The sequence below is a fragment of the Acanthopagrus latus genome, chromosome 8 (assembly GCF_904848185.1).
Source record: "Acanthopagrus latus isolate v.2019 chromosome 8, fAcaLat1.1, whole genome shotgun sequence".
NCBI classification, from domain to species: domain Eukaryota; kingdom Metazoa; phylum Chordata; class Actinopteri; order Spariformes; family Sparidae; genus Acanthopagrus; species Acanthopagrus latus.
The window spans coordinates 20,231,265-20,298,729 of NC_051046.1; the positions used below are offsets into that span (position 1 = coordinate 20,231,265).

Sequence of the window (67,465 nt, forward strand, 5' to 3'; positions counted from 1 at the left end):
TGGAGTTAGCATACAAGCTAACAAGCTAGATTTAGCAGGCTACGTAGCTCAACTGCAACATTGTATGGCCATATGTGCTATTGCGAGTATTACTGTAACCACTGCCACCTTAGCCTTGTGGTTAAAACAGAATGAAACATAAAGCAGGAGTACTTACTTGTCCAGCAGAAAAGCAACTGACTCTGCATCGCTCTTGAGTCCTTACAAATCCTGCAGCTCCCTCCACCTCTGAAATGACGCCCTGATATTTATCCTAGTTTTCTCTCTGGCTTGGTCCAATTCTTCCTCTTTACACTGCTTTTCTTCGTCAGTCTTCTTATTTCTTCTCTTTGACGGCATGTCACGGCAATGGTGGGGCATTTTATGGCTCTGTAGAGTTTGGGCTTGAAAGTATCTGACCAGGTAAGAGCAGGCACTGCACCTGTGCGGGGGAGGGGCACTGCCCAATGCACACTGGGTGAGGGAGGGGGGCTGCCAGCAGTGTATGCACGAGAATGATTGACACTTCTCAGACACTCCCCTTGGCTCTGATTGGTTGTATTGAGCCGGGAGCGGTGGATTCTTGCAAATCAAATTACAGCCACTTGGTGGAGCCACAGACAGTGGATTTTTACACAGCTGACCTGTAACTTATTCTACTGTTGGATCATAATGACAATTTTAGCAAATATAACAAAATAATAGTTACAGACTACAGCTTTCAAGTGAAAAAATGACAGAAAATACTGCGTTTAAAGCTGCTACATGAAAGATTGTAATAATTACAGTGACTCAAACAACTGTAATGTGAAAAATGGATGACAAGGGACAGCTTCCCCTCAAAATAAAGCATTTTGGTATCTTTTTGCTAATTGTTTTGGTTAAACAGTCCTCTTCCTAACTTTTTGGTTCACTCTCACTGCTCTCATCTGAATTTTTACTGGTAGCTGTGTCAGAACTCTGATAATGTACCAAAGTTGGAAACCAAACAGCACACATTATGGAGCATTGAGCTGCTAAAGAGACAGATATTTTGCTTGGGAGTGTGAAGACTGAAACAGAGCTGAAAGCTGAGCAAATATTTGACTTCAGTTCATCAGAAGGACTTCAGCATGGTTCAAATTAAACTGAATGTATGCTCTGTCTCTGCTCATGTGTAAGCCATTTTTACTAGCATGTTATTCATATCAACTTCAGAAGGTGATAATGTGTCAATGCTTTGTGTAGAGCTTTTTTACACTGCTCCCCACTGTAGAAATAATTTTGAGGGTTTATTCAACAGTCAAAAAGCAAAGGGAAGAGGCTGCTCTTTATAGGAGGTAGAGAAGTTGAGCAGACATGCATTTGCAAAAAAAAAAAAAAAAAGACGTTTGCTTTTTTTGTCTCATCTCTTGTGAACACATAAATATAGTTTGAGAACACTTCTGATGAAGTGTAGATCTAATCTTGGTCTTGCATTCTTATGTTCACTTACTCACATCCTACCTACACGTGGTGCACTGAGCGCTAACAGGCTACTGACTGCTCCCAAAAACACCACCTGCTGCTTGATGGTTAGTGAGGTCTGCTGTATTTGTGGGTGTTCTTTCCTCGCTTAACCTTTTTCAAACACAACAATAAAAATCTTGACAAGCAATACAGAGGTGCGATTTATTTTTTGATCAGAATTATTGTAAAGAGGTCATATTATACTAATTCTGAGGTTCATGCTTTTATTTGGGGGTCCTAATACAATAGGTTTTCATATGTTAATTCTCAAAAAATACATTATTGTTCTCAGATGGTGCACGGCTGCAGCATCCCTTGTCACACTGTGTCTTGAAATCTCTGTTCTGGCTACAGAGTTAGATGTTTTTTCACTGTGATCTCTTACGTGCACAAAAATGCTGCATAACACAATAAAGGAAAGGCAAAAACCCCAAACACATAATGTGACCTTTTAAAAACTGTATTTCCTTGCAAAGAGCAGCAACAATGTTGAGGATAAAACCAAACGGGGCTAGGTGCCTGAAGATCATATCAAGTCACATTGTTCAGTCCCTGCCCCAGCTGCAATAATCAGAACCAGTGATTATGCCTAACTTGAGATTATGCTTCAGTTGCTTGAAGGAACAAACAGTACAGAGACAAAGAGTCAGAGCACCTTGATAACATACCCGTAACACTAGACACATTATGCGAGAGAGCAGTTCAGGCATGCAAAGTAAAAAGTGGTGGGGATCGTTTTTAAATCACTATGATAAGACCAGATCAGAGAAGATAAGGAAGATGCAAAAGGATGAAGAAAGGAGAGCAAAGCTGCAATTCTCAGCTTTCAATAAGGCTGTGATCACCAAATGAATAGAACAGTACACTTTGACGCTGTTTCTTTTTCATTGTAGAGTCAATTTCGGGGAGGAACTGCAAGTGCTTATTATCTCATGAGAAACACGTTATTACCACGATTAAATCAAAATGGCAGGTTAAGATGAGGCTTCATACTTTAGTAAAGAAGTGCATTTACTGCTGGTTCATCAGTCTCCATCATCCCAGATTAAAAGCATACGTACTGTACGATGGAATCTTAAAAGCTTTCCCTAACGGTGGAAGCGGAGAGACATCAGCAGGCATCTTTTCGACACAACTGTTACAAATGCCAGTTCTCTGAAACTCTGATAACTTGCCACCCACATTCCTGCAGAGAGGGTGGAGGAGGCGATTCATTTTTAAGGAATGTCATTATAGAGGAGGCCATGATCCAGCCAGCAGGAGCAATCATGTTCAGTGATACAGTCAGATGGCTCACAGTGTCTTACTCTTCATCTCATGATTGTACTTTTTCAATACAATGGTTCTACAGTCAAGTCACCAAAATAAATGTTGGCAATGTGCGTTTCTGCAAACCATGGAAATGTTGAAACTTTACACTTTTACATTTTTATGTTATGACAAATGCTTTGAGTATGCTTTGGTCAGGTTTAGGCACATAAACCACTTGGGTAGGGTTAGGACTAGATCATGTTTCAGCTTACCACAGACACAGCTGGAAACAGTCCCAACGTCTGCTTAAAATGATACATTTTTGGCTGCAAGTTTTTCTGATGTCCTGTCAAAATGATGGTGGTCTTTTTGCCACCGACAAAGATTGAAAAATATCCTGCTTCAAAATAACTTTTGAAACAATTATGTTCACTGCATCCAGTCAAGTTCAGAGATCTGTAGTGGTCATTCCGGGGAACACTGAGGGTGTTAAGTGGGGTTTGTGGTGGCCCAACACTTTACTAAGCCTTGACAAAGAAAAAACTTCCAATCCAGCAGATTCCACTCTTGCTTCCTCTATATTTAAGATACGTGCATTCACAGAACATTATTTATTTCAGGATGTAGGCTGCAGGTTGTAATTTTGAAGCACAGCATTGTTTAACTGCCTTCAAGAGCAGCTACATAACGATTACTGACATATTGCGTTTGCTCTTTTTCGCCAGAGGCTTCAGAACGGAGGCGTTTCAGGTGACTGAGGAACTGCCTGGTTTATTTTAACTGCAGAACTTCATGTAAAAGGTTTTAGCAGTGATGTCATCTGAAGCTGTCTGGATTCTGCGTTCTTTTTCACTTCTTTCATGTTCTTCTTTGTAGTCCTTGTTTTTTCCCTTCTTCTTCATCCCCTTGGCCTCTTTCCTCTGTACTTTCCATCCCTCACCTCTCTCTTTAGGTCTCTGAAAGTCCTGTTGCCTCTTTGTTGTGGTTTTTGCAACCACAAGTCTACTTTTCCTCCTTCTCCTCCATGTCAGAAATGCTCCTCTTTATTCCCAATCTTCTCCTCACTCATCCTATTCTCCTATTTGAGATCCTTTACCATCCCCACCAATCATCTCTTTTCACTTTGCACGCCTCTTTTAAATGTCTTGAGTTTTGCACGCCTCTTCTAAATGTTTGTCTTTGTCATATCCCATTTGTAAATTCCTGCCTCTCTCTCTCTCTCTCTCTCTCTTTCTTTCTCTCTCTGTCAGTGCCAAAAAAGGCTTGACAGGTTAACTGTTTCAGGTGCTAGGTTCCTACTGGTGTGTGGATCGAATGGCATCAAGCAGAATTTTACTTTCTTCTTCATGCCGAAATCATTCAAGTCGAGGCCAACAGAACATAGTGATCCCAGTTTTGGCATCACAGTCTGTCTGTCTCTCACTGTGCCTGTTTATCAGCATGCAAATATTGATACTATATAAAGGCAAGGCTAACAGATAGAAGGACAGGTTTGGCCACAATGCTGCTTAAAACAAAAAGAGGAGGGAGTTCCAGGTTGTCTACAAATTTGAATAAAGAACGTTGTCAGTCTAATGTGTGTGTGTATGTGTATGTGTATGAAATGAGTTCACTGCCCATTGAGACCACTGGGAACAAACACAATCTACAACTGCATGGTAACTACACTGTTCAAATACTGCATAGTTTTTGAGTGACATTATATTATATGGAAACTTTGGAAAGTTTTTGATCTATCCAGAAGGAGTCACTCTTCACTTTGGACATGCTTCTTAAATTAAAGCTTGGGTGCTGGACTAAATGGACTTTTGAAGTCTGTAAGAAGGCTTTGAAGGTTTACCAAAGTCGGCCCATCAGTGTGAAAGCACCTGTTGTGCAAATGTCTACTAGATCTCCATCTTTAAAGCTCAGACTCCAGCATCACCCTGCCTGTTCAGTTCAAGTATTTTCCTGCACTCACCGAGGGCTTTTATCCTGTGTCCATTCTGAGAAGAAAAGAAAATATGTGCAAAATGCAGATGACAACAATCAGAACAAATAAAGAACATTAACAAGCTCGGTTTTAAGAACTCAGTCCACTTCAAAAACATCCTAAAAATGTCAGTCTACACTGAGAGATGGCTCCACTGTGTTTGAGATTTTGACATCGGTCAGTATTTGTGGGTAATCATCAATTAGCCTGACCCTTGATTGAGGAATCCAAGCTATGCTGTTTGCCAGGAAGCTAATGTTGCCATAGCAGGCCCAGACATCTTGACTGTGTTTACTTCTGGAGGGGCAGATTAGCAGTTAGAGAGCACTCTGAAGGATCTTATGTTCAGTCCTTGCAGCAGCTGATATCAAGTCACGTCACGTTTTTTGGATGCCACCCAACGTCTAGCACAACAATGGCTCCCGGCACAGCCGAAATTCTCTAGGAGGACAAGGAAACAAAAGGTAATGCAACAACGAAGAAAAATAATCAATCCAAATACAAACCCTCCAAACTCTGTTGTTAATCTTTATTAGTTTGGAGGTTTCATATCTTTAAAAACAACAAAACAATCTCACAGCATTCTAAAGTGAGTGACATCAACTAAATGTAAAGTCTACAAGGTCAACCATGTGGGGGCAGGTAATGCCGACGCACATTGAAAGTGACTTTCGTTTGAATTATTGGGAACCACCTTGCTGACCAGAATCTATAATTGATTTCAGGAACAACATGGCACAACCAGGCGAAATTCAACTTTCTGAGAATAGCAAAGCTGTCTCCATTTTCCATCCGTCCAGCACTGTGGTCTCTGGCGTGCTGGGCATTTTAACGAGTATTTGCAGCCTGGCGCCCGCGTGACAGTGGTCTATTTATTTGTTTCTAGGATTCATGGCACCCCTGAAAGAACTTTGGGACCGAATTTATGACTGATTCTCATCTAGGATATTTACACAGAGCTCAGCGTTGATATCAGCACATCCTCCCTGGTAGTAACAGTGTTTTATTGACCCTGAATCTACTTGATATTGACTCTGGATCTCCTGGTTACTGTTTGCATTTCATGATAGGTTCACCAGTTAATGACTGTTGTACAGATGGCAGTATTTGTTTCAGTTGGACATGTTGGCAGTGCCACAGGCTGTGTTTGGAGTCATCTGAAATACAAATAAGGACCTCTTTGCAGAATTTCCACCACAAGTGCCCTGCTGTAATGAAGTGCATATGTAACCATGACCAACGAGCCCCAATAGTTCTCAAGACTGAACTCTCAAGAAACTCACGCTCAGTCATCCGTCAGGTCGTGTGCATATCCTGTGAACTTAGAAAAGCACTGGATTGTTGTGTATCACTGCTTTTTCAACAGGACCATCTGAGAACTGCAGCCATTTTGAACCGCACAACAGTGAAAAAAAACAAAAAAACACACTTCTTTCACAATATGTTGGCACTGCATCCAAATGTTTTATATGAAGTCTGCACCCTACATGTGAAAACCAGTGACCTACCTACGCTGTCGTGGCTGCAGCCAAACTTCTCATTACAAGTTTCCCTTTCCTGCCATTGTCAACCGCACTCTTCCTCTCTTCAGTGCTGTAGGCTGGAAAAAGCTGCGGCTGAATTCTCACAGACGTAATCAGCGCTCCATTCAAGGTTACAGCATCAAATGACAGTGTGGTGATGGGGATACTTCGTTGTATCTCGATTAGAGGTCACACAACAACATTAAGATTTAAAAGCTCTAACTGTTGAGCATTAAGTGTCTTTTTCTACAACAGTAACAACGTGTCCATTTCAGTTTGATGTATGCACCCATTTTGTAGGTACTGAATATCATTGTGGAATTTCTGATTTACTGTTAGACAACTACAACAGCATTCTGAGAACAAAGGATGTATCTGGTACTGAATAAACCTTTTATTTTATGTGCATGACTCATTCCAGCCATTTACACATGTAAAGTTCCTTTTTTCCACATAATTCTCTTCAAATGAGCAGTTTGCTCAAAATGAAAAACTGTTCACTTAAAAAGCAATACTTTTTTTATCATAATTATTTCTTAAGTTTGTAATTATCCACAATTTCACCTTTCACCAAGAGTTGCATGGTTTTTGTGGAACTAGGCAAAGACCAAGGAGTAATTAGAAAGATTGAAAATGAGACAAGACAAGTACGGAACAAATACTACAGAGCTTCAAGTATGCACACAACGTATTTATATTCACTATGATGAAACAATTAGTTTTTGTGAGATTGTCTTTTTCTTTGTTTCTCTGACTTGAGTAACAACAGCCACAATAAACATTTTAAACAGAGTTACATATGCTTGACACATCAGAGATGGACAGTTAAGTTCTTCTGTTGGCGGTTCAAGAATATCATGTGTATGTCGTTGACTGTCATAACAAAAATATTACACAAAACTGATTCAGTTTTTTTATTCTCTCCTCTTATCCTCCTATAGCTTTGTTGCAAGCATCTCACATTAAGGTTAATGCTATTTATTGCAACAGTAGAGAACATGGGTTTGGCTCTGTGGGTTTGCTCATTTGACTCTTCTGATCAAATGTGGCTGACACATTTGGTTACATTTCACTGCAGCAATGTGGAGAAATGTCATCTCAAAATCACCTCCAAAATGAATAAACTCTATTTACAGTATTTTGACCTTTAAGCTAAGATATTTGTGAAAAATGGAAATTCCACCAAAATCCAATAAAAACAGCTTGGTCTCATTCAACTAGTAACCAAAGACATTGTGGCACTGATTTTGAGTCAATGGATCAAATGAAGTTATTGAATAAGACGTGTCCCTATGCAAAGTGAATGGAATGAGTCAGAGGTGAAATTTGACAAAAGTGTCAAATGTTCAATTTCCAAAAAGGTTCCTCCTGAAGGTGTTCAGTAGCATGTTTTGGTCCATTTGGAGTCAGCTGGTACCTATTTGTAGCGACTGTTTTTTGGATCTGATGCACTTGGATCTAGGGTTAGGGTTAGGTCAGGTAAGAGGCATTTAATCAAAGGCATTAATCAAAACATGTGAAATTCATTAATTTTGGTTTGTTAGGCTCATTCCAGTCATACAAAATAAATAAAAAACTTTTTTTTTTCTTCCTTAGCTAGCCAGCAACTGTAAATAGGCTATATAGCGCAGGTGAATGAGAACACTGAGACCAATCCATACCCGAAATGTGACACAAAACCAACACAATGAGTTAAAAGTGGCTAAGAATTGGGTTAGTTTCTGTGTTTGGTTTGTAAAATGAACATGAACACATTAGGAGAGAAACACCTGTCTACATTTTACACCTAAAGAGGTTACATTTACTGAGAGGCCGGCAGTGGTGTAACATCAAGCAATGATGGTACCCTCAGATCTTTGGAACTAAAGGCAACTTTCCACATCCACGACGGACCGAGGCTGGAAATGACATAAGGTCACATAACTCAGTGAGGTGAAAAGAATGAAAAGGGGTAAATCTTCTTTCCTTAACAGGTGCACTCAGGGAATGAAGGAGATAACAGTCAGGCTCAGGCTCTACACACCCACGGAGTTATGAGAAGAGGTCTAATCTGACATTTATGGGCAGTCGTAAGGAGGATTTTGACTGTGTGTTCTCGTATGGATGCTTGTGTTACATCAGTTTCATCAAACGCCCTGTCAGTGTTTACGTGTACTTTCACACATAAATGCTTAAATGCGTTTGTGTCGGTTTAAAAGCCTCTTGGATTTTTCTCTCTTCTTCTTTTTTTTTTTTTTTTTACATCTGGTTTTAATGAGGGGATTCCACTGCTGTGCCTGGCGGAGCAGAACAGAGGAGTGGAAAATCATTCACGCACACAGAAGAGACTCTTAACTCATGAAATGGAACAGCCACTCTGATACTGAAGAGGTGCATGTGTTTGTCTGTGAGGGGGAGTTTAAGCTGACATACCAATGTCTCTCCCTAAACTAACTTGGATTAACCTACTGACCCGCATATGAAATCCTGACTTTTTTGGACATCATTAAAAAGATGCAGATAACATGTGTGAGCCCTGAAAAATGTGGTCAAGCCAATTAAAAACATCGGAAAATATAATATTTGAATTTGCTTTGATTTGGGAGGAGTAAACGGGATTTTGATCAGTCATATCTGGAAGATGTCAAGATTAGAGTGATCTGAGCAATGCCTCATAAACACTCAATCAAGTCCTTAAAACCACAGAGTAAAACACTACAATTTTGTTTAAATCCAACCTAAATCACTTTTTATGCCAACATCCCCACATATGGATCAAATGCTTCAAGTGGCTTTTATGGCTGGAGAGAGATCCCCCAGACTCCCTCATAAAATTACTCAGTTTTGTGAGTTACTGAGTTTCGGATTAACCTTCGTAGCTTGTGTTTGTGCCAGCGATGAAGCCAAGGTGTCCATTTGCATATCAGCCGTGGAGTGAGACCAGCTGGTCACTCGCCAAGATGAATAATGTCCGCAGTGAACTGAGTGACTTCACACTTTCCTCTTGTGATTGGAACGACAAAGAAACTTTATTTCCAGGGATTAACGGCCTCGCGGTTTATGAGCAGTGAGGATACAGACGGCTCATAGAAGAGATAAGCGCATTCGATGCTGATCCGCCTGTTTGTCACCGTAAACAGAGACTCTGCAGAGGTTGTTCATAAACATGTCTGACTGACTGAGTCACATTCAGCTCGATGTTCAGAGAAAGGATTTATTTCACGCGGATGCTTCCATTCATCTTCTCACACTTGTCACACGAATGAGCTATCTCCCTCTCTTTCTCTGCTGTGAGTCTGCATTATATCTCTCTTTTTATAAACCAATCGTTTTAATAATGCCTTGTTTCAGGGGCCCTCTCAGCACCTTCACTTCCTGCGTCCATGTCTGCAGACCTCTGAGAAAATCCCGTTCCTTCCAAACCCACATCCCCACAGCAGTTGCACTGTTTCCGTACACACACATCATCGTGTACAGTATGCATCATCTTCCCACTGAATCCAATCAGTCAGTCAGAGTCAGCAGCCCTTTCAGAGGAAACTTCCCATTCCAGACTCACACTCCCATATGTCTATTTGACCTCATTTTCTCTCCACTCTTTATGCTCCCATTAACCTTTTTACATACGCTCACCCCGTCCTGCCACCACTCATCACGCTCCCATTACTCCTTCCATGTAGTAAAAGAAATAAATAAAAGTCTCTTGTACCCTAGCTAGATAAGAATCCCTCCCCAGAGTTTTGGCAAGCACCAGGAACAAAGTTTAAGAGCCTGCAAATGTCCGAGGCAGGAATGTGAGGCTGCCTTGTATGGTCATAAGAACTAACTGGTTCTTTTTTTATACTCACTCGTGTCTTTTTTTTCCCCCTGTGATGATCTAGGCTGGTTCTGATACACTTTCAGAGGGTAGTACAGAGGGAGGGTGAGGACAGGGGGTGAAGATAAAGGGGGATTCCCCGACCACAGCCCTTACTGATTTGGGTGATGGAAACAAATCGAGAAGATACACTTGTTCTTACCCTTCTCCATTTTCATCACGTGATTTAGTGATTAGCTTTAGCTTAAGGACCATATTTTTTGCTCTTGTCCGGCATACCGTGTGACACATATCAGATCAAGTCAGTACTCGGTCTCAGTCAAGCCAAAACCAAGACTGATTCTCCAAAAGAGCTTTCAATCTGGCAGCCCAGTTGAAATCTGGAAATGGTTTGCTACAACAGAGACAAATCCCACAAATCTACAACACAAATCCTCAAACTGAACTCATCATATCGTATCAAAATCGTCACACCAGCATTTCTAACAAATGAATATTTTACCCAAACTATTGGAATTGAAGTAGAATCCTTGCATTCAAGTGATCAGAGAGGCAAAATAAATCCATGCAAAAAAAACAAACAAAAAAAAAAATGTGTTACTGCTCTTTCATGAATTTGTTTTCTTATTGTCAGGCTAGTAACGTAGATAGCAAGTTCATTTACTGCAAGTCATATAGCTTTGACTTTTTTTTGCCTAGCTAGTATCATTACTTAGCATGTCACTGGTTAACTGGCAGACCACATCGCGAGCAATAAGAACTCAAGTAGCCATGTCAGTGCTTCTCACATATGTGTGTTCATCGAGGAACATCTCCGCTTTAGAGCATCCAACACAGATGCATCATGCGACGATTTGGAGTCCCGCCTATGTTTTCTGTGTCACGCGCACATACTAAAAAAAATAGACCTGAAAATGCTCAATCATATTGAAATCATACCAGTGTCTCACTATAGCTTCAATGTCTGTATCTGTGGATAAGTTCACATATGGGAAAGAATTTGCGTAAAGGGTGAGGGGCGGTACTTTGCTTGTGCGCCCATGTGTTCTGCCTGAAATAACTGGCGCAACATTAATCTCCCAGCAACAGCAGTGGTAACACCGCGCTATGATAAAGAATCAAACACACCACAGATCAAAACAGGAGTCAACACATGTGAAAGCAGACCAGAGGGATTACAGAGATGGATGACAGTCAATCTCTGGTTAGGATTAAAAGAAACAAACTGAGTGTGAATGAGCTCAGGTATACACTACATGTAGACAAATGTACATGTATAGGAACACCCCCCCCCAACACACACACACACACACACACACACACACACACACACACACACACAGTACATAAAGTACTCGTTCTGTCTTGTTCTGTGTGTAAACGTCTTTGCATGCCTCATCAACCCTCCCATCAACCCTCCCACAGATCAGTGAGCAGCTGCTTCTGGTCCGAGGCCAAGCTGTTTCACCCGGGTCATGCGCAGTATGCAGCGAGCCGGGTGGTAAGGAGGGTGTGATGTTTTACAGATCCGTCCAAGATCACTGTTCTGTAACTCTTCTAATTCTCTGCTTTCTCTTTCTCTCTCCTGTATCTCACCACACACACACACACACACACACACACACACATACGTGTTTTCAGGACATTTCAGGACATGTGACAAAAATGTGAAAAATGGGAACGTGCCTTTCCCAAGGTCCTAGAGGCTGGGGAATCAAGGTGTTTCTTCCCCATGCTTCCAGGAATATGCCCATCTGTTGAGATTTTGGCTAGGACTATCTTTTGGTCAAACCTGATTTTAATGCTACTTGTGAGGACACTGTCAGGTTTATGTGACTTATAGGTGCAAAAACATCACACACTGATATTTCATGTTTAGGTGAATTGTGAAACCCACGGATACACACAAAATTTTCATGTACACATGACTTATAAAGACAAGGAAAGAGTATGATTGCTATTTTTTATATCGTAGACACAGGTGTACAATAGTCATGCTCATCAGGCAAGTAACCTCTGACAGAAATGTCAGATATTCACATGGTAATAAAACCCAGTAAAACTGAGCTTTGTAGAGACTTAAAAGGAGACATAGCAAAAAATATGGTCAGTCTACTTTTTAAGTCTTATTATTGTATTTTCATTTATGAATTTTGTAGTATGTTGTATGCATGTTCATTTGAATAAAAACATGGAACACTTTCTGCCATTCTTTATTTTTTGATTGCTGGCAACATATGTGAATTGAAACAGAACAGACCACATAAAATACAGACATCTTGCCTCCTTCCCTCCATGGCACAAGGCAGTAGACAGGGCCTGTTTGAACTGAACCAGTTTTGTATCTTTCTATGAAAAAACCACAATTAATCCTCTAATCCTCTATTGAAGCTTACAGCTTCTATGAAACAGTATATTCAGATAACCTTTCCAAATAAAGTCAGAATTTACATAGCTCCCATTCCAGTGAAGTGTCTAATACTTCAAAAACCAGATTCAACAACTTATGGGTAAGAACAACGCAATGCTGAACGCTGTGACGGTTCGCCACTAGACCGGAGAGAACCCTGCTATTGCTTGTTGAAACTGAGAGTGAGAGTATGAACCTATCTTCTTAAACCTCATTTTCTAAAAGAAATCATGGCAGGTACTGTGAATAAAACCAAGAGAGTGGGGGATTGAAAAAAAAAAAACCTCATTAATCTTAACATTTGGCAGGACTGAGCAACTTAGCACAATCTTTTACAATCAACATGGAATGAAAATAAAATTCAGTTCAACTGATATAAAACAGTACCTTAGCCACAGTTTGCATGTCATAGTTCTATCTATTCATCTTCCTTTTTAATGCTATGATTCTGTTGTGAATGTAGTATTTGATGGCAACCCAGTCTCTGTCTTTCAGAGCAACCAGCTCTGCTTGGAGGCAGGACTCACAGTCCCTTTTACCTGGTACTTTGCAGCTTGTTATGAAATGCATCATGTGCTGCTCAACAGCCTTCACTTCATCACCTGTCCACTTGCTTCTCACTTTCCCAGCTGCCATGAACAGAAAGAAACAGAAATCAATGGAACAACGGCTCTGCTAATGTAAAAAAATGCAAGATAGGTTGTTGATAAAGTTAATAATGTGAATACAAAATGCTCTTTAACCTTGCTTTCCACTGGAGCACTTTGAGGATGCTTTGGATGTACCCACTTGAAGTGCTGTGCTCTGCTGGGAATCTAAAAGGATAAAATAGAATATGTATTATGATTAAAGCAAGCATTCACATACTGCCATGCCTGGGGAGACTTAACTTTAATTTTCATCACATGTACATCCACTTCAAACATTCTGTATTTGGGTGCATTTTATATTTTACCATTTCTTGGTTCAGTGTTGCCATTTTTGTTGTCCAGTGTGGTTGAAACAGAAGTGCCCTCCATGTTGTCCAAGGTGGTTGAGGCAGAATTGCCCTCCATGTTGTCCAAGGTGGTTGAGGCAGAAGTGCCCTCCATGCTGTCCAGGGTGGTTGAGTCAAGTGCGTGGCTTGGATCACCAGAAGTCTCAGTTCTTGAGCCTTTGAAAAGTAACAATAAAATATGTTAAATGGATCCCTATGAAAAAGGCTTTCCTGACTTCCTACCTCCTCTTTACCTTCCTTCTAAGTTGCTCTGCCCTCCAGCATACTGCTAACTGACTTCTTAGCCCTTATTGCAAAACATGAATTCCCTTTTTGTCATCTAATGTTGCTTTTCTCCAATGCTTTCTTATGTGTCTCCTATCCTTCTCTAATTTCTAGGGTTAGGGTCAGGGCCTACCATCCTCTCTAATTAATATGGTGTTGTTCTTAAAGCCCATCTAACAAGATTATCATGGTACCCATTAACTGTCTCCAGTCTCATGACTTAAAGATGTTACCACATACTGTGCAAGTCAGGATACCTTTGAGTTGATGTAGGTCAGCAATGGTTTCTTCGCTGGAATCATCATCACTCGTGGTTACTTCATCTTGTAGAGTAAAAGAGACAGGCCAAAGTTTTTAAATTAAAGACTGAACATGCATAATTGTTACATGTTAAGCTTCATAAACTATGTTTCAAACTAAATTTTACCGTCAGGATTGATCTCGATGTCATCCAGCCCTTTCCCTTGCAGATCAGACAGTTTTCCTTTCTCCATTGCTATCAACAGTTTGCTGACTTTTGCAAGCTGCAGGGTACTCTCTGGAAGCCGGTAGAATTCTCTGTGGACACGGATGTTGTGCCCAAGAAAGGTGGCAAGTTGATCCATTTCATTTTCTTTAAGGTTTAGTACTGTGGACAAAGTGGCGACTTGTTTCCGCAATCTTGTTGAGGTGAGTGCCTCTGGGTACTTTGCACCACATTGTTTTGCATACTTGCGAAAGCAGTCAGAGCCTCTGTAATGGGAAAAGACACCTGGGCGTGCAAACAAGTACACATTCTCTGTGCAGACTTGACAGTCATTCCTGTTTGTCACGAGGAGGTCCATTGCAGCGATCATGTCAGGTGTGAGAAGCACAGGTACCATTCTTGACCCTTTACCACGAATCTCAACTCTGTCAAAGTGCCTTGCAAGCTTCTTTTCCAACTCAGTAAGGCCGATCATAATGTCAGGATTAAGCTCTGTGCGATTCCGGGATGTGAAAACCTGGAGCTCCATTTTTGAAACTTCCCCTTGCCTTTTTCTGTTAAATAGTACCACCTGCGTTAAAGTCACTTTCGCAAGATTTCCAAAGGTTATGCTGTTGCGGTTTTCCTCCAGGTCCTTCATGCACTTAGCAGATTCGGTAGCAAGAAACTTGTGCAGCCGTGACACATCCTGTGTAAATGGTAAAAGCTGTGGTTTATTCCATTTGGCTTGTTTAAGTGTACCCAGTGCAGCGGCTGAAATAGACTCGTTCCACTTTTTCTCATACAGAGTGGCAAATTGCTTAGCTGACTCTGCAACATCATGGCGATTTGCAATGATGGCATTGCACTGCACAATGCCTGCAACTTTGGCCAAACTGTGTCCTAATTTCAAAGCTAAAGATGGGGTTTTATACGAGTTGCTTTCCAGCTCATAACCAGCAACAGCTCTGACGGCTTGTATGACCTGGGGAAAGTTACTGGGCATAACAAGGTCTTCTGTGCTCCTCAAATGTGTCATAGCTCTTGCTGTTATCAATAATCTTGCCATCTCTCTCATTTTTTGCCGTATGTAATCATTCCTTCTCTCATGTGGTTTCCTGGCATTGTACAGTGACTCGCCAAGGCTAAGGATGTCTCTTTCACTCCTTACTACCAAGGAAATGTCATCCTGGTTCATTTCACAGGCAATCTTCCAAACAGCTTCATGAAATTGATCGGGTTTCGGTAAGTCCAGTTGCATCCGTTTTCGCCCAGCGGAAGGCTCTCCTTCAGTGGACTTCTGAGGGCACTTTCTCACATGTCTCCAAAGGCAATCTCTTGCATATAGTCCTTGACAAAATTTGCAATGACGATAACAATCAGAATCTCTTGCTTTAGTGGGTCTTCGACAAGCAACCATTTCTCCAGCACCAGAGGTTGCCACGGTAGCATTATGGTTAAAGTTTCCCATCTTCTTAATAGAGCGTAACATATCTCTTCTTTCACGGGATCTTTTATCAAAACCTAAAGCCCTTGCAACATCAGGCTGTTGACTATGGGCGGATTCAAGGTGTCTTGCCAATTTAGATATGGCCTTTTTACAATAAAGACAATATTGCTTCTTGTTGTACTTGCTTTGTTTTGCTGAGTTTGGCAATGGAGTGACTTTTATGGAGCTGTTACTGTGTGATGTATTCCCTGATGAACTGGCACTGCAACTCATCCCTGAATTGCTATGACTGCTGCTCCTCAGTGACGAACTAAAACTTGTTGGACTCTCTGATCCAGTGATCTCCCCACTGTGTGTTGTAGCTATCTCCACTAGCATGTCCTTTAAGACTTTTTTGGGAGCAAGAGATTCTTGGATTCTCAGTTCCTTACTACGAACACTTTCGCCTGAGGAATTGCCACTTGAGTCTGGAACATAGTCAATATCTTCATAATCTGTACAATCTGCAGATTCATCAGTAGAGATCTGAAGGAAAATGGAGAAAAAAGCATATTACATTCCTAAATAGCCAGGTTATCATTCCCCCTATAGTACCATCACATCGTGCATAACATGACTTTAAAGTGACGAGTCATTAAAAACATCAAATTTAATTGAACTGGATTCCTTAATACAGTTTTTCTATTTCACTACTGTGTCATACCTGGTCACTTAAGCTTGCAGAGGTTCCATCATGGAATCCACCGTCATTGACTAAGGGCTGTTCGACCTGTGAAATCATTATTAATACTGTAAATACAATTCACTGAATAGACATTTTCAATGCACAGCATAAAGTATTGCATTACTATGACTCACCTATCGCATAAAAGTATAACAAATATTTTGAGAGAAAAAATCTGTTGCAGCTTTGTCTTTCAAACATGGTGCATGAACTGGAAACAAGTGAATGAGAGAAATTCTGCTAGGCCCATGGAGGTTCTTGTAAAATAAATACCTTAAAAAGAATTCATTTGAACATGACTAAATGTTTGGTTATGCATACTCACAGAATTATTCATTCTGGTGAACAGACTCAAAGTCATCTGTCTGTCTTTCTCAGATATATATTTCTTGGCCTCATCGTAACGTTTCTCACACCGATCATGATGCCGCTTTAGATTTTGCAGATGGCGGCTTGCTCTTAACTGTCCATATCAAGAATCAAATGTCAGGAACCTTAGTCTTAGTTAAGTTTCTACAATAAAGTCAAAGAACATAACATTTTTGAATGAAGGAGAAGAAAGCAACTGTCTTACTTTCTTTACAGTAGCTGTCTGGTGGGAGGAGACACCTCCAGTGGTCTGGCTGACCTTCAATGAAATGACAGAGATTCATTATTTGTTCTAAATAAAAACAGTGGTTCTAACTTCTTCTGTTGTTGTCAAAGGAAGCTCTGAACCCCACACTGATGTAAAATGATCTGCATTCCCACAAATCCAATCATGTAACTAATGAACAAATGATCATACTTGTTTCAGTGAACATAATTCACAGGAGGATCTAGGCTCATCATGCCAAACTCTATAGAAACCGCTAACACTGTACATCATCTGCTACCCAACAATATGAGGACATGTAACACACACTCTACAGTCGATGGGGCAGACAATATGAGGACGTCACCTGAAACACAATCAAGTCTTTCACAGCCTAGAACAATATGAGGACATGTAACACACACTCTACAGTTCTAAGGGCAGACAATATGAGGACATCAAGTGAAACACACTCAAGTCTTTCACAGCCTCAAACAATATGAGGACATGACGACTGAACACATGTAGAGTCCATGTTCCTGACTTCTAATTTCTTCTGTTGTTGTCAAAGAAAGCTCTGAACCTCACACTGATGTGAAATGATCTACATCCCCGCAAATCCAATCATGTAAACTGATCGGCAGATGTCAAATGGACAAAAACATTAGCAAAAAGGACTAAAAATAAAGACTTTAGTGAGAATAAAGATCAATTTGATGCTTTAAAGGGAAGTTAGAGCTAACAAATGGTATAACCAATTTCTTTCTGCTAAGCTATCCAAAAACAAATAATACTAACATTGATATTGTAAACATTTCACACAAACTTACTGTTTTAATACAGTGAGAGGGAATTTCATGTATGCAATGGAGACAACTGAGCCATATATGTAATTGCAAATAGAATAAATTAATGTGTAATTACTTGTTGGAAGGATGAAGTGGATCTCTCACTCAGTTCCTGGTCTGCAGAAGGATGAGCAAGGAACTGAACACTTGGTGCCTGCAAAAATACACAACAACACAGTGTCAGGCATATTCTGTACTATACATCCTAACTAATTGATGAACAAATGATCATACTTGTTTCAGTGAACATAATTCACAGGAGGATCTAGGCTCATTTTGCCAAACTCTATAAAAACCACTAACACTGTACATCATCTGCTACCCAACAATATGAGGACATGTAACACACACTCTACAGTCGATGGGGCAGACAATATGAGGACGTCACCTGAAACACAATCAAGTCTTTCACAGCCTAGAACAATATGAGGACATGTAACACACACTCTACAGTTCTAAGGGCAGACAATATGAGGACATCAAGTGAAACACACTCAAATCTTTCACAGCCTCAAACAATATGAGGACATGACGACTGAACACATGTAGAGTCCATGTTCCTGACTTCTAATTTCTTCTGTTGTTGTCAAAGAAAGCTCTGAACCTCACACTGATGTGAAATGATCTACATCCCCGCAAATCCAATCATGTAAACTGATCGGCAGATGTCAAATGGACAAAAACATTAGCAAAAAGGACTAAAAATAAAGACTTTAGTGAGAATAAAGATCAATTTGATGCTTTAAAGGGAAGTTAGAGCTAACAAATGGTATAACCAATTTCTTTCTGCTAAGCTATCCAAAAACAAATAATACTAACATTGATATTGTAAACATTTCACACAAACTTACTGTTTTAATACAGTGAGAGGGAATTTCATGTATGCAATGGAGACAACTGAGCCATATATGTAATTGCAAATAGAATAAATTAATGTGTAATTACTTGTTGGAAGGATGAAGTGGATCTCTCACTCAGTTCCTGGTCTGCAGAAGGATGAGCAAGGAACTGAACACTTGGTGCCTGCAAAAATACACAACAACACAGTGTCAGGCATATTCTGTACTATACATCCTAACTAATTGATGAACAAATGATCATACTTGTTTCAGTGAACATAATTCACAGGAGGATCTAGGCTCATTTTGCCAAACTCTATAAAAACCACTAACACTGTACATCATCTGCTACCCAACAATATGAGGACATGTAACACACACTCTACAGTCGATGGGGCAGACAATATGAGGACGTCACCTGAAACACAATCAAGTCTTTCACAGCCTAGAACAATATGAGGACATGTAACACACACTCTACAGTTCTAAGGGCAGACAAAATGAGGACATCAAGTGAAACACACTCAAGTCTTTCACAGCCTCAAACAATATGAGGACATGACGACTGAACACATGTAGAGTCCATGTTCCTGACTTCTAATTTCTTCTGTTGTTGTCAAAGAAAGCTCTGAACCTCACACTGATGTGAAATGATCTACATCCCCGCAAATCCAATCATGTAAACTGATCGGCAGATGTCAAATGGACAAAAACATTAGCAAAAAGGACTAAAAATAAAGACTTTAGTGAGAATAAAGATCAATTTGATGCTTTAAAGGGAAGTTAGAGCTAACAAATGGTATAACCAATTTCTTTCTGCTAAGCTATCCAAAAACAAATAATACTAACATTGATATTGTAAACATTTCACACAAACTTACTGTTTTAATACAGTGAGAGGGAATTTCATGTATGCAATGGAGACAACTGAGCCATATATGTAATTGCAAATAGAATAAATTAATGTGTAATTACTTGTTGGAAGGATGAAGTGGATCTCTCACTCAGTTCCTGGTCTGCAGAAGGATGAGTAAGGAACTGAACACTTGGTGCCTGCAAAAATACACAACAACACAGTGTCAGGCATATTCTGTACTATACATCCTAACTAATTGATGAACAAATGATCATACTTGTTTCAGTGAACATAATTCACAGGAGGATCTAGGCTCATTTTGCCAAACTCTATAAAAACCACTAACACTGTACATCATCTGCTACCCAACAATATGAGGACATGTAACACACACTCTACAGTCGATGGGGCAGACAATATGAGGACGTCACCTGAAACACAATCAAGTCTTTCACAGCCTAGAACAATATGAGGACATGTAACACACACTCTACAGTTCTAAGGGCAGACAAAATGAGGACATCAAGTGAAACACACTCAAGTCTTTCACAGCCTCAAACAATATGAGGACATGACGACTGAACACATGTAGAGTCCATGTTCCTGACTTCTAATTTCTTCTGTTGTTGTCAAAGAAAGCTCTGAACCTCACACTGATGTGAAATGATCTACATCCCCGCAAATCCAATCATGTAAACTGATCGGCAGATGTCAAATGGACAAAAACATTAGCAAAAAGGACTAAAAATAAAGACTTTAGTGAGAATAAAGATCAATTTGATGCTTTAAAGGGAAGTTAGAGCTAACAAATGGTATAACCAATTTCTTTCTGCTAAGCTATCCAAAAACAAATAATACTAACATTGATATTGTAAACATTTCACACAAACTTACTGTTTTAATACAGTGAGAGGGAATTTCATGTATGCAATGGAGACAACTGAGCCATATATGTAATTGCAAATAGAATAAATTAATGTGTAATTACTTGTTGGAAGGATGAAGTGGATCTCTCACTCAGTTCCTGGTCTGCAGAAGGATGAGCAAGGATCTGAACACTTGGTGCCTGCAAAAATACACAACAACACAGTGTCAGGCATATTCTGTACTATACATCCTAACTAATTGATGAACAAATGATCATACTTGTTTCAGTGAACATAATTCACAGGAGGATCTAGGCTCATTTTGCCAAACTCTATAAAAACCACTAACACTGTACATCATCTGCTACCCAACAATATGAGGACATGTAACACACACTCTACAGTCGATGGGGCAGACAATATGAGGACGTCACCTGAAACACAATCAAGTCTTTCACAGCCTAGAACAATATGAGGACATGTAACACACACTCTACAGTTCTAAGGGCAGACAATATGAGGACATCAAGTGAAACACACTCAAGTCTTTCACAGCCTCAAACAATATGAGGACATGACGACTGAACACATGTAGAGTCCATGTTCCTGACTTCTAACTTTTTATGTTGTTGTCAAAGAAAGCTCTGAACCTCACACTGATGTGAAATGATCTACATCCCCGCAAATCCAATCATGTAAACTGATCGGCAGATGTCAAATGGACAAAAACATTAGCAAAAAGGACTAAAAATAAAGACTTTAGTGAGAATAAAGATCAATTTGATGCTTTAAAGGGAAGTTAGAGCTAACAAATGGTATAACCAATTTCTTTCTGCTAAGCTATCCAAAAACAAATAATACTAACATTGATATTGTGAACATTTCACACAAACTTATTGTTTTAATACAGTGAGAGGGAATTTCATGTATGCAATGGAGACAACTGAGACATATATCTAATTCCAAATACAATAAATTAATGTGTAATTACTTGTTGGAAGGATGAAGTGGATCTCTCACTCAGTTCCTGGTCTGCAGAAGGATGAGTAAGGATCTGAACACTTGGTGCCTGCAAAAATACACAACAACACAGTGTCAGGCATATTCTGTACTATACATCCTAACTAATTAATGAACAAATGATCATACTTGTTTCAGTGAACATAATTCACAGGAGGATCTAGGCTCATCATGCCAAACTCTATAGAAACCGCTAACACTGTACATCATCTGCTACCCAACAATATGAGGACATGTAACACACACTCTACAGTCGATGGGGCAGACAATATGAGGACGTCACCTGAAACACAATCAAGTCTTTCACAGCCTAGAACAATATGAGGACATGTAACACACACTCTACAGTTCTAAGGGCAGACAATATGAGGACATCAAGTGAAACACACTCAAGTCTTTCACAGCCTCAAACAATATGAGGACATGACGACTGAACACATGTAGAGTCCATGTTCCTGACTTCTAACTTTTTATGTTGTTGTCAAAGAAAGCTCTGAACCTCACACTGATGTGAAATGATCTACATCCCCGCAAATCCAATCATGTAAACTGATCGGCAGATGTCAAATGGACAAAAACATTAGCAAAAAGGACTAAAAATAAAGACTTTAGTGAGAATAAAGATCAATTTGATGCTTTAAAGGGAAGTTAGAGCTAACAAATGGTATAACCAATTTCTTTCTGCTAAGCTATCCAAAAACAAATAATACTAACATTGATATTGTGAACATTTCACACAAACTTATTGTTTTAATACAGTGAGAGGGAATTTCATGTATGCAATGGAGACAACTGAGACATATATCTAATTCCAAATACAATAAATTAATGTGTAATTACTTGTTGGAAGGATGAAGTGGATCTCTCACTCAGTTCCTGGTCTGCAGAAGGATGAGTAAGGATCTGAACACTTGGTGCCTGCAAAAATACACAACAACACAGTGTCAGGCATATTCTGTACTATACATCCTAACTAATTAATGAACAAATGATCATACTTGTTTCAGTGAACATAATTCACAGGAGGATCTAGGCTCATCATGCCAAACTCTATAGAAACCGCTAACACTGTACATCATCTGCTACCCAACAATATGAGGACATGTAACACACACTCTACAGTCGATGGGGCAGACAATATGAGGACGTCACCTGAAACACAATCAAGTCTTTCACAGCCTAGAACAATATGAGGACATGTAACACACACTCTACAGTTCTAAGGGCAGACAATATGAGGACATCAAGTGAAACACACTCAAGTCTTTCACAGCCTCAAACAATATGAGGACATGACGACTGAACACATGTAGAGTCCATGTTCCTGACTTCTAACTTTTTATGTTGGTGTCAAAGAAAGCTCTGAACCTCACACTGATGTGAAATGATCTACATCCCCGCAAATCCAATCATGTAAACTGATCGGCAGATGTCAAATGGACAAAAACATTAGCAAAAAGGACTAAAAATAAAGACTTTAGTGAGAATAAAGATCAATTTGATGCTTTAAAGGGAAGTTAGAGCTAACAAATGGTATAACCAATTTCTTTCTGCTAAGCTATCCAAAAACAAATAATACTAACATTGATATTGTGAACATTTCACACAAACTTATTGTTTTAATACAGTGAGAGGGAATTTCATGTATGCAATGGAGACAACTGGGACATATATCTAATTCCAAATACAATAAATTAATGTGTAATTACTTGTTGGAAGGATGAAGTGGATCTCTCACTCAGTTCCTGGTCTGCAGAAGGATGAGTAAGGATCTGAACACTTGGTGCCTGCAAAAATACACAACAACACAGTGTCAGGCATATTCTGTACTATACATCCTAACTAATTAATGAACAAATGATCATACTTGTTTCAGTGAACATAATTCACAGGAGGATCTAGGCTCATTTTGCCAAACTCTATAAAAACCACTAACACTGTACATCATCTGCTACCCAACAATATGAGGACATGTAACACACACTCTACAGTCGATGGGGCAGACAATATGAGGACGTCACCTGAAACACAATCAAGTCTTTCACAGCCTAGAACAATATGAGGACATGTAACACACACTCTACAGTTCTAAGGGCAGACAATATGAGGACATCAAGTGAAACACACTCAAGTCTTTCACAGCCTCAAACAATATGAGGACATGACGACTGAACACATGTAGAGTCCATGTTCCTGACTTCTAACTTCTTCTGTTGTTGTCAAAGAAAGCTCTGAACCTCACACTGATGTGAAATGATCTAGTAGCTAGAAATTACCATCAATAATTTTAATTTAATATGTACCTTTTTTTTAATCTACTAATACTTAACAGATATTTTACTGTATAATTTACAAAGAAGATTTACTCACCAAAGCTCGCCATGGCCATTGAGATTCTCCATAGTCATAGGTTATTTCACTCTCTGCTTGGATGTCTTCAATGGCAAACAAGCAAAGATGAGGTTTACCCTGGACTGTCAACTTTTTCATTTTGCAGTTTGGGGACTTGTGGCCATCATTAACCAAACGGCCCAGCGAGTCATCTTCCTGGGATGCATCAATGCTTAAATTGAACAAAGAAACATACCTAAGTCTTCTCCACTAAAACCATAATGTTGTTAACAACAATTAATCTCGTACAGGCCTTTACTTACCACCATGAGCTATTGTTCCATTCAAAATCAAACAGGAAAACATTTTCCTTCTCTGTGTACTTTTTCTGCCGCTTGTCCCGTTCATATTGTGAAATCAACTCCCCACGGTACTCGACCACAAAGGATCCCTTTTCAATTGGTGCACAGGCAAATACACCACGTCCTAAGACACAAAAGTTTACTGATAAGTGTCAAGTTATATGATCCAAATCATTTTTACTAACCGCAGATGATCAGGTATTGACAAAACACATGCAGAACAAACAAACATAAGACTTTTTAACAGTGAGAAAAAGATCTGAATGATGTTTTGTGACGTCTGGAATTGATGGTTAGGGCTACAATCGATAAATTCACTTAAAAAATTATTATCAAAATAGATGGCAACAAATTTCATTACCAATTTGTTGTGCTGTGCGATTATGTTATCATGATGTCTGGTAACGTTCATGTATTACATCAGGAATGATATCTAACGTACCTTTATAGTCATTGATCCACTGGGCCTTTAAACAAGGCTTGTCACTTCCAGATATAATAAACTGAGCAGCCTCAGCCTCAGGACGAAATCTGGCTCTTCTTTTAGACATGCTCTTCACTTGGTGTACTCCTCAGCCTGCAAACATGTACATGGGAAAAAAAGTCAATAAGACGAGTACAAACAAAGACCAGTACTTATTTTGAGGACTTATAAATGATAAGTACTGTTACTAAGTACGAAATAAGTTAGTAAGTTATGAACTCATATTAACTCATTTGCTGATCAGGCTAATAGATCACTGTAAACCCTGTGCAAAAGTCAGTAAACATTAAAAAACTTTAACAAATAATATTAACCTACCAAAGCACCAACAAAGCAACTTAAAAAGTAAATACTGCTATAAAATCATTATACAACTGTACTCTACCTGTACTGAATAACTAGTATCATCAATTTCAACATCATCTAAATTCCAGTACAAGTATCTTGTGCAAAAAAAAAAACAGTCAAAAATAACGCTGACTGTCTCTGCAGTTGAAGATTAAAAAGTTTGTTTGGAGAATAGTCCCTTTAACTCAGGTTTGCATTGCAATGAACAGTTATATTTAGCAACACCTTCTACTATCTGTTGTTGAAGATTCAGCAAAAATAATTAATTACCATTTATGATACATCCCTTCCAGTTTGAGTCCACTGCGTGTTTGCATTTCGTTTATTTAATTAGCTAGCTAATTAGCCAATAACTTTACCTCATGCCGTGGGTATCTAGCATTGACGTCGGAAGATTAAATGTCGCCAGAGCGCTGTAGGTCCCGGATGTGCTGTTTACCGAGGGATCCGCTGCGTTGTATCCGTTTGAGAGGCCTTGCACTTAGTTTAATTCGCTAGCTGATTAGCCAACGTTACCTCATGAGGTGCGTGTCCAGCATCGACGCCGAAAGGTTAAATGTCACCTGAGAGGTGAAGGTCCCGGATGTGCCGTCCACCGGGAGCTCCGCTGCGGTCGTATCCGTTTCAGAGGCTTTGCAATTATGTTGAGTCTATCGCCCAATCAGATGCTGCATCGCTGACTGACTAGCCATCCAACGCTGATCTCAAACGTAATCATTGTGTAAAGCTGGTTGCCAGCAGCAGTTGCATGATCAAACGGAAACAAAACTGAAACCTAGTATATAACTGAACCGTGTATATAACGCTAGAGGACTTTTATTTTGAAAGAGAGAGAGATACAGGAAGAGGTTAATGCAGGAACTTCACCAGTCACGGACTTTCCTCGTCTTGTTTACAGTCGAAGCTCAGCAGCACGCACCGGAGTTCAGGTAAGAGCAATGTTTCTAAGTTGTTGAGAGCTGTCACAGCAATGTTTTGCAAACTGCTGTTACAGTTAACTTGGTTCCGTTTGCATGGGAAACTGTTCTTAAACAACACTTAATAGGCATGTCAAAATGTTCTCATTTTTCCGAGTGTCCTGATTGTGGTGTGTTATATAGGTGTGGTGTTTTAAAAATGTCCTAATTTGTCATGAACACAAGAGCAGCACTTTCTGGAGTTTACAGTTGCTCATTGAATGAAGTAACTAAATGAAGCTGGCATCGTGTACTGTGTGGATTTTAATAGTGTTTTAATGGTTGTTAAACATCTGCACCTTACACAAAGCTATAATGTAAAAAGTAAATTTGGAAATTTGAATTTAAAGATATAATTGGCTATGTCAATCAATACTCACAGGTACACAAAGGGAGGAGAGACTGGCCCTGATGATGACCATATTGAACTGGATGACAGTAGCAGCGACAGGTGTACCTAAAGGGTCCTAAGGTAGAATACTAATTAACTAAAAATGTTACTGAACCACCATATAGTAATATGTGAATCGCTCTTTTATATTGCATGCCTACTGGAATGTTGTTGTCTCTTAGGACATTTTGGGTGACAACAAGTAAAGTTTGACCACCTTTGACCAGTATGTTATTTCAAAGTTGTCACAGTTTAAAGATCCCCTCCAGAGGTGTTATGAGATTGAATAAAATACTCTACTTTGAAAAGGTAAATTATCTTGTCAAAATTCTTAATTTCATTTTTACAATATTTGCCTAAATGATATACTTTCTTTTATCCCTGTCGTACCAGGGAGCATCACAGACACAAAACACAAATACTATATTTACATTACTTTGGAGTATTTAAAAAATACATTTAACACACTCAAAGGGATTTTGTAAGGCCACACTACTCACTGTAATCAAGTTCAATCTCTGCGAGCACATGCTTCCTGCCTCAGCCAGTGCAGTGGACTGTCCTTCTTGGTGAACTTATTTTCTGGACTGCAATAAATATATAAAATGTATCTTACGTTTTAGAATGTAAACATTTGAATGCAATAGGAAAAGGCTATGGTTATAAACAACTGGTGCATGCTGTGTAAAATGTAAATAAAAACAGGATGCAATGATTTGCCGATCTCATATACCGATTCTGGCGCTCTGCTCCCAGTGTTCCCCTACTGTTATACTCTTTCTCTTGAGCAGAGCCATCAGCACTTTGCTTTTCTTTTCCAAGCAATGAACTTTCTTCATAGATAAGATACTGCAGCACATTCTGTGTTAATAGATTGCTGGAATCTGTCCCTCTGGAACGTCTTCTGTCAGTTTCAAAACAAGAGCATGATTTTATATCCGAGCTGCCCTGAGCAGAGTTCTCCACACTGCATGAAAAGTGGGATATTTGGCAGTAAACAGCAATGTAAATTACTGTTCACGTTGACAACTCAGCCAGGAGTCAACAATTTGAGGTGAATCCAGCTTATCTCTATCGTTAGAGCAGTGGATGATGCACTCCATTTGTCATTGCTGTGGTGGTGGGCTGTCACTTAGCGTACTTGTTCACTGGTGGCCATGTTCGCTCAGCTTTCAATTGCAACCTACAATCGGAAATCATCATTAATTTGATGCAAAATATGAAATCTCCTGTCAGTACTTTTGTTCCATGTGGACGACACATGGAAGAAACAGAGTTCCACTAACATCAAACTAATATTAACTCAATGAATTAATCATTGTAACATGTACACTGCTCACAAAAATTAAAGGAGCACTTTTTTTATTGGGCCTGGCATGAAATCAGTTAAACCTGTCTGATAATTTTCTGGTTGGTTAAGCAGCTGAGGGCATCGTTAATCACTTTCAGCTGTATTGGTGATCATGGAATTAACAACAGGTGCACCACAGTGGCAACAATTAGAAAACCCTCAAAACAGGACTGGTTTTACATGTGGAGGTCATTTCAAGTTTCTCCCTCTTGATCTTTTTTGGCGGATTTTTCACTCATGCTGGTTTTGGCTTGAGTAATTATCTGTACTGGCAGTATGAGGCAATTCCTTAACCCTACAGAAGTTGCACAGGTTCTCCAACTTCTCCAGGATGGCACATCCACACGTGCTGCAGCAAGAAGGTTTAATGTGTCTCCCAGCACAATCTCCAGAACATGGAGGAGATTTCAGGAGACTGGTGGTTATTCTCGGAGACTGGTGGTCCTCAAGCCATCAGCAAGACCGATACCTGCTCCTTTGTGCAAGGCGGAACAGGCTGAGCACTGCTCGTGCCCTACAGAATGACCTCCAGAGGGCCACTGGTGTGAATGTCTCTACCCAAACAATCAGGAACAGACTTCATGAAGGTGGCCTGAGGGCCCGACGTCCTGTAGTGGGCCCTGTGCTCACTGCCCAGCACCGTGGAGCTCGACTGGCATTTGCTGAAGAACACCAGAATTGGCAAGTCCGCCACTGGCGCCCTGTACTTTTCACAGACGAGAGTAGGTTCACCCTGAGCACCTGTGATAGACGTGAAAGAGTCTGGAGAAGACAAGGAGAACGTTATGCTGCCTGCAACGTTGTTCAACATGACAGGTTTGGTGGTGGGTCAGTGATAGTCTGGGGAGGCATATCCATGGAGGGACGCACAGACCTCTACTGCCTAGGAAATGGTTCTCTGACTGCCATAAGGTATCGAGATGAAATCCTTCAACCCATTGTCAGACCCTACGCTGGTGCAGTAGGTCCTGGTTTCCTCCTAATGCACGACAATGCCCGGCCTCATGTGGCAAGAGTATGCAGGCAGTACCTGGAGGATGAAGGAATTGAAACAATTGAATGGCCTTCACAATCCCCTTACTTAAACCCAATAGAAAATCTGTGGGACATTATGTTTCGGTCCATTAGGCGCCGCCAGGTTGCTCCTCAGACTGTACAACAGCTCAGGGATGCCCTCACACAGATCTGGGAGGAAACGCCACAAGACACCATCTGTCGTCTCATTAGGAGCATGCCGCGACGTTGTCAAGCATGCATACAAGCTCATGGGGGCCACACAAGATACTGAAAAGCATTTTGAGTTGCAGAAATTAAGTTTTTGAAAAAATGGACCAGCCTGCCACATCTTCATTTCACTCTGATTTTAGGGTGTCTACACAATTGAGCCCTCTGTAGGCTGAAAACTTTTATTTCCATTAAAAGACTTGGCATCCTTTTGTTCCTAAGACATTGCCCTGTCGTTATTTGTATAGATATCCAACTTCATATTGAGATCTGATGTATCTAATGTGTTTCTTTAAAGTGCTCCTTTAATTTTTGTGAGCAGTGTACATGAACAATATATTGTGGGTAAATTAGCACTTTAGATATCTTTACTGAACAGAACCACTGGTACTTACCTCACCTGCCGGTAAATGACCATGAGCAAACAAGCATGCACCAGTTGTTTATATCCATAGCCTTTTCCTATTGCATTCAAATGTTTACATTCTAAAAAGTAAGATATATTTTATGTAGTTATTGCAGTCCAAAGATTTCTATATGTTTACCATGAAGGACAGTCCACTGCACTGGTTAAGGCAGAAAGCATGTGCTCACACAGGTTGAACTTGATTAGCCCTGTCAAATACAATTACAAAATACTGCAAAGTAATGTAAATGTACATGTACACAAGTACATACAAAAGCTCAAACACACAATTGTGGGAACAAGAGGAAAAACACATTTTTGATTTTTGAATTTCAGTATTGATCATGAGGATTAACTTCCACAGACTCATTGTGAAACTTTTTATTTTTCCAGACATTTTTCAAACAAGAGCTGCCGGTCCTGCACAACAGATCCTGAAGACCTTCCCTCGCACTCAGCATGGTCAGCGTATTCAGCTTATACATTCTCACCATGAAATTGAGAACAATAACAACAATATCCTAGAATCGTATTAAGAATCTAGAAGATTGTTGTTATTGTTCTCACTTGCACTGTGATAATTTGAGTGGCGCTTATTCTGCTCAAGACTGATTACTATACAGAACATTGAGATGTTTACTGTACAGAGCTGAGCACTAACTATTGAATGAGAGTATAGAATATTGTTGTTCACTGTTGGAAGTTGGAAACTTTTCATGGGAAACTATGGGAATATATGGGAATGTATAGGAATTAACAGGAATAATGGGACATTAGCAAAATTTCTGGTTAGCCTTTAAATGGAATTTAAATGTAGTTAAAAGAAATATCTTGCTTATATCTTGGTTAAAACAATGAGATTTAATACAAATTCTGTTGAATTACTACCCTGTTCTGTGCATTCCTCAACACATGCACAGCTAATTTCTAGAATCCTGCATGCCACAGCAGGACGATTGAAGCCACATTACTGCATGCAGGTTTAACAAGCAAATAAAAGTAAATCAGATATGCTAATGTAAGCTCACTAAAATCATTTCATTGACAATTTACGAGCTTAACTATCATGGTGCTAGCTAGCTCAACTGACTGTGATGTGTTTCTTCTGCCTTCAGCTGGTCTTATTTTAGACAAGAATGTAGGTTATCGTTTGGTTTAGCATACTGATTGAGGAGTGTTCATCTATTAATCTAGCCTTTCTATTCATTTATCCAGCATATCCAGTGCTTGGGGAAAAAAAAAACATACTATAACAGTTGTATATGTTGTGCCTGGTGTTTGACCACCATATCATCGCATCAAAGACTATTACTTGTATCTTCCAGGATCCTGACTGGAAAAAAAAAGGGGAAAAAAATTACATCAGTTTATCTTAATTGGAACCATCTATCTTAATCATCTAAGGAGGGAATGGAATTGATTAAGGAAAGAATGTGATTCCAAGTCTTATAAAATTTGTCGGCGCACCCCCAAAACTGTGTTTGTTTCTAAGTGTAGAAATGACATTAGATCCTTTAGCCAAGAGTTAGGAGGGAGGATTCTTATCCTTCTAATAAAGTAAAATACGTCTGCGGGCTACCAGAGATGCGAAAGCAATAGAGTTGCTTTCCCCCTTGGTGAAGTGTGTGAATTCCTCAGACACACCAAAGATGGAGGTTAAAGGACTCCAAAGCACCAGTTTGTTTCAAGCTTTTGAAAGAGTATTGTAGAAAGGAGGAAAGAGGACCAGAATGAGCTTAATCTTGGAGAGGAAACAAACGTGTGTATGACTGGCTGAAGACAGAGAACATCTGTCACATGTATAACTTGTATTAAAAAGTTTAGCTTTGGAAAAATGTATCCTGTGTAGGACCTTGAACTGAATTAATGTCAGCCTGGCACAAGATGAGGTGGAGTTAACCATGTCAAGGGCCCTTTGCCACCATTCGTCTGACAATTTACGACCTAGCTCAGACTTCCATCTGACACCAGTATGTGCTGGGGGAGTTGTACCAGGTACAGATTTTTTGAATATTGGCTGTTCAATAGTATGCCGTGAAATCCGGCAGAGCAAGGCCACCCTCATCCTTGGTTCTTTGCTAAATTGAGTGCCCTTGAAGTCTTTGCCGCCCCAATGAAATGTGAAATGACCTTATCCAATTATTTCTAAAAAGTTTTTGGCAGTTATATAGGTAGACACTGAAAAACAAATACAAATTTTGGTAGGACAGTCATTTTGATAAAATTGATTCTACCTAGAAGCGACAATGGGAGGGCATTCCAGCGTAATAGATCTGATTTAACCTTTCTGACCAGTTCCACAATGTTATGTTTATACAGTAAAGGAAGACTATTAAAGATATTAATGCCTAAATATAGTGATACTCTGTGCTCAGTCCCATTCCTACAGACACCGGCAAAAAGCGGTAACCTCCTAAGGGCAGTGGAGAACGATTCCATCACAATGGCCAACAGCAATCATGATAGTGGACAACCTTGGTGGCAGCTGCGTGTTCAAGGAAAGAAATTGGACTGTGTTGAGTTAGACCTTACACTGGCAGTTGGGGCGTTGTATAGCAATTTAACCCGCGAGATACAATTTTGACCAAAACCAAACCTATTTAGAACTGAAAATAAATAATTCCACTCCACTCTATCCAAAGCCTTTTCTGCATCCATAGTAATTACCATTTCAGGGTCTTGTGATTCTGGCTTGGACAGTATTATGTTGAGCAGATGGAGTATATTTGAGGATAGATTAATGCCCCTTATAGAACCAGTCTGGTCTTTTTGAGATGACCAGACTTTTGTTGTAATCTCAGCAGAAAGAACAGGGCTGAGTCTTCCAGCTCTGCTTGTGTACCTTTAATGATCATTTGACTTCACACAGACATCTGTTTTACCAAAAATCTGTTGCGTTCTGAACAAGGGTAAATTACAGTGAGATGCAGTATGCCAGGCATACCAGCCTGCCTGTAACTTCAGTCCAGTTTTCATAGAGCACCAAAAAAGTCAAAGGAGATGTGTAAAGAGATGTCATGTTTTCACTTACTGCTGAGATCATGGTAGAAACACACCGCTTCATCTGCGGTGTCAAATATGCGAGACTTTCCATTAACAGTGACCTGTTACTGTGCTGGGTAGATCAACCCCAAGGGTATCCCATCCTTAAAAAAGGAGAGATCCTTGCAGGATAACCCTGGTAGGACATGCTCTGTATTTTCTTTGCCCATAGCTGCACTCGCTTTTTCTGGATGTATCTGTGAAAGTGTACAACAATGGACTGGAAACCCTGTGCTGGCATTGGCCCCAGACTGTGGTGAGCTCTGTCCAGTTCAAAGCTAATATCCAGTAAAGCGTCTCCGGTGCCTCCCTGACCAGCATAATCACGAAGAGTCGAGCATCGGTCCCCTCCGCATTATCTGTTGCTACACTGCTAGCGTCTGCCTTGTTAGAGTCTTTATCGTGCGGGCTGAAGTGTTGAGTCAGCTGAGGCTGGCTTTTGTTGCAGTTCCCGTGGGATTTACTCATTTCAGCTCCAAAAATGTTACGCCGAAAAGGAAATAATTCAAAAAGTGAGTGTAGATATGTTAAAGTTACAAATGGTCAGGAAGGAAATGCCAGGCCTTTGATCACTCTGACGCCATTAATGGAAGTAAAAAAAATCTCCAGCAAATTTTTAAAGACCATTTCAATTGTTTAGCTAACTATTTATATATCTGTGCAGAGCATTGCATCAGCATTTTTTTTTTACAAATTTTTCTATCATCTTATTCTACAGAACAATGTGGATACATTTTACCCCAGCCAATGCAGAAGGAAAGGCTGTGAACAATTGCATATGACACAGTTCGTATGAATTACCCACATTTCCCATTAATTCCCATTTATTATCATGACAAGTTTCCAATTTGAAATATTTCCAAAATTCCCCAGTTTAACTTCCCATGGAAAGTTTCCAGAAATGTTTCCACCCCTTTGCAACCCTACTGCTTACTGTGCATAACACATGATTACTATAGAGTTGAAGAGTATTGATCCTAATTATTAAAAATGTAATAATTCTAATAAATATTGCAATATATGATTATTGCCAGTGCTGTAAATTGTGTTGTTCCTTCACATTACATTGCACCCACTTAACCTGCCTTAGGCTACTGTTGGTGAGATTACTTACTGCACCTTGGACCCAGATGTTGATGAGGATTATTATTATTATTTGACTCTAATTGTATGGGTTTTGTGTATTGCAGTAATGCCTCAACTGTGTTAGTGTGTCTGAAAAAAGTGACATATGAGGACCGGCAGAGTGACGTCACTGAAAGTGTGTTAAAAGTGTGTTAAGTTCCAAAACTGGCCACTAGTTGGCAGAGTCAAAGGTGAGCAAAAAATGCTAAACACACTTACACACTTAATTTCCGAAAATTGTGATGTTTTAGGACATCAGAGATTTTTGGTTTGGGAGCATGTTAGGAGGTTCTAGAACACTGTAGAGTGCTCAGAAAAATGAGGACGTCAAAAATGTCCTCATTTTTCTCAGTGTCCTGATAGTGTAGGTGTGTTATCATAAAAATGTACTGATTTGTCATGAAAACAAGAGCACACACACACACACACACACACACACACACACACACACACACACACACACACACACGTGTCACTCTCCTAATGAGGACTACATCAATTCCCTGTTAACTTAACCCCAACTTAAGAGCCTGTACTCATCAAGAAACCTGTGAAAAGAAGTGGTTACAAACTCTATTCATGTTTCTTCATAGTGATCTCTAGTGGATGTGGTTGTTATTACAGCAGCAAAGGAGGAACTGAGGCATGTCCAGTGTGAAGCCAGAAGTCAACGGCAAGCTCTTACAGCTTAATCATGTCTAAGTTACATCACAAACATAATAACAAAATTAACGAAAGTACTGTATATGTTGGCAGGATTTCCTGCAGACTTGGAAAGACAGGGATGAAGGGAGGGGTATTATGTTGTTTAAGTGTATGTACATTGTTTAAGTGCTTGCTATGTAATCATCCTTTAGGCCTGAATAAGGTAAGGAAGTCTCCATGACACCCTTTTTGCTTTCATTACTCACAGATACTTCCACCCCTCTGTTTGATTAAGTCATCCTCTGACAGCAGAAATGGAGCGAAAACAGAAGGATGAAAGACAAACATTCTTTCATCCTTCCTCACTTTCTCAGAAATTCCATAAGTGAACAGCGAGGTTTGGTGTCAGCCTCAACCCAGCTCTCACCTTGTGACCTTTAACCTTGACCACACCAACCGTCCGAGCCACTGCTCGGTGCCAAAATCCACATTTATCCTGTTTGAGTGAGGGAACATTTCCACGGGCAGCCCCGCATTGCATACATTCACTGAGTCAAAGAAAACAAAGGCACAGTTAAGTTATTCATCAATTGCTCTGCATGTGGAGGGAAATGTAGATGCAGATAAGAAGGCAGATATCAAACTGTTACAGTACTACTTACACAACCCTTACTCAAGCTTTGTAGGAAACTCTTAGAGCCGCAATTACTTCATAAATCCCTGTGGGCCGGCTCGTTTTCCCGGCACCAGTGCAGGGTCTAAATTACCATCTGTGTGATTAATTTTTCATAATTACATGACTGCTGGCGGAACACTGTGGAGATGTGATCCTCAGACATTATCCCATCAAAACGATCAACTTGTTTTTACACTGCTTATCTTTGACACTTCCAGCACCACCAGCGTCTGGGTCTGACTTGTTCCGTGTGTTTTTTGGTGCGCCGGTCGATACTTGTTGAAAGAATGTGTTCATAGGAATGTTGTTATTGCACACTTCGGCCTTTCCTTTCATAGAAAATAAGAAAGAAAACAAAGACCTGAAGCAAGAAAAAACGAACAAGGTCCTTGAACTTTTATCTTCATAAAGCACTGTAAAAGTAGATGTCATAGCTCATCTTTTCTTGACAAGAGTAAATGTCTATGTTGAGTTTGCATAGTTGCTCTCATCTACTGCATGTGATGAAAATTCAGGATGGTAAACCAGTGGGAATGCAACTTTCACTCCATCACTGGTGATCCAGTTCTTGAACCTTGTAGATTGTTAAAAACAAGAGGGAAACTGTCCAGCATTAAGGTCACTCCAGTCGATTGACCATGCTCACTTACGCGATGTGTAACCATCTGGAAAGGCACTGATAGAAACTGTTTGGAACAATGTAGGGAATTTCAAAAAATACGTGGCATGTAAATGGACAAACCATCTGTCCGTCACAGGCTAACTTCCACCAATCAAAGTAACAGTAGGAGAACATTACCACCAATGGTTAATCAAACTTTTACCGAAATCAGTGCCATTCTTTGTTCTTCTTTCAATGAAATATACCCACCAGTTCTGATATAACTGATGTCATAGCAGCATCTATGCTAACCTCTTGAGGAGCCATCTTTGTTGCTCTCTCACGCTGGATTCTCACCTAAATCATGCATATAGCCGCCAGTAATTCATGTTGCCACGTTACCAAACTTGTGTTTTGAGCAGCTGAGCTGTAACAGCTTTCTGAGCTACACCAGCTCTCACACAAGAAATTGTCAGAAATGGGTAAGTTAGGTAAGAGCATGACCTGGATTGAAATATTCATTAGAGTCATCATAAGACATAACTAAACCATTTGTGAGTGAAAAAATGTCACATCCATGTAAAATAAAACAAGACACTGGAATGGAAAGATATTTTCTTGTCTTATTTGTATATTAAAAGCTGTGATAAAATCAACTTTGGGTGAAATAATTAATATTGAGTATGCAGCAGTAGTTTTTCTCAAGTTCCCTTTCTTAGCATGCCTCACGTGTTTATGAAGTGCCCTACAGAAGCATGTGATGAGCTCTGGCTGCCTGTACATCTGGACCAACCTGCTCTGCATCGTCTGTCAGTGCTGTGGTGCCAAACGTTGGCTTCATCTTGCATAGCTTTCATACCCGAGAGCTGAAAGAAGTGAAGCTTTCTGAGGTGAAAGCAAGGTTAGGTAGTGCATAAGAGTGCTGACATTGAAGTCTGACCTTCTTGCAAAGAGGCAAGACACGTCACAGAAGTATATTTTACTTTTGTATATCAGAAACAAAAACAGTGTTGAGAGAGTTTGGCAGCTACGCCTGATCTCTGAGAAAATACAGGGTTAATCCTTGAAGCTTTGCTGAGACTTGGCCTGCTTTGATCTGTCTGACAGTGTCTCATGAATTGTTATTTTCTGATAAAGGTGAGACGTATCAAAAGCTTTCGCTTGGCAGCGATTTCACCGTACCTCTCGTTCTTTGGGAGTTAGGTAATCATCAGGACACATTCAGGCTTGATGGGCAGAACTGAGCTTGTCTCTTCTTTTCAGTGTTGTCTGCTGCATAACTTCCTCAAGGCATGGCAGAGGAGAACAGCTTTTATTTGGTAGCTGACAAGGAAAACAGATTCTGTTGAGTTCTGGTGTAGTGTTATCCTTTCTCTGAAATCCCTGAGCATGTAATTTTAATGTACAAAAAGGATTTTTCAACTGGCTTTGAATCATGTTGAAGTGAAAAAAGTGAAGCTTTCTGGGTGAAAGTAACTAGTATAACTGGACTGCTTTGGTTGTGCTCTCATGAAGTTGTACTGTTCAACTGGATATTTTAATGGCCTGTTTGTGCACACTCCCTGTGTTTTTTTTTTCACTTTTGCCTTTACAGAAGTGGTTAAGATAATTGGGTTAAGCTGGAAATTTGTTTTTAAAAATTAAGGGTTTGAATTGTATATTAAATAAGAATAAAAGCCAAAACTGTGTTTCCCTGATTGCTTAAGCACTTTGCAAAAATGTTTCCTCTTTCCAAATAGATCTCACTCAACTTGACAAATTGCTCCACATGTTGATCTGGAGCCTAGATCACCGTTAGGCGACCCTGTCAGACTGCTGCGCTGACTGGGTCATGTGTTTCCCGTCCAGACGGACAGACAGTGCTCTGAGGGCCGGTTTCAACCCCCCGGTGTCCCTGAAAACAGGCGTCTATTGAGCCAGCCAGCCCACTTTCCACACTGTCATGGACTAATTCATCTCAAAGTGGGGCTCTCCCTCCATGATTAGACTCAATTAAAGTCAGTGAGGCATGAAAGCACAGCTCCAGGATCATGGAAATCACACATATACACCTATAGTGGTATAATGTGGGCAACACACACACACACACACACACACACACACACACACACACACACACACACACACACACGCACACACACACACACACACACACGTATCTTGCACTCAGAGTCACAAAAACTCTATGCCACAAAGTTGTGCTTTGGAGAACAGAAAGACACACACATACACTGTGTGCAGATAGAAAAAATGTTGGCGTCCACACTTTCACCACACACACACACACACACACACACATGCACACACGCACACACACACACACACACACACACCTCTGCCTCTCTGACTCTTTCCATTTAACATTGCCCAAAGTCAGACTCAAATCGGCGGTGATCACCTTTGAAAATGTTTCTTTCTGGGGTTTTTCTTCCCATCAGAGTCACTACATCAGCCCTCTGTTACTCTGGTACACTTCAAATGGCAGCATGAACTGGAAGCAATGAAAAATACTTGTGTGTGTGCATTTGAGTATACTTCATTATAATGATATTGATGTGCTCAGAGGAAAAGCTCTGAGAACACTGCTGCCACTGTTTCCTTCGGAGGCTTGGGCTATGAGCTTTTGAAATGAATAACTGGGTGTGTGTTTTGTATGCATTTCTATAAAACTGACGTTCACGCCATTTTGTTGAGTGGTGAACTTACAACAAAGTTTCTATTCTATTCTATTACATTATTTAAAATGTTTCCAACAGAGAAATCTGCAGGTTTATCTCGGGATAGGGAAATTGTTGAACAAGACTAAATAAAACTCATGACATTTCATTTATCACATGAATCATAGTCAGGGTTTTTACACCTATTTGTGTGTTTATGAGAAAAAATGTGCAACGTTTTACAGCGTGGGTTAGTGTATATATACAAAACACAGCCATGTTAATGATGTGTTGTGTGATCGTCCTTCAACCCAGTAAAGAGGCCACTTTATGAAACACTATCCAGCAACTGGACTGTTATAAATAAAAACTACATTTACAAATTAAATAAAATTTGAGTCGTTGTATGGTTGCAACCATAATAGCTCACAGTTTGAATTGACCGTAGTCATGACGATGTTATGATTTCATCATGATGTGTTGTGAGATTTCTCTCTTTTCTCATCAAACCTGTTGAGAAACTCGAGACAGACCAACCTAGACTAAGCTACTTTGACTAAACTAAACTTCAAGCTAAAACTCAAGATGAGTGACCGAGGTGCATCGCCAGACCAGCCAGGCTCAGTGTTTAATGATCTCCGTCTGGAGGGCCACTTTTGTGATGCAGTCATAAAAGTCGATGATGTGGAGTTTCCCATCCACAAGATCATCCTGTGTCAGTGCAGCCCATACTTCCGGTGAGTCAGTATACTGATGTCAGGGGGAAGATTATAAATTAATATCTATTTAAATAGGCAAACAAAATGGTTCATGATTAATCACAATAAGCAATGAGTTGGTTTGACTCGAGCAGTTGTGGTGAAACAAGTTGACCTGGAAGTTAGGGTTAAGGTTAGAACGACCTGATAGAGAATATAGATAACACATTTTAACAGTTTAATTATGGTGCAGGTTCCCTGTCTGTCCAAACAGTCAGATATGAGCTTAAACAAAGTTTTTTTTTTCTACCATTCAGTTGTGTACAACAAAAAGATTAGTTTTGAATCATCATTCATGAAAAGATGAATTTTCACTCTATATCCTGACTTTTGAGCAGATTTTGAATTAAAAAGGGTCTAAATTATATACAATAAATGTAAGTTATTATGCACACTACATTTACATTTTCAATGGAAATTGAAATTGAAAAGCTGTTCCCAGCTACAAAAAAGTATACATATATTTTGGATGTGGTTTAAAAAAAGGGAAAAAACAAAAAAGAATATGTCCAAGAGCACATGTATAATTTCCATTTATTACAAAATGGTAAAGTAAGCTGATTCAATTAAAATGATTCCAAAAATGTGGTTATCAAACAACAGTTGTACCAGGGGACATCATTTAAGTTAGAAATAACCTCCTCAAGGTTTTATGTTACTCATTCACACAGGATAAGCAAAGTCTGTATTTTATTCATGTTTACTGATATTATGGTGTCAAGCATAAATACACATATGAAGCCCATTTAGATCAATAAACAGACAGCCTTTTCTTTCTTGTAACCTTCTCATCACTTTTAAACCTGGTCGATCTCACGGCACAGCTGTTGACTGCTGTTTGATATTATAAGTGACAATCAAATTTGACTTCCAAATCAATTTGATGCCAGATGGAACCGAATTGGATTAATATTAGAGGATTTCTGGTAAACTATGATAGGAAATTGGTGGTGGATCTTTTACTTAACACATTATGGCCTTGGCAGATTTATGTGTGATTACGATCACAGACAATCTCCACAATTAAAGGTCCAAAGTTAATACTAGTTCTGTGTGAATAGGGCTGTAGACATGTAACAGATGCAGGATGTTGTACAGATAAACAGCAAACAATTTGCCCAAAATGACATCAGCGCGCTGAAACTGTAGACCTCACTTGCAATGAAATAGTTATAAATCAGTGTGAGGAAGAGAGAAAGTATAATCTTTATTTTCAATCCTGTGTTTTCATCCTGACACACAGAGCTCTCTTCATACGCTGGTCAGCCCCAGATAAAAAGGTCTACAACATCCCGGGCCTGTCTCCTGACATGATGCAGATCATCATCAAGTTTGCATACACCGGCTCTCTCTCTGTGACAGAGGACAATGTGCAGGAGCTGCTGATAGCAGCCGATCAGTTCAACATAAAAGACATAGTACGAGCCTGCTGCGACTTCCTGGGGGAGCAGCTCTGCCCAGAGAACTGCATCGGCATCTGGCAGTTCACATTCTTCTCCTGCTTTGAGTTGCAGAGAAAGGCCTACCAGTTTATTCTCGATCACTTTGAGGAGGTTGTTTCCGGTGAAGAGTTTCAGGATCTCACTGTGCAGGAACTCAGTGACATCCTTGAAAGAGACGACCTCAATGTGAGCGAGGAGACTACTGTGTTCGAGGCTGTCCTTCACTGGATCGCCCACAGACCTGAAGAAAGACAAGCACACCTGCTTGTACTCTTGTCTAAGGTAAGGTCTACCACTAGATTTAGCTTGGATATAGCTGACAGCAAAAAAAAAAAAAAAAAAATCAATGTTGTAAGAACACCCGGGTGCGTTCAAACCTATAGCTCAACTACAAACAAACTAAGAGCTGTAAGCTTAAAGTCTTTTTAGACTGTACACAAAAAAGGGGACGGAGCTTTTGGGTAGGAAAAGTGAAGCTGCTGCAGTTCAATTAAAAAATGTTCTCTTGTCCTTTCTGTGTAGGTCCGGCTGGCCTTGATGAGTCAGGATAACCTTTGGACCACTGTGATTTCCAATGAGCTGGTAAAAAGCAACGCTGAGTGCTTTCAAATGGTGAGGGGGATCATGGACAACAAAGACCATCTCGTCTTACCTGCACCGGTCATGCGCGACCCTTGCGCTCGTCCTCGCCTGCCTAACACCATCCTGTTGGCCATGGGAGGCTGGAGCAGAGCTGGTCCAATTAACAGCATCGAGGCGTATGACATCCGTGCTGACCTCTGGATCAACCTGACAAACAATCAGGAGCCCCTTCATGCCTATCACGGCTCTGCCTTCCTCGACGGGTATGTCTACTGTGTCGGTGGCTTTGGCGGGGAGGAGCATTCCAACAGTGTTCGCAGGCTGGACCTGAGCACCCACACCTGGCAGGAGGTAGCACCAATGCACTTCCGCCGCTGCTATGTGTGCATCACTGTGCTGGACGGATGCATCTATGCAATGGGAGGTTATAATGGGTATGTCCGCCTCCAGACTGCAGAGTGCTACAGGCCTGACACCAACCAGTGGAGCGTCATTGCACCCATGCATGAGAGCAGGAGTGACGCCAGCTGCACAACACTCAACAATAAAGTGGGTGAAGTGAAAGAGCAGCTTGGACTAGTAACAGAGAAACGTATGGTGCTGACTGGAACATCGCTAATTTGATCACCTACCTGTTTGGAACAAGAGTTAGAGGGAATTTAGACCCGGTATTAACATCCATCCTTAGTGATCTAATCACAGTTAGACAGCTCAAAACCCTTCAGTTCACATTTCAAGTGACAAATTGTGACCTGACTTCCTCACTCTTGTACCATCAGTCGAACAAAATTGGTACACTGAGCAATATTTTGTTGGCCTACTGAGCCATACGTTTTACAATTGAAAAATAAACTTCTAAGTGATCTCCTACAAACAATGTAATGGGGACATGTTTCTAAATCAATGAATTTGAGAAGCGCTAAATAACTTAATGTCCCTCTCTTCCGTCCCAGATCTACATTTGTGGAGGTTTCACTGGGAATGAGTGCCTTGAGACGTGTGAATATTACAGCCCAGAAACCAACCAGTGGACTGTGATCGCCCCCATGAGCAGCCAGCGCAGTGGAGTTGGCGTCACGGCATATGCAGACCGCGTCTTTGCGGCGAGTACATAGATGTCAACCTCTTGAGACCAAATGTCCGTATCAAATTTGTGCTAACCTGCCTTGTAGATAAATAAACACCGTTTATTCAACATTTCCTCTCATAGGTTGGCGGCTTCGACGGCAGCGCCCGTCTGAGCAGCGTTGAGGCTTACAATCCCCACACCAACACCTGGCAGGAGGTGTCCTCCATGTCAACCACCCGAAGCAACTTCGGCATCGCAGTGATCGAGGATCTGCTCTTTGTTGTGGGTGGCTTCAATGGCTTCACCACCTCCCATAACGTCGAGTACTACAACGCGATGACAGATGAGTGGTCTGAGGCCTGTGACATGGAGATTTACCGCAGCGGCCTCAGCTGCTGCGTGGTGCGTGGAATCCCCAATATGGCCGAGTACACTTTGCCTCGTGACGCTAGGCCACTTTCAGAAGTGGAGTTACCGGAAGAAGAATCCACCTAAGAGTCTGTTAGAAACTGTTCACTGTTATTTAACTAAATGAAAGGAAGTCTCTGTCTAAGACTGTGGAATTTTAACACTGGCTAACATTTGCTAACTTTAGCTGCCTACTGTTATTTTATATAGTTGTAGTCCAGGAATCAAAATCCAGGCAACGAACAGGGAGGCAACAACACTGCGCAAACCAAAAGCTAAAGAAAAATACAAAAACTGAATAACATACAAGCAGGACGAAACTCAGGGAACGCACACAGGACAGCAAAAACACTCGAGCAAACACACAGACACTCAGACCCTGACACTGACGGATCCTGTGCGCTGTCCTCAGTGCTACAAATGGTCAGTTATGTGATGTCTCTGAAATCCTGAAGCAAAAAGGTAAATGTCTAATTCAGGTCTGTGAGAGTCATGTATGTAGATCATCATGAGGTGCTGAGATATCTAGTATGGACATAGCTTATAGTGACACTGTGCTGTAATTTTGTGCTTGCTTGTGTTGGCAATGGGACTATTTTCATTCATACTTGTGCAGTAGACTTGATGATGACATGTCTTCCAGAACTGTATGTGTGAAACCTGCAAAGAGTTTAGAGACTTACTGGTGTACTTTGGCTCCATCCCAACGAGAAATTGCTCGGAAGAAATATGTTTCTCTCTTTCTGTAATCATATAATACTCACATTGACCTGGCAACGGGTGATTCGGAGACTTACTTGTGTTTTGTGCTGGAATGTGGCAAATTATTTCAATACATACAGTAGGTCAGTGGAAAATCCCTCAGTAATCCCTCTGACTTCTTATAAAAGGTATTCCCCAGATGTACCCATTCACCCAAAACCATCAAAAAACACATTTCATGCACACACAGAATATCATCAGCACCAAGGAATTTAACGCCCCTGCCATGCCATCGGGTTGCTGGCTCACCCCTCTCCCCATCTCCAGGTGGTACTGTATGTTCCATGTCATGGCTCAGGGATGGGCAGATTAGAAACGTACTAACATATCATCAGTGTGTGTACAGCTCCGGTGATGAGGAAATGCAGCTGCTGTAGGTTAATGAGCAAACTGCTGCGGTACTCGTAGTATGGTTATGTTGAAGGAACAGGATGTATTTCCTGTTAAATAACGGTAACAAGTAACAACACATTAGATTTTCAATATAAAGCTGTCAGATATATTTCCTGTTGTAAACAGTTAAGTGTCTACCAAAGTTGTAAGGCGCACAGGAGGTGGCCTGCTTTTCTGATTTACCCAAGAGTGGTATCGATGTCGCCCGCTACCACAGTGGTTAATGCCACAGATTTGTTCAAACATATCAGAGGTTAGTGGTGAAAAGAGCCTGCAGAGCTGCAACCACAGAGAAACATGTACACTCTTCTGGTATCTTGTCTGGTATCTTGTCTTCTAAGCTTGTCTGTCAGTCTGGACGTCCCTTTAAAAGGCAAAACAGCACAATAACTGTAAACATGCGCACAGGTCGATTCATTTCAACTTAAGTTGGGCAAAGCTATGCTGAGCAATGAAAGAGGTCACCAAACTTAACCAACTATTTTCTTTTACTCTCAGGTGCAAAGAAACGACTACAGCATAGTCCCGATAATCACAACAGATTCAAAGTAAAACTGGGTGCTAAAATGTTACCTGTAAAAACTATCTGTGTATTTCCAGAGCGTTGTTAGCATTCCCTTCAGTACAGTCAGAGACAGTCTCTCGTCTTCAACACTCATCCATGACTGTTGACACCTTGGTGACTAATTAGCACCAACTGCTGCAACTCCATCAAACAGCAGACCAAAGCTGATTATTCACTAATTACACTGGAAACACTGCTTGATTTAAGAGAGTAGTTTGGGCAAGTTCCAAACACAAATCATAGCAATTACTGAGATAACTTCGACTCACACATCGTTGCGTAAATTCCACTGAACAATCATCAAATTCCAAAACAACAACAGTAAGTTCAGCCAGACTCAGTACTAGTATGTTCTCAACTGACATGTCAGCTTGTTAACATTGCACTGGGGCAAATAAGTTTTCAAACAGGACGTCGGATTCATACTTCATACGTCATCCTTTAGCAAAATATGTACCTATACTATACTATTTTGACATAGTGTTTGTGGGAAATGTTTGAAAATCTAAATTCCATTCACTGTGTCTACCTTGACAGATAAATAAATAGTTTGGCATTTGACTGTGGATGCCATCCACAGCTTCCTATTAGCAACACTGGTGGAACTTTAATGAAAACATGTTCATTACTGGTTGCCACTCTTTGTGTGATGCTCCTTCCCCCTGTGTGTTTCCCACGATGTTTGCTTGTGTGTGTGTGTGTGTGTGTGTGTGTGTGTGTGTGTGTGTGTGTGTGTGTGTGTGTGTTAATAGCTCTACTGTAAAGCTCCAGCCATTTCTCTTTTAACAGGACACATGAACAGGAGCCTCCCTGTTTCTATGTGGCTTTTAGGGAATACACTTGGCCCCCCTCGCTGTAATAAATCGCATCTGCTCACAATGTGCAGCACCATGGAGCTGTGGAAGGAATTAATGCTCGTTGCTCTTCCTGGGTCACTGAGGCCAGGCGTGCTTCTGACTGTGGCGCTCTGGCTCTGTGAATACTCTTAGTGTGTGTGTGTGTCACTGCTCCTGTCATATGTATGCATGCGTGTATGTATCCTAAATGCATGCATAAATATGTGCATAAAATGCTTGGGTGTAGAAACACTTTGCAACTATTGTGTGTGCAGGTGTGTGTATTTGTGCATCACGCCAACCTTTCCAGATGAACCCAGCAGACGGAGACTGGTAAAAGTGCCTTCCATGATATTATCTCCACTCTGTTGTTCCAGCTGTTTATGCTTTCACCAGCTGAGGGCATTCTCTGCATTCCACCAAATGAGGTCTGTGTCAGGTACGTTTGCTCATCTAACATGGAAAGTTTACACAGTCTGACAGCTGCTTCACTCCCCACACACAATTAACCTAGAGGGGGCTCTCTACATGTGCACTGTATAATAGTGTCATAACATATCATAGATGCATGACGAAAATAAGTGACAGGATGGATATTTTCGATAGGGCTGGTTCTTTCATTTTATTCTATTAAACTTCAGTTCAGTTCAGTAACTTTATATTTAGCTCCAGTTTTTCTGTTGGACTTTTCGTTGGAATTAAGTTTGAATTTTCTATCCACTTCAGTGGCTAAATATGATGGACCGTCATGAAATTGACAGTGGCATTCATGGATGCCAGACAATATGTCCAATTGACCAACTTTTCCTCTTGCTCCATTATGGGGCTGAAATTTGTAGTTTCAGAGTCTCTGCAACTAGCTGATGCATGTTTTAAGTCTTCCTCAGGATGATTAGCTTTCTTTATTCATGTGCAACAAAGATAGCCATGGACCAAATATTGCTGCACACTCTGCTATACAGCTCCTCAGTGATGATGAAGAATAACAAACTTGACAAGGAATTTTCAAAGAAATTTCACTGAGAAAGTTTGATATTTATAAGCTGACGCCAAAGTGCATTGGTTGCTTTAAAAGTTGAGTGATAATAATCATGAAAGATTTAAAGAACATTTTAAGATTTGAAAATCTGACACTCATCTGAATGTGTTTTATGTAGCTGAAGGGGTATGAAGAGTTATAAATGTGGAAAGGGTATAATTAGTATGAATGGGATTTGAAAGTTTAACAAAACTCAATGTAGATCATATGTTGGAGTATGAATAATGGCTGGGAGAAACTCTGTTGCTTGAATTATGTCCAGAAGCTTATCTGCATGGCTTAAATAATAGCTGGGTACTAAACTGCATTACTTGAGTAATGACTGTGAACGAAGCTACAATATTGGCATTATTTTTCCTTTAAGACAGAACTGAAGTTGAGTTGAGTATGAAAAATGGTGGGAGCTAAACTGTACAACTTGATGAAAGCTGAACTTCATGGCTGGCTTCACTCTGTATAAACAAGCAGTTGAAGAAGTATGAATAATAGCAAAGAGCTAAACTGCATTGCTTTGATAATGGCTGGGAGCTTAACTACCCCCCTGGCTTCACTTTGTATGAAGAACCAGCTGAGAGATGAGTAACGTACAGTATGATATAGAACATTTGAAGGTTTTAATAGAGGTTCTCTCTGAAAGCATAAACAAAGCACCTTTAAAACCTGAAAACATAAACAAGCAGACATGCATGTTCAGGTCAGTGCTACTAGAATTCTATAATTTAAATTTACGTGGACTCATAAGCCCTTATTAAATTATTTATAGGCCACAAATGTGAATTACAGTTACATACATCCTGATATAGATATATTTCTGGACCAGAAAATGTATTGTACTTTGCTCTTAAACTTATGGTTTAACATATGGTAACAAAAAGGCAAAGCTTTTCATCTCTTATGCTGCACTTGTGCAAGAAAGAAAGCAGACATTAGCCAGCAATGGAAACCTCCAAATTAAGTCCAGAGTTTGATCGTTAGCCGCTGAGGAACATTCAGTGAATGAGCAGGTCAACTGGGGACAGTAGGCCACACTTTGAGCAGACCAAGATTAACCCAGAGAGTGAATTAATTAGAAACCAAGATTGCTCTGGGCCTGAGGCCAGCTACCCCACTAGTAAGAAAGGGAGAGGAGACCTAGACCACACGTGGGAACACCCACATCAGTGCTCCCATATCGCAGACTGCATCCCAACGCTTGTTTTTAACCTTTGTTTATCCAGGGAAAATCAACTGAGTACCTAATGCTCTAACATTCTTCTTGGTAGTCATGCAGTGTATTCACATTGCGTCTGCACACTACAACAGGGTCATTTAGACCCCCAAACTGCTGTAAGAGTCTAGCTGGTGCCATGTGCTCCCTGGATCGGGAGTCAAAAGGACAATCCTGTAAACTCCTGATAAAAACAAAAAAAGACAAACTGAGACTGATGAGCCTTACTTACACTGACTGAACCAACTGGACCTGCATGTATGAGGCCCAACAAAAGGTTCAGTTAAGCCCTAAGTCCACAGAACCCTTCAGAGGAAAACCCTGCCAGGCGTCAGCAATGTCATAGGGCCCAGATTGTTCTGCGATGACTGTTTTCAGGCACAAGGAAAGCCTGTCCAATCACATCACATCTTTTCTTAGTAATCCATGACACAACTTCCCCTGTCAGCTCAAAGGAAAAAGTACACAGTGTAGTTTACACCCTCTGGAATAATTTCTCTCCACATGTTTTGATATTTTCCCTCCTGATTAAGCTGTTGAGGAGAATCCATTTGGGGAGTCCTTGCCAAGAACCTCTACTGTATAGTAACCCCCTCCACTTCTTCCCCTTGGTGACAATACACGGAAGCAGCCAGCTGAGGCCTATTTGGGTAACAGGAGAACACTCTCCAGGGTATCGTTTTCACATCCAGAGCTCCAAAACATGCCGTCATATCCTCACTGCTACCAGGCGGGATACAATGCTCTGACATGGGACAGTGTGAGCCAGAGGATGAGGGTGTGTGCCTGCGTGAACGGGCTTATGAACAGATTTACACACATCAACTCAAGCCCCATTAGCAAAGCAGCTTTCCACTGACGGACTGAGGAAATCCCTGCTCCCAACCCGTACGTGTCCAGCCACACAAAATACATTCCATCAGCTCACTCGCCCTTCTGGCCTGCACCACGTGTCCATAGGGGTGTCCTCAGATATGTGGCGATGCTGACGTTCCCATTCGCTGGTCGGCCGCCTCCATCCTGTCTTTTTTTTTTTTCCACGGGTTTTCCCTCCTTATATCTGTCTAGCATGCGGTTCCCGTGAATTCTATTGTGCGTACGTGTAAGAGTGTGTGAGTATGTGAGAGTGTGTGTGCGAGTCCTCCTGAATGCACGTCCTTGTACATTTCAGCATGTGTGGTGTGTGTGTGTGTGTGCGTGTGTGTGTGGTGAGAGGCTTTGGAAGGAATTTCATGGGATGATAGGGTTTCCCTGTCAGGCTTTTGACAAACTCTCCTACATCCTACGGAATTCCCTCACATGTGGCCGACAACATCGCAAGTCTTTCCCGCCTCATGCGTTTCCCCTTTTGAGTTCCTGATACACAAGTGTCCTAAATTCTTTCCATAAGTGCCATATTCATGTAAGGGTTTCACTCTTTTAGTCTCAGACGTCTAAACTGTTTGTCTTGATCATTAAAGTCAAGAATGATGGCATATATCTTATATCCCAAAAAGTACTTGAAGGCAAATTTAATGATCTGAAACCAGAGGTATTTTACAGCTGGATCACTCTTTAACCAACTTACTGATGACTTGAAAGCTAAAATATGAATCAACATTTAAAAAAATACTGACTGTGAGCTAAACTGCATTACTAGCATTATTTTGGTTGAGGGCACAATTGAAGGAGAGTGAATAATGGTGGGAGCTAAATTGCATTGCTAGACGAAAGGCTGGGAGTTCAACTGCATGGCAGGAGTATTGATAATAACTAAGAGCTAAACAGCATTGATTTTGATGTGACAAATGCAATACTCTCATTGGGGCTTAGGTGTTGCTTCTGGTTTTCAAGTTGGAATTGTGGCAGTTCTAGATACTGTATGCTTGGCCATTAACACAAATCACTTTCCTTCTTCCAGAACCTTTGGGGTGGGATATGTGCTAAGCTGTTGCTAATTTGTCTTTGACTCAAGGTCAATGAATTGCCTTGTCTGCTTTTAAGCAGTTCCCAAAGTTTTAGAGTAATGGGTCTGTGAGCTCAAATTTAAAAATCATTACCGTTATTATGTGAGACACACTTTCCAGCTGCTGATTCACAGTGGATGCTTTCCAGAATATTTGGGACACATACTTGGCATCAATCGCTGGAAGCTCTTAAGCCGCACAACCATTGTCAGAATAAAATGATGACTGCTATGATCTACTATTGACTTTCTGCACCACGGTTTTCAAGCTGCTGCTTTGGTCCTTGTCTCTCCTTGGTTTACAACTGTCACACCATTTTTCCAGCAAACATATTTCTCTCACAGTTAAAAATATCACTCAGGCCATTCAGCTTGAATTAGGCCTGTAAAACTATAAAACAGCTTGTCATTTACTCTCTCCCTGGAACTCTATTTTCCTCTGATGTCTTATTTTGGATCAGAAGTCGCTCCGTCTGGCGCGGGTCGGCCGTGCTGTTCCAGAGCCCAGGACGGAGTCCAAACCAATCCCGCCTCCAAAACCACAGAATCAGCAGGGGTGGGGTGGGAGGCCAGTCATCCCTCAGTTATGTAACCTCCTCACCACTGTCGTCAGGATAACCAAGCGTTGTCATAGCAACGTGCTGCCAACAAGTTACAACCAGAGGGAGAAAAGGGGAGACACCGGTGCTGACAGAATAGCATCATAAAGGGGTATTCGTGGCAGAGCTGGACGTACGTCATCCGCAGAGTATCTGGCTCACTGCACTGTGGTTTTTACACTCATTGTGTCAGCATGTGTGTACGTGACTTTGTATGTGTCTGTCGGCAAGTTGCTCATTGAGTGGGTCAGTTTTTTTTCTGGGTGGGTTAGCAAACTTCAGCTCAGGGAGGCAAGAGTTGAAGACTATGAGCCAAAGATGGCCGCCACTTGACGACTGGTTGAAGGTCACTTCCAGTAAGCAGCATCACCAAATCTTTCCCTCATAAAAAGTAGTAGTAGTTTTATGTTCCAACTTCGTTTAGCCACAGTTTTGTTCTTGCTGCAAACATGCGCCAGCATTTCAAAAAAGTAGATTCTGTGCATCTTAAGTATATTTTTAAAATCCGTTGATCAGTCCTTCTTATTTCTCTTTTCAGTGATACAAATCTTCCCCACAAACCTCTAGAATCAAAACTCTGCAAATTTGCTGTCATATTTTGTCAGTTTTTGAGGTTGTAGTTGTAATAGACATGGTGCTGCTTCTCCTACTAAATCTATTAATAGTACCCCATAGAAACTATTTAAATTACTATATCTTTGGGATTTCGGACTGATGTGGAGCTTGGATCAGCAAGAAACTCGCCAAGATCAAATCACTGTTAAAAGGATGTGCACTGAAAAGAATTAAGGTTACCTGATGAAATGACCAATGTCCAAATGTCTCCAGAGAAAGGTGGTAAGAAAACAACACTGTATTTAACACAGCATAAAGTTGAGCCTCTGTAACTAACTACCCTTTGTGCTTCTCTTTTTCTTGGAAGAGAACACATACTGTATTGGCCAGTTCTGCAGAAAGGAAGAAGGGAACTCTGTTATTCAAAGGCAAGACTGAGTCACAAGTACTCAGGAGCACCAGAGAGGAAAAATGCAATTCTTCTTTCACTGCTGAGGACTACAGGATCAAGACAAAAAAAAAAAAAGCTACGAAGAAAGCGAAGGAAAGGAGAGACAGTGGGACTGTTAATAAAGAGGAACAGGGGAAGAAAGTGACATGACAGGCAGGTGAGGAAGAGGTAACAAAAGAGGAAAAGTCGAAGAAAGGGAGAGAGGGATGGTAGTCATGAAAATGTGATGGCAGTGTAATGACATTTCAGTTGTGGTTGCCGAAGCTTCAGACACACACACATACAAAATTATATGTTTTAGATTAATACAAAATAATCAAGTCACAAAAATAAACTAATTATGGTGGAGTATTGAGGATGATCCAGTCTCTGGAGACAAACTGCTCTGTAGTCTGGTTGTACAGCAGCGGATACTTCTGTGTCTCTTGTCAGACAGTAGAAGGGTCAGCGGGCTGTGGCTGGGGTGGGTGTTGTCTTTGAGCATCCTTTGGCACATAACCTCACCAATATGACTGATGCTTTCCATTGCTCCTCTATAAAAGTTGGCAAAAACTTGTTATGGGAATTTCTTTCAAGGAAAATTTCCCCCCTAGAATTAAAATTTGGTCGTTACTTCACCTCTTAGTGAAGTTAGCAGTCTCGAAGTGAAGTTAGCAGTCCACAACACCTTTCTTCTCCATAATAACTAGAGTAGCTGGGGACTTGTTTAAAAATGCAAAAAACAAACAAAAAAAAATAGAATTCAATTAAATGAATCCAGCATAATCCAAATCTATGGGAGCCTTAAAAAGACATTACTGGCGCCTTTGTCGCGCTTGTGCACCCACTCCGTATGGGGTGTGCTCTCACGGGATTTGCTTACCAGCTTTACTTCAGTCGTTAAGGAGAATACTCCAACATTGTGTTAGAGTGAAGCTCCAGAAACATTTTGTGAACTAGTTAACATCTATCTTCCCATCAGCATGAAGATGTGTGACAACCATGAGAAGCAAGCATCCCTAGTGGTCACATCCCCTGCTCGTTAACCCCATGTATCAAGTATGGACCCGGTTTGTGAGCACTCACAATTCTGGGTATTTTGACCTCACGATTCACTGCTGTCCTCCCCCGGTGCTACTGCTCCCAGGTGCAAATTATGGCTCTAGTATTGTGGCTCTATATGTGTAAGTTTCCAGTTTGGACAGAGCTGTTACGGAACATTAATATACGGGAGGCCGATGATGCAATGCTGAAAAAACACATTACTTCAGCTGACAGCTGAAGCCAGGAACGTTACAGAATTCACTTCTAAAAAAAAAGAACGGGCTGCGAAGAAGAATGATAACGGGAAGAAGAATAATTAGAGAGGAGGGCAAGAATAAGACAACACCGAGTGAAGACGGTAAAAAAAAAAGAGGGAGAGAAACGCTCCTAAATTAGTTTATTTTATTGTCGAGATTTTCCCACACTATGTCCTGATAACAGAGACATCCAGACAGTGTGCCTGATTACAAAGGCAGGCAGTGTGTGCACTTCACTCTCTGAATGTGTGCATGAGTGTGTGTGTTTGTGTGTGTTTTATTATTGTATCCAAGGCAAAGCAGCCGTCTCTAAGTTTCCATCCTCCTCCTCCTCCTTTTCCTCCTCCTTCTTTGGAGCGGCAATTTCCTGAACCAAAGCCAGGAAACTCTGCGTCGGTCGGTTAGGCTGAGAGGCAGAGGGGATTGTGGGAAGAAGGGGAGGAGGAGGAGGAGGAGGAGGAGGAGGGTGAGGGGTGTGTGAGAGGTGAGGGAGGCTTTATGCAGACACTTCAATGCAGCTCCACCTCGGTCTGCCGAAGTTAGCGCTAACAGGGCATGTAACGACAGAATGACGGGAAAGAAAAGGGAGAGAACAGAAAGGAGGGACACAAAAAGAGAGTGGGTGACAAGAAACAAGTGAGCGAGGAATGGTGTGAAAGGGTGATGAGAGATGGAGAGGTGACGGGGCGAAGAGCCGAGCCGTGAGGCTGGAAAATGACAGAAGAACAAAACAACTGCAGGGACGGACTGACGGTTAATGAAGCGCAGACTGACAGGCTGAACAAAGTAAAACATGGAAGGTCATTATTGTCCGTCAGTCACCCATGGGTGAAGGAGACCTCCTGAAAGCCACCCATTGCCACAGTACAGAGGTGGGGCACTAGATTTGACCACCTGTACACATTTTTTTCCTAATGATATTACACAGGGATGTTATCTTGGTTCAAACGTGTGTGCCTTTGTCAAAGACAGCAATACCATAAGAAAACTTGCAGTATGCTGCGACAACTCACAAACATTCCACTGACAGTAAAGAAATATTCATTATTTGAAGCTGCATTAACATATTTCTGACCGCTAGAGGGCAGAGTAATGTCAAAACAACCCCAGCCACACTGAGATGTTTTTTCTTAAAAAATGATGACTAACATGCTAGTAAACATCACTGGAGTCATACAGATGTCCACCTTGTGAATGTAAGTCCAATATTAACTCTCTTTTCAGCTTTTATTTAGTCTACACCGATTCCAGCGGGAAATATCTGCCTATTTAACTGGTGGATGTTTCACGTTCTATTCCAACTAGTCATTAACTTTGTCGGCGTTTGTAAGACCCTCAAATACCGGTGCAGTTTTGATGATCTCGTCTATGCTTGCCGCCATTTTTGTTGCCAACATCTGTCCAAATTCCTCTGGGAGTGGCTAGCTGGCTAGCCAGCTAAATTGACCTGACGTCCCCATTGTTCCACCAACTCGGCTGTAATAGGTTGTTTGCAGTCGCATCATTTCATTGACAAATGAAACTCATATGGACGGTGAAAGTGAAAGCAGAATAAATGAGATGGAGGAAAGTTTGTTATTGTTTAATATGAATTGTTGTTCAGTTACAGAGCTGAAAGGAAATAATATATCAATACCTTTAATGTAACAAAGTAGGGAAACAGTTATTGTAGCCTCAAAGTTACCTGGGCACCTTTGACAAAGTGTTCACAGTACAGATGAGCATTATCAGACTCCTCCTGATGGCGGATTGAGGTAACCGATACAAATGATGGAAACTATCTTTATTTTGAGTGCTTCCTTTTGACCATTGTAGTAACAAAATGATGTATCAATGACATCTTATGCAAACAAGCGATCAGTCAGAACAATTTGAATTCCTGAAAGTATTTAAGACGTGTTTTCATCAAGACGTCTACCAGCTCCACGGCCAATGTTCCACAGCTGGACCTCTGACTCAAGTTTTCCTGCGAGGATCAATTAAAAAATGGTGACCGGAGACCTGAGGGGCCGAGATAACGCCTCTGATTTCATGTTCAGCTGCACAAAGAAAACAATTTCGCACTTCCTGGTTGTTATTAATTAGCCTTAGCTCGGCCGCTTGTGTTGCTTTTCCAAGATTTTATGGCTGATGTGCGCGCAGACACGAATGCATGCACACCCAGCTACACACGGCTCCCTCTTCCCAGTTGCTCGTTATCTGCCGTACACCACTTCCTGAGTGGAATGTTGAGGAAGGCTTGTCTCGCTCTGGCACGATGTTGACATCCCTGGCACAGTGAGATGCTGTGCGTTCATTTGTGTGTGTGTGTGTGTGTGTGTGCGCGTGTGTGTGCACGTGTGTGTTTCAGTTTGAGAGCGAGGCAGACTCAAAGCGAAGAGGTGAGATTCCTAAAGCGTGAGCTCATCCAAGGCCCAGAGTGTTTTAACTACCTAACTGAGCTGCAGCAAATGAACGTCGGGCTCTTCACTGTGTACAGTGGTGAGGTTTGCAGCTGTTACTGAGCCACAAGCTGGCACTGGTTTCACATCATGACAGTCAAGTACTGTTCTTTTAAACAGGCACTTTTTTTCTGTTCGTTTCCCCACTGGTTCTCATCCATTTGGGGAAAATTCAAGATTGATCATCCAAGGAAAATACTTGTACCTGATCTATGAGTGGACAAGGCATATTAAGCTGTGAGTAACCGTAGCAACAACAAAGATAAATGTAAAGGTTCATTTTTTGTCATCTAACTACACCGGGGTTGTAGAACACAAATGAGTTATGCTACAGAACAGAAACAAGAAAAGCAAACAGTTTCATACAGTGGAGTTCAGAGGATAAACTGAGGAGTCTCTGTTCACTTTTACAAGCAGTATGTACTCTGAAACAGACTTATGTGCAGATTTAGATACCTTTGGATGCTTTTTTTAATATTTTTGCTCACTTAATCAATGGCTTAGGCAGTGTAATTTCAAAAGTGCTCTGATTTTTTTGTTTTGTGGCTTTTTCAGTGCTAACAGTCTTATATCAGGAGGTACCAAGTGTGTACTCACAAATATTTTGTGGATTTTGGCATATAACTCGCCCATGTTCTTTACCAAAGATGTGTAGCTCTTGCTGAGAGATTATGCTCAAGGGTGCTGTAGGGAAGTCTTGTGTTGAAAGAGTCAACAAACAGTTCTGGTTTTGATTTCAGAAGTAACACAGTTAGTGTTTTTAATTTGTCTAGTGGGAGCGATTAGGTTGATACATGATAGGATTCTTGCCAACGTCCCAAACTGGCATGAGAAAACCCAAAATGGTTTGATATTTTGAATGGGGTTGAAATGTCTGTTGAGTAACCAAGAGATTATGAACAATAGGTCTTCATTAACAAGGTACAATATCAAATAATTTTAGAAACCAGTCCCGGGGCGGATATTCTTTTGTCTGAAATGTGAAAGAAAATCATTACTTTACATGAAAAATTCAGTTTGGACAGTCTTCTAAGAGTAATAGAAGTCTTTGGAAGTGAACCAGTTTGTTTGTGTGCCCAGAAAATGACAGATTGCGTTTCATCTCTCCCAGCCCTGCCTGATCCCATGAGGAGCCCAGATTTATATTCTTCTCTGCTCTGACCTTTTGGATTAAATGCGAAACATAATTTAAGACAAGTGCAGACGTTTACTCTAAAAATAGCTGACACTCAAAATAAACATTCTCTAACACACAGTTTGAAGTAGAATGTCAGAGTCCATGTGTAACTTGTCTGCTGGACTTAATTTTTGTATGACGAACGCATAAAGTATGTCTCCTATAAAAGGAGCCGAATGTTTTAGTTTGCTGCCATTTTACATCTGCTTGTAAGAATGCAACAATCCTTTTTGAATAATGACTCACCGACTGTTTGACAAACACTGAGTGGAGAAAATGAGTGTGAGCGGAAGGAACATTTGTTTGGTGTTTATGCACGATAAAATGAAATTAGGATTATTAAATTAAGGTTTTCAGCAAAGTTTCAAAGAAAATCTGAGCAGATTTTATCGTCCAGCGAAAGCTTACCAAGAAGAATCGGTTCTCGCTCTCGCTTTGAGGCACACAAACGCACAAAATGCCAACATGCACCAACGCGTGCATGTACAAATTGCAGTAAGGTGCTACTTGTGTCTGGACAAATGGCTGCATCTAATCAGCTTGACAGTCTGCAGGCGTCAGGGATGATAGACAGTGAAGCAGTGCTGCACAGCTCCAGTAAACACTGAAACACTTGCTGTGTCCCAATTCAGCATCTGCATCCTTTGAAGGACCCAGCCTTTGCACTCTTCGACGGCAAGTCCTTCAGAAGAGACCTTCGAAGGCCGCATCAACCGCTGTCAAATGGGATGGTCTAGCTTCCAAAAATCCTTACCCTAATCTAAATATATACATAGAATATATCATATGTATATAAACTTTGTAAAACTTTATTCCAAGCAGCTTACAGTTTTTCTCCTTCTGTCCCTGCACATTTTTCCAGCAGACAATTCTTCCCAGGTTTACTCCACTAGAGGCACTGTTTACATCACAGGTCATCCTCTGAGTTTATCAGAAAAAAGGTTTGTATATTGTTTCATATCAGAAATAGACTCTTAGCTGCAGCAATCCCTGCAGCAATGTTATTTCCAGCAGCTTTGTGTGGTATAAAAGTGGTTTTCTGGTATTTATACAGAGTACAACCACATACTGTAAGTTTCCACGGTAAACCGCGATGATCTCAGTCCAGATCTATATAAAGCAAGTGTATATTATACGAGTGATCTTTTGTGGGAGGATTTTCTGTGTCTGTGTTGGGCACCACATCAAGAACATCATCATCCAAAAAAAATAATAATTTGAACAGCTAATTGTCAATAAATCAGAATTTGATTAAAAAAAAGATAATCATAATATATTTATAACTTCATCAGAATATCTTTTTATGTATTCCTTTATCAAAAGACTTCCATGAACATAGGTTTACAGCATTAAGTCTGACAGGTTGATTTAAATAGAGCTGCTGTCTGTTCATGGCAGTATGCACCTGTATGAAAATACCTCAGTATTAAAAATAATCACATAAAAAGTAATTTCTCTCACATGACATAACTAACAGTGTATAACTAGGTGGTGCTTCAGTGAAAGGTGTTTTGATCCATTTTCCAGAACTGCAATTATTTTCATATTCATTTCACAGATATGAGTCTGTGGTGGAGCTGTGTTCTTCTGTGCGACTGACCCCACCCTGTCTGCCAATCCCACACTGAGTTCAGGTTCATTCCCAACTTGTCAGCACAGTTCTGCCAGATTGTGCATGTTCCTAGGCAACGATTTTATTCTATTCACAAGGCTCAACTATTGTGTGATACCTTCACTGAAACGTGCCGACACAACAAAGCGGTGCGCCACAGCTTCCAGTGGGGACTCTGTGGGGACGCAACACAGCGGCCTTCCATTCCAGCATTTATTCTGTTGTTGTTGAAGATTGATGACTTGCTACAAAATCAGGCTGCAAAGACAGATGGGTAAAACCAGTTGTGGTTTCAATCCTTTTAACCTTGTGCTGAGGTGCCACATAGCCCACCTGGTAGACGGTGCCCATATGTACAAGTCTGACTTGTTAGACCTGCCATGTCATCCCCTACATCTCTCTCCCCTTTCCTGTCAAACCTTCAGCTGTCTTTGTTGCGGTGAGGTTAAATTTTTAGGACCAAAATGCAGAAAACAGAGACAGGAAGTGGTGAGCAAATGATTTATTATACCAACAGTGATCTCTGGAGAGTAAAGTGGAGGAAAAGACCTGGTTTGGCAGGTAGGCAAGCAAGGCAGGGTTGAGTGGAGCCAGCATGGTGAGCAGGAAGCAAAACAGAACACACTGGAGGGTGTCTGTGTAGGGTGTAGTCACCATATGGGACATGATAATCAAGCGCCGAAGCAGTGGAGAGACCAGGTAGATAAAGCCAGTGGGTGACGAGTTGATCACACACACACACACACACACACACAAACAGAGGGGGAGGCAGAACACAGAAAAAAGGCCCCAAAAGATAACTTTGTGCTTTGAATCACTTCATTGGAAGCCCAATACTGACAGGAAATTAATGAAAAAACAACAATACGAAAACTGCGAGGCAATGCCAAGCCAACGTTATCAGATAAGTCAAGAATTTGATGGATTTCAACATTTTTGTACTCGTCTTGGCATGAATGGACTTCCATATTTTGTAAGACTCGAGATTAAGTGTTGCTTTTTTTCATTTTTGAGCAACTCCTTGTCTTGTCCTTCTCCCTTTTTTCCATTTGTCTCTTTCTTATCTCCAGATTGTCTTTCCAGACACCTTGCACACCCCTGACCGGCTGCTGCTCTACAGTAACTACTCCCTCTCTTCCTTCTCCTCCTTATTTTCCTCCTTCGGTGTGGAGTCACCGGGTGTGGCCTTTGAACTCTGAGCCGATCCTATCCTCCCACCGACGCTGCAGGTTGCATTCCTAAATAGAGGAAACATGAGGTCCGATATCTGCTCTCTCTCTTACACTCCTATTTTCCAGGAATGTTCCTCAGTTGCATGTAACAATGAGGCCCAGAAGGCCAGAGCCACGCCCTCCAACACAAAGGATGGATGACAGCGAGGTGGAACACTGACCATGACGTTTGACCTTTGACATTAACAATGGATGTAACCACGCACTGAACATCCAGTAAACTTTTACACTTTTAAAAGCTGTCAACACGGCTGCAGAAGCAGTGTTATTTTAACAGCTATAAGGCAAATTATCCTTGTTTTGTGGGATTTAGGATTTGACAGTGTTGTATCAGTGGTTTCAACATGTTTAAGAGCCTTTGGGTAGCACTCAAGACTCATTTGTTCAGACTAGCATGACTCCCTCCCAAGCGTGCCCCCCCCCAAAAAAAAAGTATATGCACTTGTATGTTTGCTTTGTTAGCACCTCAATCATAGCACTTATGAACTTAAAGAATCTTTGAGAAATAGCGGTTACGATCCTCAGATGAGGGCTAGACAACTGTTTCAATATTTCATTTTACTCCATCGACAGTGATATGTCGTGATTTCTCTCTTGTGACAAATGTAGTTATTGTAAGTCACTTTGGACAGAAGCGTCTGCTGAATGCCCTAAATGTAAGTGTAAGTGTAAATGTAAATGAAAGGTGATGGTGAATCTATATCTTTATCATGGCTCCCTTCTTACAAATTAAATTGCGTTCCAAGGTCTGTCTGGGTTGATTGCAGTCGATTCAGATCACCTGTGCGCCTGGTGTGGAGACTGGCTGCTAATCAGTGAGTGAAAGCTCAATGATTAGGAGCCAGTGAGGGTGTTGTGTTGGTGAGAGGGGGGGAATTGCTCCCAGGTCAGTCTGATTCTCACTCTGGTTCTGTCCTTCACTCACCGCAGACCTCATCCAGAAACTCTGCTCTGTTTAGGCCCTGTTGAGATTTCTTAGTCGTCCTAATTGAGGGAAACTTTGTGTTTTCTATAACCTAGTTTAGTGACCATCAAGTCACCACTCAACTACCTACATGTGGGCCAGCTTGATACCTGGATGCCCAAGCGCCTCTATTCAACTTGAAGTTTTTCCATGTTTTATTTCATTGGGGACTTTTTAGACCTTTTCCTGCCAGTGCTGCCACATAAATTTGTGAAATCTGACCGTGATGTGCAGTCCCTTTGCCATCAAATGGGGGTCAATGAAAATCAGGCATAATAGAGGATGATGCATGAAACTCCTGGAACCTACTCCATGAAAAGCTCCTGTCAAGCATCACTGGTTGACCTATACAATCCTCATTTTTTTTTCCTAAATTCATGCTACAGTCATTGACACTCAAGTCACTCTCAGAAATCCGAATGGTGGCAGATTCTCGATCTGGTCTTCATCTCTTCTTCTGTTGACCAAGAAGGCAAAACAAACAGCTGCACTTGGTCAGCGGGCTGAACTATGCATGCCAAATGAGGCTGTAATGAGTGAGCGAATTGAGTTTCCCTCCTCCAGAAGTGGAGTGGAGTGCTTGTTTGTGGAACAAGGTGGAAAGAAAATGGGAGGGGCCGACCCCCTAAAAATATCGTCCAGGAGCTGTTCTGTCAGAACGAGTGTGCGAGTGGAGGGAACAGGAAAAGGCAGAGGGAAGGTAACAGAGTGGGCAGTGTCTGGGCTCGGATGGTGTGGTCGCAGGGAGAGAGCGAGAGAGAGGAGGAGAAGAGAGGAACTGAAAGTGAGCGAGTGAGAAATCAGGCATAATTACAGACTAACAGGGAGTCAGGACGATTTTAGCGAGGGAACTCCGAGGACTGGTGAGAGGACGGAGGGAGGGGGGAGGGAGGGGGGAGGCCCGCCTGTGACTCAGAGAAGGGATGTTTGTTTGACTGGCCCTGTGGTTGCTTCCCAACATGGCAACCGCCTGTTCGCAGCATAGCAACCACTCCTTCCACTTGTCCGCCACAGGGAGATTCCTCAGCGTAACGTATCATTTCGATTAAATGGGAACCAGATACTTGTCCTTATCATCGCCGTTACCAAGGCAACGGGCTGGGCTTCCCAGGCCATGCAAATACACCAAACATAAGATGTGCTGACAGACGATCGTAAACAAAGCGTAGCCTGTAGAGGCCTGCTGCACTGGAACGTTTGGTGCCATTCAGCAATGTTTCGTTTGTTGTTTATTTTGCAATTTCAGTTGTACCGGCTCAAAACTCCGTCACACCGTTTAGCTCAGGATGTGAAGTGTTGGTATTTGTATGGAGAAAAGTACAGTACAGAGAGGTGCTGAGTGAATCTCAGTGCTAAAGTTCAGGAAAAAGTTTCAAGCCCTTTCATATGTCATAACTTAAAGGAGCAGTTCACCCAAACTCGCCCCATTCTACCCCACCCTATGCTGATGCTGATGCAGTCTGGGTGAAGTTTCATAGTCCATAAGACATTTCTTGAGCTTCACAGCAAAACAGCTCATCTGGCTACATCCAAGGCTCTGGAAGTCTGGAGATCTCAGATTTGAAATAAAAAGACCTGTAACCTGCACAGATCCCTCATACTTTTTTGGGATTTTCCCAAAAGTGTCACTGAACATCACATTTTTCACCTTATGTTGTGCATGTTGCCAGCCCAGATATGACAAGTTTTGGGAAGGGCATTAAAACTCACAACAACATTAATTCTTTTGCTGCTGCATCTACTCCAGCCTCTGTCAGAGTGCCTTTTTTTCCAAGAAGTGAAGCATTGATATAATGTAGGGATGACTTCCAGTGAGTGAGGCATATTAAATAAAATCTGGGTGCTGAAGTTTTAATAAAGTGTTCAAGGCAATCTGTTTATTTCTTCAGACTTTTTATTTATGTATTTTTCTACCCCATATACAAGAGTTTTCAAGGTCTGGGGGAGTTCTCACTCTACAGTAAATGTACTGAAAGTTCTGTAAAACGTGGATCAGTGCCACAAGTCAAATCCCTGTGCATGTATTGACTGGATGAGTGTCAAAGCAAACATCTCAGAATACATCTGCCATTTAAAGAGTGAAGGGTTAGAGTGTGTTGACAGCTACAGACAACGCAGGGCTGTATTAAAGAAAGTGGACCAGGCCGAACGCTCTGTCTTGAAGGGGAAACCCGGCCACAAAGTAGCATCATTAAAAACGGAGATTTCCCCCACGGTGTCAAAGGAAAGCTTTGTGCCATTTTGAAAGCTGTCCAGCGGTGGCCATTTTGTGTGAAAGCATCATTCACGTCCCTGCTTTAGATTTCTGTGGAAAACTACAGGGGAGGCACAGTGTGTATGTGTGTGTGTGTGTGTCAGCAGGTCAGCGTGTCTATTGGCTCGTGGCACCGCAGCTCACCACACCCTCCATGTGTGTGTCAGGTGTGGAAGTACCTCAGGAATGAGAATGCCTCAGCACACTGAGAGCAGGAAACCTGACACAGTTATTGAAGAATGTGTTTTTTTTTTTCGGTTTATCTGCAGCATTGTTGATCCTGTGAGTGTGATGTTGCTCACTAAAGCAACAGAAGACAGTACAGTCAGCATTTCTAAAGGTTTATCTGTTAATTTATTGATCCAGTGAGGCACTGTGATCCGTTTATTATCACCATGGCAGCAAGGTTCACAATGTTCAACCCAAAAAACCCAAACAGTAACTCAATACATTAGTTATATTTAGGGTGATGTTGCTTACAGAGGCAACAGAGGCCCTTATTCAGTCAGGGAGGTGTATTTTAAAGGATTATCTGCAGCTTTATCATCCAACCCAGAGGCCAGTTCCAGCTCACAGGACAGTTTCATAAGGACTCCACAAAATGTTTGCAAGCCCTTTATGAATGTGGCCCTTTTTTTGTATAAGGTTGCCATTGTACTTTTGTGCAAACCACATATACGCCCACATTTTTAGATCACGTTCAAATTACATTTATATGTGCTGACTATGAGGCAGAGGGGATGGCAGTGGCGAACTAGACCATTAACACAGCATTGTCACAAATTGAAACTATATAAATGTTTGAATATATCCATGGTTAGAAGGAACTTGCATTTTAAGCATGTATTCTGGCAACTGTGCAGCAGAAATCCTTGTAATGGCAAACAGAACCAGGACTATCTGCATGACTAGATAGCAGGCGATGAAAGTGTGAGAGAGGTTTGGTGTTTTGTTTATGGTTCTTGTAGTTTTTTTTTTGCTAATTCTGTAGTGTGATTCTGTTTCCTCCCACAGTCACAATACATGCAGGACAACTGTGCTCTCATGGCACCTGTTTTCCATCCCTCGGGCCAATGCATGCTTCGACAGACTCCAGCCTCCTGCCCGTGACCCTGAATAAGATAATTGGCTTGTCAATGGATGGATACTGTGTTCAGTTAAGTTGAGAAATATTCTATTCTATTTTTTGCTCCTCCCTGCCGTTCTGTTACGGCTGTTGCAACCGAAGTAAACAACCACACATGATGCATCACTGAGCAGAGTGACAACACATCTGTCGGGAGGATATATTCTGATGTGTTCGCTCGATTCGTCAGTTGCATAGTTTCGCAAAACTTGTTTTCACCAAGTAAAAGCCAAGCCCTTGCATTCCTCCGCCTGATGGAGGGTGATGGAGCATACAGAGCTAAATAAAAAAGAAAGGAAAGGAAAAAGTAGACATCTTTAAACTGTTATTCAGAGCTTCCAGTCAGAGCTGCTGTGGTTTGGGATGTGTGGGCTGGTGCAGATGTGTGTGAGTGTGTGTGTGTTTGTGTGTGTGTGAGAGAGAGTCTTGCAGAGGATGTGCTGATTCTCATGGAGGAGCTGGGTGTGTCGTACCCTGCCCATATTTGTGTCAGGGTTGAAAGCATGAGTAAGGCTTTATGGTCAGAAGAAGTGGAAACCTTGTGTGTGACAGAGTTTATATAATCCTTATTCCTGGACAAATTTCACTGTAACACATTATGTGTTTTAAATGTGAGAGATTTGATGTCACAGGATTTCTTTCCCCTTTTAAATTAAAATGTCTGTGGCCAGATGGGACGTAAGCTAGTTTCATGCATCATTTCTCCTCTAGTGTTACATGTGATGGACACTGCAGTGGTCCCAGTAATAATTTGGACCACATAAGCAAGAGAACAAACAGCAGACCTGCCAAATAAAGAAACAAATTATAATAATTCATTCAATTGTTTAATTGTCCATGACACATTCAAGTGTTAACTCTAGTTAACTGGGTGTAATAATGAGAGTGTTTTTTTTTCCCTATCCTGAAACTGTTTGGTGTTTTGAATTGACATGCCCACCAAATGGCTGAGTTGTGTTATTATGTAGTGCTTGGTAAGAAGATCTATTGTGCCACACAAGAGCAGACCGGGGGCAGACGATCTTGTGCAGCGTAGCTTTTGGCAACTGTGGAGCAAAAAAACAACTGATAAGGACCAAGAGTGAGGAAAGTTGGCACTGTTTAAGCCACCAGCATTGTGAAATGTGCAGCTGTGCCATTGAGCTATTTCATAAACAGTTTCACCTATGACTCAGTTTGCGCAATGTTTAAATGTGCTGTTGCTGTCTGAAGATGAAGTCTGACATCCAGGCCTGTATATTATATTAGAAAACACGATGGATCAGCGTTAAAAGTATGGTTACCTGACAAGACTCAGTATAGTACACTCCCCAAAAGAGTGGAAACACTGACCTGTAATTTAATTGTTGTTGGGTTTTTTTATTATTTGGTGCAACTTTACAACATCTCCTTCCAGAGGGGGATGCTGTGCTATTTACACTACATTTACTTGACAGGTACAGTTTGGTCTTTTACATGCTTAACATTTGTTCAATTCACAAAAGGATGCACAACAGAACAAAACTAGCTGGATAAATGGTTTGACACAGCACTATGTGGACCAGCCATAACATTCAAGTGACATGCATCGATAATAGTCTGAAAGGGGGCCATTCTGCATGATAAGCACTTCTATGTGTGATACTTAAATGGAGCTGTAACTGTTGGTAAATAGTGGCCACTGTGACCACAAGGCATAATTATGGGATAACGGTGAAGTGAATGTTAGAATTTGGTGTAAAGAAGACTTGAAGTGAGAAAACCGAAAATCTATTATAGAGTAATACCTATCTAGAGTTCACTATCATTAGCCACCACAAGCTATTGGTCATACCAGAGCAAGTAAGAGTTGGGAACAACACTCAAAAGTCAACTTTTCTAGCAAATTCGACCTTTTTCAAAGTCCAAAAAACCCATCATCTTTTTCATACTGTCCACTGATGCAACACCTCAACTCACCCTCTGTCTGATGCTCCATCTCAGTGGCCACCTCCTCCTGAAATGCCCAGTCTGCTGTGATTGGTCAGCTCTCACAGGCCTGAGAAGTTACAACCCACCATGTTTACAGATCTGTCAGCGTTGTTGCAACCATCTCTGTGCTGGGGGCACAGCAGAGAGTGGCAACTGTATAGTTGTGGCATTGTAACTTTACGCATTCACAATGGCTCATGTAAAGGCACGGTTTCTGAATTTAGTGTTTTTGAAACTTTGTTTTTGAAAATAGATATGGAAGTCTTACTTTAAAAAAAATGGATGTTTAGATGATTTTAGGAGTGCAGGCTTTTTACGTTTACGTTGTGGTATGTCTACTTGATTTCAAATCTTTCACCATATCTTTCGCAAGGCCAACAAGGCTGTTTTGGTCCACTTGTTTTTTAAAAAACAAATTTGCTGAATAGGAAAATCTTGGTCATAAGATAACATCAGATGATCAACAGCTCCCGTTTACTGGAATTTGAACCTTTTTACTTGTCATGCCTAATTGCTTTTCTCCAAAACAGCAAAAGAAAAAAACCTTGCCGTTTGTTCATCTTGGGTTTGTTGGCCCGGGCTGACTCAACGCTAGAAACATTGTACCAGTGTGGTACTGTGCATGATCCAACAGCTGCTCTGCATACCTTCCGATGTTGTCATCCTTCAGGTTCACGTGACGCGCTGTCACAAAATCACTTTCTGGTAGGGAGAAAAACATCAGTGTCTCCCACCTGGTTGGAACCAGCACTCATCACTTGAGAGAGTAATTCTCTGTCTGCCATCCGTGAGAGGAAATTACATCCCTTTGGCACAAGGCGTGAAATCTCTATCAATCCTGGGATGACAGGGTGTTACCCAAAGATTAGAGGGAAAGCAGCGTAAATGATGCTGTTGCTATTTTCTGTCTAACTGCATTAGCGAGGGTGTAGTTTCACTAAATATGAGTATAATAACCCATACAATCAAAGACATAAGTGATCATTTTCCCCTCAGGGTCTCTGCACTTCTTAGCTGTTTAAGCAGTGACAGGTGCACACAGATCTCCTGCCCTCTCCTGCAAGGGAATATTTTCCATTTTTAGACCTGTTGATGACACAGGAGGCAGTTTTATGGGGAATGCTCCCAGCAAAAGGGTGGTGGAACCGAAAGGTGATCAAAAAGCTATTCAAGTGTTTTCCTGGCAACAATAGTTCCAAATGTGATCAAAGCTACACTGCTGACTTATCTATTGTGCCGGTTTGGTAGATGGTTTCATTCATAGCTACACACAATGCTCTCAATGCACAACAATTCACAGTTTACTGTATATTGTCGGTATAGACGGCCTTTGGAGAGAAGTTAACCCTTAATCACCACACATGTTGATATGTCGAGTTGGATGAAAGGCTGTTCTGGACTGAGTTTTCCAACAGCTTCAACAAACATACCAATCTCTCAGAGAAGAAGACCTTGAAAAAAAAAAAAACCTTTGATCAGTCCAAGTGTGAAAATGTCTGAGCAAACTGGAAGACACATGACAGAGGCCTGAGGTTAATGACTTGTCAACACGTGGGAAACTCTTGGTTGCGCATGAATTAGCTCTGGTTTAGGGTCAGGAGGATACAGACTTCAGTCCACCCGATGCGCGCTTCCTGTGTGACAGGCACACACATGCAGGTTTATCAAAATAAAACAGAAAACTGCTCCCATCAGCTTTTATGATGTTTGTTTTGTGCTCGCCATGGCAGCAGATGGTGCCTGTTCCCTTTATTCAAAACAACAGGATATGATGCTGCCAGAGACCTGATCAGCATTGAGACGACCAGTGTGGAAGCATCTGATGGGAGGGTGACAGATACATGATCACCTGTTGGATACAAGAACAACAGTATATCACAATCACAATGCTATTGCATTTATAGGAGCTGACTTTTTTTATACAATGAGACCGAGGAGATGGTGGTGGTTTCACAGCCGATGCTGCCAAGCCTTAGGCTGCTGTTTGAGGTGCATTTCAACATCTGTATGCGTGACACCACTGGACATTTTCCAAGTGGGAACCAAATATTTTAAGCCACAGCATGCTAGTTTCCTCACCCTAACCAAGGGGGTTTTGTGCCTAAACCTAACCAGGCCATATGCACAGCATCGTCAAATACATAAAACTGAAATTAAGCCTAAAGAAACATGAAGTTGCAACAAACCCATGTTTTGCAGAAGCAGACATTGTTAATATGTATTCCAGTGATTGGATTGGCTTTCGAGTGCCACCATTTCGCATCTCTTCACTGATGTGACATTGAAGTCACGTCCATTTATGGCTACGTTCCTGATGTTTTGACTCAGAAAGATGGAAACAGTTGATTTCGAGTGAAGGCCCACAGCACTTGTAATGTCATTTGGTGTTAGGTCTGGAGTGGTTCTACGAAAAAGAAAGCCCCCCCATCATCAGGTAAGTAATCAAATCTGGGGTCAGTTACCAGCGAAATCCTGTGCCGTCCTTGACGGAATAAAAATCAAAGAGGAACTTTTCCAGCGGGCATATTAGGAGTAGAAGGACAGGTGACGCTGAGAGGGTCTACAGATGGCGTCCAAGATACTGTGAGACAGATCTGGGGCTATTTTGGAAAATGGTTTGAGGGGCCTTTGAGCTTGTTGTGAATTTTTTCCACTGCCTAGAACAAATGTGACAGTCAGAGTCTCAGTATGCCGGGGCCTGTCAAGACATTCCTCCCCTCCGTAACCGACATCCATCTTCTCCCCCTCTCATCTCTCCATCCATCCGCCACATCTGAAGGCTGAACAGGAAGAGAGGTGCAGAAACAACGGTATAGATACCGTATGTACATAACGTCTATTTTTGACACTGAATCGTACATTAGGTTTGAGTGAGTGACTTCCTTTTCTGTGTGCATTTCAAAGGTGATGTTAAAAC

General features: G+C 41.1%; 2 protein-coding genes and 1 long non-coding RNA gene across 9 annotated transcripts in view; 1 reads left to right on the plus strand and 2 right to left on the minus strand.

Annotated features, from left to right (window-relative positions):
- The window catches only part of LOC119024667, a 4,696-nt gene extending 4,491 nt beyond the window's left edge, over positions 1 to 205 (minus strand). Inside the window, exon 1 of the long non-coding RNA XR_005076561.1 lies at positions 1 to 205. This exon is cut by the window's left edge and continues 1,519 nt beyond it. This is a non-coding gene — a long non-coding RNA (uncharacterized LOC119024667).
- An 11,471-nt stretch (positions 206 to 11,676) lies between these two features.
- Positions 11,677 to 25,627, minus strand: LOC119023775. 6 transcript variants are annotated; one of them, XM_037105919.1, is made up of 19 exons: positions 25,187 to 25,627; positions 24,438 to 24,572; positions 23,957 to 24,119; positions 23,673 to 23,865; positions 23,012 to 23,089; positions 22,143 to 22,220; positions 21,274 to 21,351; positions 20,405 to 20,482; positions 19,536 to 19,613; positions 18,667 to 18,744; positions 17,798 to 17,875; positions 16,874 to 16,927; positions 16,625 to 16,762; positions 16,279 to 16,344; positions 14,108 to 16,100; positions 13,938 to 14,003; positions 13,375 to 13,572; positions 13,163 to 13,234; positions 11,677 to 13,048 (listed from the first exon to the last, which is right to left on the minus strand). In XM_037105919.1, exons 2-19 carry the CDS (start codon positions 24,544 to 24,546, stop codon positions 12,834 to 12,836), a joined length of 3,813 nt encoding a protein of 1,270 aa, XP_036961814.1. In that variant the 5' UTR covers positions 24,547 to 24,572; positions 25,187 to 25,627; the 3' UTR covers positions 11,677 to 12,833. The 6 variants fall into 6 exon arrangements, with proteins under 6 accessions (XP_036961814.1, XP_036961815.1, XP_036961816.1 ...); XM_037105920.1 differs by lacking the exon at positions 16,625 to 16,762; XM_037105921.1 differs by lacking the exons at positions 21,274 to 21,351; positions 22,143 to 22,220; positions 23,012 to 23,089.
- A 12,749-nt stretch (positions 25,628 to 38,376) lies between these two features.
- LOC119024482 (kelch-like protein 10) lies at positions 38,377 to 42,305 on the plus strand. Of its 2 annotated transcripts, XM_037107322.1 has the most exons (6): positions 38,377 to 38,638; positions 39,903 to 40,383; positions 40,624 to 41,034; positions 41,134 to 41,232; positions 41,637 to 41,786; positions 41,894 to 42,305. In XM_037107322.1, the coding sequence occupies exons 1-6, from the start codon at positions 38,487 to 38,489 to the stop codon at positions 42,245 to 42,247; spliced, it is 1,647 nt and encodes a 548-aa protein (XP_036963217.1). In that variant the 5' UTR covers positions 38,377 to 38,486; the 3' UTR covers positions 42,248 to 42,305. The 2 variants fall into 2 exon arrangements, with proteins under 2 accessions (XP_036963217.1, XP_036963216.1); XM_037107321.1 differs by having other exon boundaries at positions 40,624 to 41,232.
- The last annotated feature ends 25,160 nt before the right edge of the window (positions 42,306 to 67,465 follow it).

What these genes read in the sequence shown, in the direction of transcription:
- LOC119024482 (XM_037107321.1), top strand. Translation starts at nt 38,487, where the DNA reads ATGAGTGACCGAGGTGCATCGCCAGACCAGCCAGGCTCAGTGTTTAAT. An exon ending in GCACAACACTCAACAATAAA is followed by an intron (nt 41,233 to 41,636) that starts GTGGGTGAAGTG and finishes CTTCCGTCCCAG; the next exon opens with ATCTACATTTGTGGAGGTTT. An exon ending in ATGCAGACCGCGTCTTTGCG is followed by an intron (nt 41,787 to 41,893) that starts GCGAGTACATAG and finishes TTCCTCTCATAG; the next exon opens with GTTGGCGGCTTCGACGGCAG.
- LOC119023775 (XM_037105919.1), bottom strand. Translation starts at nt 24,546, where the DNA reads ATGTCTAAAAGAAGAGCCAGATTTCGTCCTGAGGCTGAGGCTGCTCAG. An exon ending in AATGGCCATGGCGAGCTTTG is followed by an intron (nt 23,090 to 23,672) that starts GTGAGTAAATCT and finishes GTATTTTTGCAG; the next exon opens with GCACCAAGTGTTCAGATCCT. An exon ending in GTGCTCCAGTGGAAAGCAAG is followed by an intron (nt 13,049 to 13,162) that starts GTTAAAGAGCAT and finishes TGTTCATGGCAG; the next exon opens with CTGGGAAAGTGAGAAGCAAG.